We start from the raw sequence: 72089 nt of genomic DNA on the forward strand, positions 1-72089 counted from the left end.
TTTGTGCATTACATTGTTTCATTCGCGCTATTTTGTGCATCGCACTATTTTGTGCAATTTACACTCGCGCTCTCTTGCGCATCGCACTATCTTGTGCATTTCATTACATGCTATCTCTCATCTTGCATAGAAAATGCTTGTAGCATTTGTCAGTGCACTGCGTCGCACTGTTTTGCGCACCTCACTTGTATTTTGCATGCATTCTATCGCGCTATCTTGCGCACCTCACCTGTACTTGTTAGTACATTGCATTGTTTTGAATACAAACCGGCTTCACGTAGCGTATAAGTCCAATTATCAAAGTCTTCTTTCATATCATTTGCATCCTGCCCCTGAACTACGCTGGTTTGATTCCTTGAAAAGGGATACGTAGGCAGCCTGCGGGCACAACCATTTATTTATCGATATTTTGTTTGTTTGTCCAAGTCTTCGGCCTTGTCAAAAATCGGTCGTCTCTAGGCTTTGACATTCACTCACGTCACTTCTTGACTTCAGAGTTCTGTCAAAGAGGGGCAACTGTAGACACCCCATTTTTTGACCGTCCTCAAGACTTGGACGTCACCGTTTGAACACTCGGTGATCATCCTTGTTTGTGTTCGTCTTGAGTTCTCGGAGGCCTCGGCTACGCGCCTTGCCTCAGAATCTCTCGGCTCGACTGCTTTGTGTCTGGTTGTGCACCAAGAGCTTGTGGATGTGTTCCTGAGGAAAGGGGGGAGCCTATCGACCAAGTCTCCTGCCCACCAGCCACCTTGATTTTCAATCGGCCAAATGTAATGGCCGGCCGGCCAATTTGACTACCGGTCGACCACTTTGATGGCCGGCTAGCCAAATGTGGTTTTCAACAGATATTTCTATAGACAGCTGGCAGCTGTCATTCTAGGCCGTACCCCAGCCCATGCCTGGACGTGGGTGTTCTGAAGAGCTGCAGATTGATACATATCTATATCAATCAAGCTCTCTCGCAAAAAAAAAGGTGGAGGAACAAGAAGAAGAAAGAGATATACAACTTTGAGCAAAAAAAAAAAACCACTCTCTCTCTATATTTATGTGTGTTAGAGTGCCCTAAAGGGGGTATTTGTCCACTTTCTCACACTAGAACACCTTGTAGCATACCACCTTTGAGTTGTTGAAGTGTTAGGGAGTTGTTTGAAGAGTCTTGGAGCTGGTTTTAATCCAAAAGGGCTGCTGGCTTGGTGTTTTGAAAGAGGTCTTCAAGGATGAGACACTTACCCTCTTATTCCTTCTTTTTTTGTACAAGCTTTTAGACTATCTTGCATATTGATTCGAGCTTAGCTATAAACTGAAAAACGTTTTGTATTTGCATCCTTAACATGTTTGTTTAAGGTCATTTTGGTGTTGGGGGTCGTCCACCCCCTCTTAGGCCTTGTTTGGCCTCATTTTGAGCCTTATCGGTTGAGCTTTGGAACTTTCATATATTGGCCTTCTCACCACTGAAAATCCTCTGGATTTCAGTGGTGATGAAGTGGTTTTGAGGTCTTGTATAGGGGAGGGACACCCCTCTCCCTTCATTGTCTCGTTTGCTTGTGTTTTGGCTCATAAGGGTAGCATGTATGCCTAGCTTTGTTTGGCTTAATTTCAGAGGTTATTTGGTGTTTATTTAGCATGTTTTACCTCTGTCCCATGTTGGTTTGTTGGCCCCTCTCATGCTTAATACACTTGTTTTGTATTCCCCCATTTTGCCTAGAAATGCATCTAGCCGTTAGACCATCATGCTTGCATATTCTTGCCTAGCTTTGTGAAGCTTTTGGCCATGATTTATCATGATTGAGGTCTGTTGGGTGCTGGTTTGGTCGTATTTGATATGTTTTGTATACCCCCTTTGCATTCTAGCATGTTGGCATCGAGTGTGTGAGCCACGAGCATGCTTGAGTTGGGTTGTTTCAATTGATTTGGAGTCATTTCACATGCCATTTCAGCCCCTAATCCATGCTTGTATGCTTGCATTCATCATCTCTTTCATGCTTTGAAGGGTTGTTCTTTTGTGCCTTGGAAATGGTCATTGTGCATGCCTATGTGTTTAGACATTAGGCTGCCATATCAGTGGGTTTTGAGGGCCCTTTTTGCATGCTAAAACTTTATTTTGTATTGAAAAATTCATGCCATGTTTTCTTGGGGGAGGTGTTGAGTAATGCTCCCTTTTGTGGCCTTAAATGCCCTTGTTTTGGACTCATTCCTTGGCGTGTTTTGACCATGACCTATGTATGCTTTAGTCTTGTTTTGGAGTCCTTGGGACTGTTTTAGGTCATTTTGGTCCTTTAAGGTTTGGTTGACATAGCTTTGGTTTGACCCCCTTTATTGGCTTCAACTGTTGGTCATTGTTGCATGCCTTGCTTGCATGTTTTGTTTGATTTGGCATCATTCTCTATTCATTTTCAGAGCTTAGCATGTTGGTTTAATGCCCATATATATTGCCTTTAAGTATGCTTAGAGTTGTCCCTTTTATGCTTAGGTGATGGACCTTGATGTGTGCATGCTTGCATGCATCATTTGTGCTCTTGTGCATCCTCTTAGGCTAAGGTCCTCTCGTTTCAGTATAAGTCCATCTTTGCATATTTTGCATGCTTGCATGTTGCATTGCATTGGTTACATGCTTACATTGTATGATTTTCACATGTTTGCATGTTGTTTAGTTAATGGCATTACATAGTCTTGTTGTATGCTTGATATGTCCATATTGCATTAGTCTAGCATGCAGGATTAGATATTGTCATGTTGCATTAGCTTAGCATGTTCATGTTACCTTGCATGAGTTGCATCACTTTGCATTGTATATTGCATTCATGCATTACATTTTGCTTGGTTTGGGGTGTCAAACCAAGTATGAGGATTGAGAAGTGTTCATACTCCAGGTGATGTAACACGTCTCAACCCTCGGTCATCAATCCCCTTGACCTCAACATGATAGGGTGTTGGCATTCATCTCTTTTGGTTGCATGCATTTACATCAAGTTGCAAACTTGGCCTCTTAGGCCATCATGCATCAAAATGCACAATTGATGGCCTAAGGGTCGAGGGTCATGCTCCCTTGAGCCCGTTGCATCATAGGGAGTGTGGCCATGCTTACATTTGCTTAAAAATTTCATGCCATACACTGCATGCCCTCTGTTGCTGTCAAAACCAGTTTCTGCAGGAAGCTTTGGCCGGCCGGCCATCTCTAGTGCCGACTGGCCATCCATAAATGGCCGATAACTTCACCAGCGGCCGGTGACCATTTCCCATAGCCGGTAGTCATTACTCCTAGCCGGTGGTGCTCCACAGCGTGCAGAGAACCTAACCCAAGACTTGTGCAGTCTTCAGAGGAGCTAAGTAGTGTAAACAGAGGCAGCAATGCTATGGCAGCGAGTTTCCGGGCAGTACGAGTCAAGCATGCATCATCCAAACATTTCGAGGTGGAGGCTGTGGCCACTTTAATTCTGCATTTAATTTGTTAATTAATTAGAAGTCCGTAATAATTAATTTAGCAGTATTAATTTGTTTTGTAATATTTATTCGGACCCTCCGAGCGAGGGCAATTGTGTAATAAGTGTGTGTGAGTGTGTGTATGTCTCCCAACCCCACGTCTTTCTTCCCTTTTATTTACTAGCTTTCGACGTTTAGCCTAGGGCATGTTTCAATTAGCATACAGTATGATGGCATGCGTGCATCATTCATTAGTCTTGCATGCACGAGGCTCGATACATCATACTAACTGCATAAGTATTTCAAATCTAACTTGAATACATGCTACTTGTGCATTTTCACATATCATTTATAGACTAGCCGAGCCTACTCTAGTGACATTCTGTATGCGTTGCATTAGCCACTTAACATGGACTTGGATCATGCATTGATTGCTAACATGTTTTTTGTTTTGGCTCGGAGTACTAGGTAAGCATTTGTGCTTTAGCATACCGCATGCGTGTGAGTGTTGCCATAATAGCATGATTACCATGAGGCTAGATGCTTACGTGATATAAACTGTTTGAATGACTGTGGGTGAAGGTTGGATTGTTTGAGTTGGAATAACTCGTTGAAATCTGCATTTTAGCCTACTTGCGAGTAGCAAACCGTTTTCAAAACAAACATGCAATGTTTTGTTCCAATTTAGGCGATTTGGCCTATACTTGTTTGTTGTGTGCATAACATAGTAATTCTAGGCTAAAAACCGGAATAAGAACACATAATGCTTTCAAAACAAGATATCACGGTTAGTAGAGGCCGATCTTTGATCGGGCGAGAGGCGGTGCTCATAGCTGACCTTTCCCAATCATACCCAAGTTCCCGAACCGAGGCAACTTTGGTGATGACGGACACGTGGCCTTTGGCACCGAGTCAGGGTTTCCTAAATTCCCCCATAAATAAAATATTTAGGTGGCGACTCTGTATCTGGCAAAGCAGTCCATGTTTGGCACTTCTTTCAAAAATCTGTTTTTCTCAAAACGATTTGCCAGATTTGGACTCTTTGGTTCAGATTAAGAATCGTGACAATCTGAGAGTCCTGAACTGTAGTAGACCCACAAAATGAACAGAACGGGGGGACTCGTCCTCCCGGGGCGTTCGGGGACGTCTACATGGGGGAATGTTAGGGAATTTTCAAAATGAGTTTTCAAAAATTATTGTTTAGTTTTTGGGTGTTTTCAAAACGTTCATTATTTTTCTTTGGAAAACTTGAAATAAGCTTGGAGACTTTGTCTCACACCGGAAAGAGAGGAAAACGTGGAGCACTTAATAAAGTGCTACATAAAATATTCCTTTGAATATGCAATTGTGGGATGGATGCTAGTGCACATGCACTCACATTTCAAGGATAGTGTTTCGCACCATCCACACACGCACACGAACACACATACATGCGCGCGTGGTGTGGACAGTAGGCTATGTGGCATTTGATGGTGCACTTTGCACTTAGAACGAAGTCACGGCGCCATAAGGGTACTTTCCTATTTGCATCGGATAGGTTGGAGCGATGACGTGGATCCAACGTGGCATGGGTGACGTGGAATACAATCAACTCCATATGGCAGTGATATGGCGTCTGTTGGCGATGAGTCAACCAACCGATCGAACAGTTACATGTCCGATCTGGAGCGGTTTGATCATAGCCGTTGATTGGAGATGCGCGCGATCTCACGGATGAAATGGCACCCGATCATGATCAGGTATGATCAGTTAAGGCGTCTATTCGGTGTGAGAATGATCTGCACCGTAGATCATCGATCTAATAGTCAGATCTGATCGGATGCAATCAAGGGACATGACCATTCGATTAGATGCATCAAGGCCTATAAATAGGCTGTGAAATCAGCCATTTCAATCCATCCAAAATTCAGAAAGCATCCATGCAATTCTCTCTCTCTCTCTCCCTCTCTTTCTCTCTCTCTCCCTCTTGATTTAGTGTTTTTGATCAGGAGTTTCTTAAGCAAGTTTCTACTTTTCTTACTGGTAATCAAATTCTGCAGACTTAATTATTAGTGTCTTGGTTTTTTTGATTATATCAAGAGGGTTCGAATCTACTGTCTTCAGTTCAGACGCCGATAGACTTGATCTTTAGATCAGGCTTCATTGTATCCTGGAGGCGAATTTGCTGTAACCCCTTGCACACCTTTTGATGGGTGCAAATATTATCTTTTGGAAAGCGAACGTAACACGACTTGAAGCACCAAATTTCTATTCTACATAGACAAGATCTTCGCCAGGTTTTAAAGACCTAAAGATCACCAACCGAAAAATTCAAGACGAATTGTTCTAACAAAAGCTAGTTCAGATGGTCATGTATCTCACATGAGATAGCTCAACATTCCAATTTATTTGAATTACAAAGAAGCATCCCTTCATAAAGTATGAAAACAAACCAAACATGCAATCCATTTATTCAAATTCACGGTCTTAATTATAAATGCTAAATGAAAAAGGCTTAACGACGAGGTTGTTGAGCATTATTTTTCTCTAGCAAAGCACATAAAAGTAGAATACGATACAAACCCGCATCACGAGATTCTGCTCTTGGCACTAGGAATTTTGGCACAGCAAAGAGAGATGAGTCCATAGAGCTAGTTCCCCCGAAAGCAACACCATAGCTGTTATCCTACAGCATTGGCAAAACCATTAATCTTTGAATTTTAAGTTAATATTGAATTTGACTTAGCACTAGAGTTTCTACATATATGTGTATATATATATATCCATACTCTTGTAGTCTGCTGTGGAGCCACCCTCTCTGGAATTTGAAGTTGCGAGTTGCTGCAATGCATTAATACAAGTTTAGAGAAGGAATTGATATCCGTTTACAACAAAAGTAACAAATGTTAAAAATAACAACAATCATAGATGCATTATTCATATTTCTCAATCAATTCTATTATATAAAACCCACGACTCAGATTGTCTTTGAAGATTTCTCACACTGTTGTTTTCTTCCAAGAATGTCCATTTGTGAACTAGTAATCCATTTGTGAACTAGTAAACGGTTTTTAAATTTAAGCCATCTTCCTCGTTCATCAAACCCACCAAATATTTAGATGCAATACTCTCATTTTTAAATTTTTTTTTTAATAGTTTGTTCAGTTGAATCGAATTATAGTGCACCATAGAAAAGGTTCTAAGATATTGAAAGCAAAGCAAGTTGGTCCATTTTCATTTCTACACTAGCCTTAACAAGACCATTATTCAGAGTCTTCAATCTATTTTATTATATTATATAAAACTCATGACTTAGATTATTTTTTGAAGGTTTCTCACACTGTTGTTTTCTTCCAAGAATGCTTGTTTTGTTGACTGGTAAACAGTTTTTTAATTTAATCCATCTTTCTCATTCATAAATTCAACTAAAAATCTAGATGTGAAATTTCAAAGCTGCAGCTTTGGACTCCCAAAAAATGAATAAGAAAAAGGATTTCAAATTTTTAAGTTATTATATTAGTCCCAAAAAAAAAAATGTGAATTTCAAAGGCCTTGAAAAAGTTTGGTAAACATTTAAAACTAATTGACCGTTGATATGGTGAATTATTTAAAATTAATCAAAAGTTATTTCTTAAATAAATGGATTGAATAAAGAATACAATTAGTTATACTAATTACAATTGTTCACACGGAAAAAAACTTTTCAAATTTAAAATTAATCAAATATTATATTTGGTCAACTATGTTACAAGAAAGATTGAATGAATTAATAATTTTATTTATTGGAAAGGATAAATTTGATAAGTTGAATATGAAAGCTTAATTAGCAATTTTGCAATTAAAAATCCAAGAATGATTATATTTAAGTAACATTTTATTATAATTTGTTCACCCTTTATTTAATATTTGATCTTGGATTATATTATGATCATTTTATTATTGTAAAATTTGTTATATATTTAAATAAAAATTATTAATTTTATATGAAAGTAACATTTTCGTAAGCATTGTAAAAAATAAAAAATAAAAAGAAATAAAAAAAATTGATACATAATCTTTTTTATTATAATTTTTTTTTTTTTAAATAAGAAATGTCCCATATCGAGAGTTTGCTTTGAGTGCCGAAAATGTCAGAACCGGCCTTGAAGCTAATTCTAATGAAAGAAAGGGCCAACAAAATTGAACCAAATGAACATTCTATAGATGATCACACAAGCAAATATGTAGGCTCATTTGGTTTTGATTTCAGAATTACTTTTCTGAAATTTTCTAAAAGAATAAAAATTAGTTTGAAAAAATTAAATTTAAAAAAAATAATTTTTAATTTTTAATAATTATTTTTTCCTTCAAAAAATATAAAATCATATAAAAATGATTAGTATTTTTTAATTTTTTTTACACTTATTAAGTTCTTAGTTTTTTTTTTTTTTTTTTCCTTTTAACACAGGAAATAATTTCTATGATAAATTACAAAATAAGCCTCAAAGTTTAAATCTTGTAACAAAACAAATATGAATTTTTAATTTTGTCAATTTAAACCTTAATTTTTTGAGTTGTTTCCAATTTAAAAAATTAATCTATTTTTAAGTAAAATTGATTAGAGAAAAATATTTTGATCGTTAAACTCAATAAACATGATGTTTTAAGCATCTTGCATATACCTACATTAATTTTAATGGCTAAAATATCATTTTTTTTTTTTTGGTCATTTTTACTACATAGAACCAAACAAAGCTGTAGTGTAAAGATTTGTTATGGAAGTACCTAGCACAGCTTAAAGATGCCTTTGAGAGAATGAAGTTATCAACGTCAAGAAGTCTCATATTGGAGTTCAAGTCTTTAGTAGGAATCTTTGAATGCTCTTCCGCAAAAAAATTTGAAGCTAACACACTTGCTGTAGAAGATTGTCCTATCAAATTGTTGTTGAAACCGAGAGTCATAAGGAGTTTTGTAGAATTCTGGTAAATCACACTTGTTGCAGATTGCTCCATCATGTTGTCAAAACCAGAACTCATAGGGAGTTTCTTGAAATTCTGGTAATTCACACTTGCTGCAAATTGTTCCATCAGGCTGCTGTCGAAATCAGGACTCATAGGGAGTTTTCCAGAATTCCGGTCATTTACATTTGTTGCATATTGCCTCATCATGTTGTAATCGAAATCGGAACTCATATGGAGTGTCCCAAAATTCTGGTGATCTACACTTGCTGCAAATTGCCCCATCATGTTGTCAAAATCGGGACTCATAGGGAGTTTTCCAAAATTCTGGTAAGTCACACTCGCGGCAGATTGCCCCATCATGTTGTTGTTGAAATCGGGACTCATAGGGAGTTTTCCAGAATTTTGATGATTCACATTTGCTGCAAAAGATTGTCTCATCATATTGTTGTCGAAACTAGGACTCATAAGGAGTTTTCCATGATTCGGGTGATTCACACTTGCTACAGATTGCCCCATCATGTTGTTGTCGAAATCGGGACTCATAGGGAGTTTTCTAGAATTATGGTGATTCACACTTGTTGCAGAAAATTGTCCCATCCTATTGTTGTCGAAATCGGGACTCATAGGGAGTTTTCCAAAATTCTGGTGATTCACAGTTGCTGCAGATTGTCCCACGGTATTGTTGTCGAAATCGGGACTAAGGAATTTCCTAGAATTCTGATGATTCACATTTGGTTTTGGCACATTAGGGCTCTTATTCAGTTGCTCATTCACCACTCTTCGAGCTGCCTGAGAATTAAAACAAGGAATATTCAAATGCACTGCCTAAAAACCAGAAATATTAGGTACACATTAATTCTTCGTAGTTCATAGCTTAAGAAGTTTACTGTAATTTATTCTAAAAAATAAAAAATAAATAAATAATTCAAAGTTGATAGAAATAACACCTGAACAGAAGGTCCACCAAGCATGGCCACTGATTCATATATAGTATATACGGTAAAATTTAAAATAAAACATAAAAGATAAAGTGGAATATAACTGTGTACGTTCGTAAATATATATATATATATATTAATTTGGAGTAATGTAAAAACTAGTTAAATGATTTATAAATTAAAATTAAATATTATTACAATAAAAAATTTGTAAGGAACCAAAGCTAAATTTTAAAAGAGGAAATTACTGCTTTGTGGATTTTTTAACAATTAATTACTGATTAATGAAAAATTTTATGACTTTATACTTCATTACGTGCAAAGTTTATCATTAATCTGTAAATATTTTTCTAAAATATACACTGACATATGATTTTTCTATTTTAAAATCTTGTTAAGCATAGAAAAAAGTTTAATGAAACTAACTTCACTTCACCTTTATATTAAAAAAGATTATTCTAAATTAGGTACGACATGATTATATGCTAGATATTTTTGGGATATATATATATATATATATATTTTTTTTATAAAAAAAATAGATACTTATTTCACGTACCTAGTGCGCATATAAAAAGTCATGTAAACACTACAACAAAACTAATTATTTACGGCTTCAACTTTACGACATACATTAAATACATGTCATAATTAGTACATTCTACAATATATTTTTTTTTTTTTTGACAAGCCGTTAATGGTTTTTCAATAACAACATACTTACCATGTAAGTCGTTAATTCATATATTTATGACATATAAAAGTATGTCGTAAAAAATGTATATTTTCACGACTTAAAAAATATGTCGTAAAATATTTGCACTTAAAACGACATACATTTAATGTTATAAAATATTATAACTTTACACGGCATGCATTAACATGTCATGAAAACTTTTGCAAAAAAAAAAAAATCAATCCGAATTTTTTTTATGGCATGCAAAAGCATGCTGTAAAAAATGTATATTTTCACGACATACAAAAATATGTCATAAAATATTTGTACTTAAGGCGACATACATTTTATGTTGTAAAATATTATAACTTTACACTGCATACATTAGCATGTCGTGAAAACTTTTATTAAAAAAAAATTCAATTCAATTTTTTTTTTTATTTATCAAAAAAGCTAATAATTTCCAACCAAGCTTCTCAACTTAAATTTTCCTAATTGAGGACAACGTAAAAAATAATTTATAGATTATTTTATAATCCAGTGTCGCTTTTAAGGAATAATTGCACCCAGTGAGATTTTGAAAAAAAAAATTACAAATTCATGAAAAAGTAAATAATTTTAATGATTAATATTTATATGGCTTCTCACTAATTTGTAATTATTTTTTTTTTAAATTACCTTGATTTGATATTTTTCCTTCTTTAATGATTTATTTATTTTTTACTTTGTAGATGTGCCTAATCTGAATACAACTAAAAAATAAAATATTTGTAAAAAAAATATAATAAAATATAATATATATGAAATGTATTAAATTTTATATTTTTTTTGAATTTAGTGATTTTAAAAAAATTAAAAAATATATATTTTAAAATATATGTAAATTATTTGAATTTAAAAAGTTTAAAAAAATTATTTAAAATATTTAAAAACTAACAATAACTAAAACAAAAAAAAAAATAAAAAATACTGAAAAACATTATTTTAGGCCCGTTACTCTCTCACTCACTCTCTCTAAGCCCTAATCTCTCTCAACCGATCGAATCAACCTTCTTCAGCCCCGTTTGATCTAATCTTAGAGCAATTAGTGATTCATCTCAGATCCAATCTTAGAGCGATTGGCAATTTCGACTTTGAGATTTCCAAGCTCCACCGCCTCCACCATCTACACCGGCGAGGAGAGCGAGCACCATCATCTACTAAGGTGAGCACCACCGTCTCTCTCTCTCTCTCTCTCTCTCTCTCTCTCTCTCTCTCTCTCTCTCTCTCTCTCTCAGTTTCGTATTCTCTTTCTCTTTCTCTTTCTCTTTCTCTCAAGCTTTTCCTTCCCCGTCAAGTTTGGCCAAATAATGAAACCAGTGCATTTTATTTTAGAATTTCGTTGTTTGAGCAATTTGCTGTATAATAATTTGTTGATGGAATCTCAATTAAATTCCACTCCAGTTTTCCTGTTTCATGTTCATGCTTCTTGGTGCACACTGTACATGCCTTTTCCTTAACAAAATTTCTTCTAGTTGTAGTGATAGACAAATTCTCTATTTCTCTGAAAAACTTTATGGACCTTTGTTTCCTTTGCTTGTTTTATGAATGGATTTGAAGACTTAAAGTTTTATTTCCTTTGCTTTTTTTATACTGTATACTAGTTTATAATGTATACTAGTCATGTTCTTGTTTTAAAATTTGGTCATATGGCTTTCCCTAGAACACATTACTGTATATTGGGTGACCTATATCATTTTGCAACCTGTTGAATTCTAGTTCGTAATTTCTCACTTCTAGGACATTCTTTGTTTACTGCCAAAATATTCTTTAGTGGTTCTAGGGCTTCTCCTGTGCATTTCTAGGTGTTTGGCTTATGACCAAGGGTTGCAGGTATTTCGATTATAAATTTTATTCATGAAAGATGCAACAATTTATAGTGATGTTTTTAGGAAGCAATGAACTCCTACATGTTGGGTTTGTAGCGTTCTGCTTGTTTTAGTAATAGTATTGAGTAAAGATTCAGGGGATCTCTAAAACCAATTTGACATTTTGTGTGATATGGGAGGGCCCTATGTACACAGGCAGCAGGTGGCCACACTATGACCTCCATTTTGATTATCAATAACAAATGATGAAATTTTAATGTCAAGTGTCAGCAATAAATAGGAACAACGATCATTTAAACTATATTATTCTTGTGAAGGGAAGTTGAGACAAATGGCTTTGTAAATGCACTTTTCGATGACAGCCCTTACATTGATGGACCATGCTAATGAGACTTGGAGTATTCCTGCAATCTGTATCATCAAAGAGAAAGAATGGAATAGCAAGAGGTGAGTATCCATGCTTCAGTTGTGCGTTCATGAAATGGAGAGAGATGGGATAGTTTTTACTAGAGAGTAGAGCACAAAATCAAACTCCTTGTTACTTGTATTGCTTGACCGAGTATTAATCATTCTTGATTGTGAACAATAGGCTATTCATTTTATCACTAACAGGTTGGGATGATCAACAGTACTATAGGACAGTAATGTTTCTGAATTTCATGTTTGTAGGAAATAATAGATATGAAGGCGTAGTTTTGTGCTTTTTTATGAGAATCTTTCTTAAAAACAGGAAACATTTTTAATGTATACTATCAGTACTAAGTACCTTAATTAATTACAAAACTTATATTATTGTCTTTCCCATTTTTTAGTTGCAAAACATATGTTTTATGTGAGATGATTTGATTTGCCTCTCTACTTAACAATCATAGATTCATGAAGTTCATATAGTGAGGTGGAAACTAATCCAATTCTATTTTACCTGTAAGAAGGGGAAGTTAAATTTTTTGTGATTATTTTATGTTGAATATTAAGGTTTCTATTTTTCCCCATTTTGATTTTATGAAGAATTGAATTTTTCAGAAAGATTATCAGGCCATTGATATCCTTCTAGCAGAGATTGATATATAAGAGCTTTTTGCTTTCAAACATTGCAAGGGAATAAAGGTTAAGCTTGCTCTTTGTGAAGGTAATTTCTAATCTTTGAATACGCAAGCTTGCATTGTCAGGGAAATTCTACTTTTGTCTCAAATAAATTTCATTCATACGCAAGCTTGAAAGCCCAAACCTGATCTTCTGATTTTGCTTGCTTTTGGTTTCTAGGTTGCTATGTTTGGGATGAAATGTTAACACTTGAAAATTTCTCTTTGTAAATGTTGAATAGCAAATGTATAATAATGCTTGGTTTGTCCAAAAATCTTGTTCATATGCTGAGTTTTATGCTGTTTAAGTATTGTTAGTTATGCATGTCTTATTATGAGATGGCTTTTTAGTTTCTAGTTTTTAAAATAACTTTGGCTTGTGGATTGTGATTCTAGAGCTTGATGAGATAACTTGATGTTGAGGCATCTTTCTGACCAACTGAAATTTCACTCATACTAATGACTCTGGTCTTTGAGTGGGGTTGTTGTTTCTCCAACTCCTCAAGATTAATAAAAACACTTCATTTTGACTTTCAATGAATATATATAATGTGAGACCCCTAACTTTTGTAAACCTTATTAGGTCCCTAAACTTTGAGTTATTATAATAAAGCCCTTAATTCGTTGATTGTTCGCAAATTAAACCCTAGAACCGAAAATGCATCACGGACGAACCCAAATAAACCCTAATCGACCCTAGAAGCTTAGAAATCATTTCTCACACTCTAATATTAATTATTTAACTCTCAAATTTTAGATTAATCGCTCTAAACCTTAACTTCTGATTTTCACAATCTTCGTTCGGTTATTTACCTTTAAATTCAAAGCAAGATAATACAAACCGAAATATTTTTGCTAACACTAATTTATTAACTCAACACTTAAAATAGATACTTTAATTGAGCCCAAGCCCTCACATTTTTATTAAATCACAAATTGACCCCAAACAAGTACCATTATATATTTATATATACACTTGTACCCTAAAATCTTTTTTTAACATTATATTTTACGATTTCCAAGATTTGTACACAAAAAATATATATATATATATAACAAGTCCATCAATTCACCATCACATGGCTAGCCATCATACCTCCTAGGCTATAATCATTGTACTTTAGTACAAACAAATCCCTTGAAATCTTGGAGCAATAATGACCTTGGTACCTATAAAGATTTGCTATATATATGAGTGTACTTCTAACTAGAAGGTATTTAAATTAGCCCTAAACCTAACTAGATCATAATTAAATACATAATTAAGGTTCTAATCCTCCCTCATTCCATTACATTTAAACTAAATCAAGGCACTAGTCAATTGAATTGGAACCAATGCGCATTTGGGACTTTTCACACCAAATTCTCTATAAATACCACTCATCCCCATTTGTTGAGGGCATATACACACCCACACACACACCCACACTATATTCAAGTGAGAGAAGAGAGGGAGGGGGGTGAGCTTGGTGGAAGATAAGAGAAAAAGTTTGCTAGGAATTCCAACAACCCTCAAGTAAGCCACAACACAACTCTCTCTTTTATTTTCCTTTTTCAAATACATGCTCTTAGAAGTTTTAAACACTCATTTCAAATGTGTTTTGATAGTATTCTCGTGTTAAAAATGAAAGGAGTTGAGCCTTGATTCTACCCTTCTTGTATTTCTCTTAATCGGTATAAGACTACCTTTTTCCATATCAAACTCTCAAAATTTCCAAAGGCACACCTTCACCTTAAATTTCTAAGTTTAATACATATTATTTAGAAAGTTTTCATCACAATACAAGTGGGAAATTTCCCCTAGTTGATCTCTTTTCTCACCAAATTTCAATTTTCAAGAACCGTGCCAGAAAAATCTATTTTTCATCCAACTTTCGAAATTTCTAGAAAAATGTAGAAAATTCTTATGGACCTCAATTTTATGTAAAAATCTTCCTTAAGGAGTTATCTTTCAACTAAAATTGGTTTCATTGAAAATAAGTGAACCATTTGTGAGAAACTCCAATTTTCGTAATGGTCAACGAATCTAGACAGCGCTGAAACATTTCTTAAATAACTAAAAATCTGGAAAAGCTATCACATCTCCGAAACACGTTCTGAAAACTAGATTAAATTCTCTACGAACCATAGGAAGGCCGAGTTCGGTAAAAATCTAAAATAGCCCTTTTGACTTTAATCTTTAAATGGTATTGAATCTGAAAATTTAGTTTTACATGGGTGTTTTATGCTCTTGTGTACATGAATATGCTTATTAGTTTATGATCATGCCTTGGTATGATGTTTCATGTGTTATGGTTATGTTCCTTATCTTCTTCATTTTAATGATGCTCATGCTTATGTGGATATTACTATCTTGTTGAGTTTGTTCTAACTTGACTTAAAACATTGATCCAAACGGAAAACTTAATTGGGATGGTATTGGGTTTTCGATCACTTGAATAATTAAGAGATGATAATGTGTTATGTATGGATTGATAGGATGTGCTCCCTAATTGAAGGTTAAGTCTTGTGCAAGCGGTTGTTGTGTAAACCCTAGAATGGAATGGACGTATTCGGACTCTTTGCGATGGTTTGATTGGTGAGATAAGGTTGGGTCCGGATGGGACATTCTGGAGGATAAAACTTTTTGGAAGGATAAGGTTAGATTCAGGAGATAAAACCTTTTTCTTTCGCTGTCCCTTTTGAGGCCCTGCGGTTGGCGCTACGTGGTATATAACCATTGGTAGGCATCTGAGGTTAGTTCTGCAACAAAGCAGCAATAGAGGGAGTTCTGAATAGTCCGGTGTCCAATTCTTGTGGTTGGGAGGATGAAATTTCTTTGGGGGATTTCTAGAATACTAACCACTAACATTATAACATTTGTTATCTATTTGAATAACATGTTCCTTTCCTCAGTTATTGAAATTGCTATTATTGACTTGAACATCATGCTTCATTACTTGCTCACTACAAAAATGATGGTGCATTGGAATGGGAAAAATGGACGGGGTGTGTGTGCGTTTACTGGGCATTCAAAGATCATGGCATTTCATGCCAGATATTGAAGACTATTAGACCGGTTAAAGGCAAAGCTGAAGCATTTGAGGACGTACGACTACCCTAGGAGAATTAGAAACTAGTTTGTAAACGTGTTTTGAGATTGTAAATGATAGATCCTATGTTGTATTTAAGACATGATTTTGAAATTTGTATATATATAACATGTCACGACCCAAACCCACCCTTAAAAGTTTGGTCCATGACCGGCCTGTACATAGGCCTTAAAACAGAATTTAGAATAATATATAATTACATACGGGGCCTTAAGTGGAAGCAATATCAATAAAAGACAACATCCATTGAGCTTGTGCATACATGATGGTTTAATTAGATTTAAGCGTTAAAATACATTTCCAAATATACATATACAGTCATAGAATTTATATAGATCTCACACACACTTACAGAAGATTTAATAGTTTATAAGACTCCCAACACAAATTAAGGCCTCATCACAGAGGCGTACTCCAGGCGGCTCGACAGACAGGTAGACCTTAATGCCACTCTAGTGTTAATCTCCAATGGCTCACCTACATAAATATACACAAAAACGGAGTGAGCAAGGCTCAGTGAATAATAGTACGTAAACAATTTAATGATTAACTTGCATTACAGTGTACATATATAAGTACAGAGAACATATAGTTAACTTTATCTTGTAATTATTTCTAGAATGGCCTTAGGCCTAAACTTTAAACAAAGTGGCTTCAAGCCCTTGGACAGAATGGCATTCAACCCTTATCAGAGTGGCATTAAGTCCTTATCAGAACGGCATACAGCCCTTATCAAAACGACATTAAGCCCTTATCAAAATGGCATTAAGCCCTTATCAGAACGGCATATAGCCCTTATCAAAATGGCATTAAGCCCTTATCAGAACGGCATACAGCCCTTATCAAAATGGCATTAAGCCCTTATCAAAATGGCATACAGCCCTTATCAGAATGGCATTAAGCCCTTATCAAAATGGCATTAAGCCCTTATCAGAATGGCATACAGCCCTTATCAAAATGGCATACAGCCCTTATCAGAATGGCATTAAGCCCTTATCAGAACGTATGAACTTAAGAGGTGTCTCGTACGGATTCTAGAGGTGACTCGCACTGCAGCACTTAGTTCTGCACAGCACTTTGTTTCATACTAACAGATCATACAGAATGGCCATAAGCCCAAATGTCACAGATTGGCCATAAGCCTCATAGATATTACAGAACGGCTATAAGCCTCATAACTTTCACAGAACGGCCATAGGCCTTATAATTTTCACATATGTATGGACTCAAGAGGTGGCTCGTACGGATTTTACAGGTGGCTCGCAGTGCAGTACTTTGTTCCATACCCGGAATCAATAGGTCTTAAAGACCGAACAATGCATATCATGTCATAACAAAAATGGAACGATTAAACAGAACAGAATAACTCCATGGGTTATTGCAGGTTGATCTAACTGGCTTACGTATAACAGAACATTAACAATACTTACTGACGGAAAATACATATATCATTAGCCTCAGAGTGATACGAAGGCATACAGATTCCTTTAATCATTCACGTGAGTTGAGTTGACATAGCTAGTTTGCATTTAACAGAGTGTTGATGATGACCATTAACAAATAGATACCGTAGTTTCATAATGTACACACATTCCATTATTCGCTATGAATCTGCCGGTGCAGAGTATCAATAATACTTATTAACAGGAGACGCATGTATCATTACAATAGGGTCAATAGAGTCAAAATAGTTCATATCATAACGTGGGTCATATAACGATGGCAGAATTTTGTGTTCATATCATAGATTCTGAACGATCTCAGGTTCATGTATAACACAACCGAATAATCTTAGATTCGCACAGACACCATCATTTTCGGATGAACATAAGCTCTATTTATTTATTAAGAAACGACGTAGTTTGCTTATAGATAACAAAAAGTTAATATTCACTATTGACAAAACAAAATGGTTCCAAAGTCATACCCATGTTTGCAAATCTTTCCACATTTACATAAGTTCATCCTCTTTCCCAATCGACATAATGTTAGTGTAGTCACTTATAAGGAACAGAGCATTGGTATCCATAGTCATTAACGATAAGTAAAATGTACATTTACCATACTAATACTCACAGTGGTAGGTCTTTGATAGCGGTGGAACGATGTCCTCGTCTTGACCTACAAACACAATGCACATAGCAGATTATGAGGATAAAACCAATCTCTTTCTTATTCCTTAATCAATAACCATGGTGGTTCTAAACTCATTAGTCCTCCATAGGTTATAATCCATGCCCCAGAAAATAGGAGGAATCGATAGGGAAATGGTTCAGACGAAGAAATGGTACAAAACTGGTTGACAGAAAGTGAACAATCGTCACTAATTTGGGCATAACTATTTCTGTATTCAAAATTTGGAAGTGAGACCACCACCAATGGAAACTAGACTTCCGGAGCTTGATTTTAGGCTCAAGAATCACTCAAAACGGAGTCCGGATGCAAAAGTTATGCTTATTCAAAGTTACCCAGTACATGCTGAAACAGGGGTGGCCGCTCGTGCGCCCACTTTGGCCGCTCGTGCGGTGGCTGGGCCGCTCGAGCGGTGGGTTAAGCAGAATGCAATGCTCTGTTTTTCTCATGTGCCGCTTATGCGGTGCCCATGGCCGCTCGTGCGGTCTGGGCAAAATTAGACAGTCCAAAAATGGCTTTTGATTTGGAACTTCTCATTTTCAAAACCTAACTTCAATTTTAAGTAAATCAAAGCCTAAAACTCTTTAATACAAGATAAATTTCACATTCTTAGCTTCCATTCCAATTCATAACTCCAAAATACAACTTAATTTCTCAATCACAAGAATAAGATTACAAATTAGAATACAAAAGCATAAGGTAACCATGATTTGGGGTTTAAACTCATTCACTTGGTAGAATCCTCTCTAGCCTCTTTAAGAGCCATAAAATCCTTACAAGAAGTTAAGTTGTAACATAAATTCATGTTATGTATAAAGATTCATCATCTTCTTGCTTGAATGAACCAAACCCATACATACAATTATAGATAACCCAAGAACTCATTCTTTAGCTTGTGATCTTCAAGTGTTGAGAGGGAGAGTCTTACCTTAGGCCCTTATCATCACTTGTTCTTGCATAATCATGATGAATTCAAGCCAATTCTTTGATGTCTTCTTTTTCTTTCATCTTTACTCTTTCTTCCTTCTTCTCTTTGAGTTCTCTCCAGAACCCTCTTCCCTCTCTGTCTCACGTGTCTCTTCCTTTTTCTCTAGATATTTTTTGGGCTCAAAATGTTGAGTTCCTCATCATATATATCCATATATATATATATATATATATAAATACTTATGACAATTAGGAGTAGCCAAACACATCCTTACGAATCGTACAAAATCAAATTCTAATTAAACTTCCCAGATGACTCTAAAAATTGTGCTGATCATAAATATGTCCTCTGTTTCAGTTTCTGAAGCCTCTAAGGCCTTCGATTTACAATACCAAGTTAACTACCCAAATGTGCATTAACAAATAAGACAAATTAGATTTCCAATTAATTTTCCCAAGTAGTTCCAAAAATTCCCGTTAACATATCCAAGTACTCAATTTTGATTTCTGAACCCATATAGGACAATAATTTCAATTTTAAATCTATAACTCAACAGATAATGCTTCAATTCCGAAAGATATAATTAAATTAAAACACCTCATCCCATAGTTAAATATAGATGATTTCTTATACGCATTTTGGGGTCATTACATAACATTTGTAACCTATCCTTATACCCCGTCAACTCATGTAGGCCTTGTGTTACTACCTTGTCAAGATCTGTCAAAAAAGTAGTTTTGCTATCTAAGGTGGTTGGACTTTGAAGGGAGGCTATTTTGACTCTTCAGACCTTCCTGGGATCTTGCTTGGTTATTAGCCAAAGGACTCATTAGTGACATTTCCTACACTTGTAACCTTAGGTAAACCCTGTATTTAATGGTTAATATATTATCTGATGTTCCCGATTTTTGGGGCGTCACATAAAATGAGACATATGTATGATTTTTTTTTTGTATATAAAGGCTACTACATAGGTTATTATTTTTTGAAAAATGAGTATTGGCAGCATCATAACTCCAACGAAACGAACCTTTACATTACATATTGAACATATAATTCTATTACAGAATGCAAGCTTCAAAGATAAAAGGCAGTAATAATCGTTTTACATCTGGAAAACTATAGTAGAGATTTTTTTTTTTTTGTCTCTCATTAAATTGCTTTAAAAATGACCCCAAATATATCTAATACTTAAAGGCAACAAACAAACTAATCCTATTAAACGAAAAAATTATAAGTTTAACACCATACTAGGTTCTAAATGTCCGAATTCCCTTTATCCATCACCATCATTTTACAATTATGAAGAACATTGAAAAGTCATTTCAAGATTAAATACATAGTATGGTATAAAAGTATCAACTTATTAACATCAATTCCTAGTAGACATATGCATAGTTTATATAATTTAATTTATTTGATTGGTTGACAAGAAATAGAATTGTAGTACCCTTATTTTAAATTTTTGCTTCCCTCTTCTTTCGTTGGAAGTGGACTCATTTACTTGGGTTTGGATCCAGAGATTACATGTAGCTCTGAGCACAATCGTATCCAGAGATTACTTGGGTTTAGATGGATAAATCCTAGGTGCATCTTTCAAGGTTTTTTTCCTCAAACACAATAACTTTTAAGCTTTTATATGGTCATTTTATTGGAATAATAAATTTTGATGTAAAATTATCAGAGTGTAGAAAGATTATCTAGATGGATTACACAAATTCGTAGATATAGCTAAGGCGAATGTAGGGAATCCCGAAATGATCATTTGTCCTTGTAGAAATTGTTGAAATCTGTCTCACCAATTTTGTGAGTGTACGAGCACTTGGTCATGGAAGGGATGGATCCTAAATATACTTCTTAGTTCCTTCACGGGGAACAACTAAGTGCATCATCATATTAGGAAGATGTTGAAATTTTAGATACATATAAGATATTCAGAGACGTGCATTTTAAAGATGATGATTTTACAGAGTCTACAAGTAAAACCAGAGAGAGAGAGAGAGAGGGAGAGAGAGAGAATTAACACAATCATTAGAAGATGTTGAAACTCCTTTATATCCAAGGTGTACAAAGTACACTAAATTCTCAGCAATTGTTTCTTTATACAGGCATAAAGTTGCACATGATCATTCTAATGAAAGCTTTGATGAACTTCTTCGAATAGTGTATGATATGCTACCAGAAGATAACGCACTTGTCAAATCTGTATATTTAGCAAAAAGATGCTCAAAGTCTTTGATCTAGGATATGAGAAAATCCATGATTGTGTGAATGATTGCTGTTTGTTCAGAAAAGATTTAGAGCTTAAGGAGACATGTCCAAAATGCAATTGTTCACATTGGAAAATAGATAAACGCACTAAGAAGATTAAAAAGGGGGGTCCTGCGAAGGTGTTGCGATATTTTCCAATAATACCAAGATTTAAAAGGATGTTCAAGTCACAAGAGAGGGAAAAACAGTTAACGTGGCATTCCTCTCACAAAAGCCAAGATGATAAATATATCATATAAACACTTAATTAGTAATAGATATTTATGTTATCATACTTACTCTAAATATGGTTGGACTTCAGAACTGTTTATCAACACACAACAATGAGCAATTTGTAATATATCATCAGGTATCATGATTGAATTCCCCAACGTAATCGAGCGTCTTAGTATTGTTTCATTTCATTGTGGTTATGTCGAGCACCTATTTTAGCTACTTGCTTCATGTGCCCACCACAAAACTGCATGCACTCTTCAGCTATATAGCATTCCGCTATGCATTCCTCAAGTCTTGCACGATTCCTAACATATCCCTTAAGTATGTTCATATATCTAGACCATAATATAATTAATATTGAAGTTCATAGATTTTTCGACAAATACATCACTAGATATACATAATAAAAAGTGATATAAACCTCACCTTTCAAATGCGTACATCCAACGAAATTGCACTGGTCCACATATGCGAGCGTCTTGTCCCAGACAGATTGTCAAGTGAACCATAATGTCAAAAAATAATGGAGGGAAGAACCTTTCCAACATACATAAAGTCTCAGCAACATCTTCTTCGAGTAGTTCTAATTTATTACTATCAATCACTCTTTGACATATTTGATTGAAAAAAGTGCACAATCGGAATATTACATTCCTTGGTCCGTCTGGTAAAAGTCCTCTCAACGCTACAGACAACAACTCCTGCATCAGGACGTGACAATCATATGACTTGAGGCCTATCAGCTTGCACTCTTCTAATGAAACACAATTAGCAATATTGGAGCTATAACCATCAGGCAACTTTAAATCATGTAACCTAGAACAAAAGATCTGCTTCTCGACTTTTGAAAGCAATTAACGTGGCATTCCTCCAAGCTAATTGGAATTCCAGCTTTTCTTTGTAGCCTCTGGGATTAGTTAGTTATGCAATTTTGCTGTACAGAAGTAACAACAATGTTGTTTTCTTCTATGCTACTAACAGCATTGTTTCCTGTGTCTGCATCATCCACTTCTAGTAATTGTTGATTGGATAAATCTAGAAACATAATCTCTTCTCCATTCTCCATCCTATTTGCAGATCTTGCAGTTTGGGGTATTTAATAAGAATAAAGTTCACCATCCCCAGAAAAATCAAGAACTTCAATAGATAACTCTTCTCTTAATTTTTCTTCAGAAGCGACCTTAAAACTTTTACAATGCTACTTCATTGTTGTCAATAATAGAACCAAACCAGCCTTCGGATTCCTACCTTCAGTGTAATTTGGGGGCAAAAACAATTCTAGCACGTAAACATTGTCTTCAATATAACTACTCCGCAACCAAATTGCATAAGAACCTGTAAGTCCAAATTTGCATGTGTAGTGTGCAAAAGCTTACTCCAAATTTAGCATAACTGAAAACCCTTCCACACACTACACACGCGAATTTGGACTTACAGGTTCTTTTGTAATTTGCTTGCGGAGTAAATATATTGAAGACAATGTTTACGTGCTAGAATTCTTTTTGCCCCCAAACTACACTGAAAGTAGGGATTCGAGGACTGCTTTGGTTCCGTTATTGACAACAATGAAGCAGAATTGTAAAAGCTTTAAGGTCGCTTCTTGAGAAAAACTAGGAGAAGAGTAACCTATTGAAGTTCTTGATTTTTTAGAGGATAGTGAATTTTATTCTTATCAATTACCCCAAACTGCAAGATCTCTACATAGGATAGAGAATGGAGAAAAGATAATGTTTCTAGTTTTATCCAATCAACAATTACCACAAGTGGATGCTTTAGACACTGAAAACAATGTTGTTAGTAGCACAGAAGAAACCAACATTGTTGTTACTTCTTTACAGCAAAATTTCATAAATAACTTGTCCCAGAGGTAAAATTCCTCTCAACGCTAGTGACAACAACACTTACATTAGGATGTGACAATCATATGACTTGAGGCCTATCAGCTTGCAATCTTCTAATGAAACACAATTAGCAATATTGGAGATATAACCATCAGGCAACTTTAAATCATGTAACCTAGAACAAAAGATCTGCTTCTCGACTTTTGAAAGCAATTAACGTTGCATTCCTCCAAGCTAATTGGAATTCCATCTTTTCTTTGTAGCCTCTGGGATTAGTTAGTTATGCAATTTTGCTGTATAGAAGTAACAACAATGTTGTTTTCTTCTGTGCTACTAATAACATTGTTTTCGGTGTCTACAACATCCACTTCTAGTAATTGTTGATTGGATAAATCTAGAAACACCATCTCTTCTCCATTCTCTGTCCTATTTGGATATCTTGTAGTTTGGGGTATTTGATTAGAATAAAGTTCACCATCCTCTGAAAAATCAAGAACTTCAATGGATAACTCTTCTCCTAGTTTTTCTTCAGAAGCGACCTTAAAACTTTTACAATGCTGCTTCATTGTTGTCAATAACAGAACCAAGCCAGTCTTCGGATCCCTACCTTCAGTGTAATTTGAGGGAAAAAACAATTCTAGCACGTAAACATTGTCTTCAATATAACTACTCCGCAACCAAATTGCAAAAGAACCTGTAAGTCCAAATTTGCATGTGCAGTGTGCGAAAGGGTACTCCAAATTTAGCATAACTGAATACCCTTTCACACACTACATACGCGAATTTGGACTTACAGGTTCTTTTGTAATTTGCTTGCGGAGTAGTTATATTGAAGACAATGTTTACGTGCTAGAATTCTTTTTGCCCCCAAACTACACTGAAGGTAGGGATTCGAGGACTGCTTTGGTTCCGTTATTGACAACAATGAAGCAGCATTGTAAAACTTTTAAGGTCACTTCTGGAGAAATACTAGGAGAAGAGTAATCTATTGAAGTTCTTGATTTTTTAGAGGATGGTGAACTTTATTCTTATCAAATACCCCAAACTGCAAGATCTCTACATAGGATAGAGAATGGAGAAAAGATGGTGTTTCTAGATTTATCCAATCAACAATTACCATAAGTGGATGCTGTAGACACCGGAAACAATGTTGTTAGTAGCACAGAAGAAAACAACATTGTTGTTACGTCTTTACAGCAAAATTTCATAATTAACTTGTCCCAGAGGTGAAAGTCCTCTCAACGCTACTGACAACAACTCTTGCATCTGGACGTGACAATCATATGACTTGAGGCATATCAGCTTGCACTCTTCTAATGAAACACAATTAGCAATATTGGAGCTATAACCATCGGGCAACTTTAAATCATGTAACCTAGAACAAAAGTTCTGCTTCTCGACTTTTGAAAGCAATTAACGTGGCATTCCTCCAAGCTAATTGGAATTCCAGCATTTCTTTGTAGCCTCTGAGATTAGTTAGTTATGCAATTTTGCTTTACCAAAGTAACAACAATGTTGTTTTCTTCTGTGATACTAACAACATTGTTTCCGGTGTCTACAGCATCCACTTCTAGTAATTGTTGATTGGATAAATCTAGAAACACCATCTCTTCTCCATTCTGCATCCTATTTGGAGATCTTGCAGTTTGGGGTATTTGATAAGAATAAAGTTCACCATCCTCTGAAAAATCAAGAACTTCAATTGATAACTCTTCTCCTAGTTTTTCTTCAGAAGCGACCTTAAAACTTTTACAATGTTGCTTCATTGTTGTCAATAACAGAACCAAACCAGTCTTCGAATCCCTACATTCAGTGTAATTTGGGGGCAAAAACAATTCTAGCACGTAAACATTGTCTTCTACATAACTACCCCACAACCAAATTGCAAAAGAACCGGTAAGTCCAAATTTGCATGTGTAGTGTGCAAAAAGGTACACCAAATTTAGCATAACTGTGTACCCTTCCACGCACTACACACGCGAATTTGGACTTACAGGTTCTTTTGCAATTTGCTTGTGGAGTAGTTATATTGAAGACAATGTTTACGTGCTAGAATTCTTTTTGCCCCCAAACTACACTGAAGGTAGGGATTCGAGGACTGCTTTGGTTCCGTTATTGACGTCAACGAAGCAGCATTGTAAAAGTTTTAAGGTCGCTTATGGAGAAAAACTAGGATAAGAGTAATCTATTGAAGTTCTTGATTTTTTAGAGGATGGTGAACTTTATTCTTATCAAATACCCCAAACTTCAAGATCTCTAAATAGGATAGAGAATGGAGAAGAGATCGTGTTTCTAGATTTATCCAATCAACAATTACCATAAGTGGATGTTGTAGACACCAAAAATAATGTTGTTAGTCGCACAGAAGAAAACAACATTGTTGTTACTTCTTTATAGAAAAATTTCATAATCAACTTGTCCCAGAGGTAAAAGTCCTCTCAACGCTACTGACAACAACTCTTGCATCAGGGCGTGACAATCATATGACTTGAGGCCTATCAGCTTGCACTCTTCTAATGAAACACAATTAGCAATATTGGAGCTATAACCATCAGGAAACTTTAAATCATGTAACCTAGAACAAAAGATCTGCTTCTCAACTTTTGAAAGCAATTAACATGGCATTCTTACAAGCTAATTGGAATTCCATCTTTTCTTTGTAGCCTCTGGGATTAGTTAGTTATGCAATTTTTCTGTACAGAAGTAACAACAATGTTGTTTTCTTCTGTGCTACTAACAATATTGTTTCCGGTGTCTACGACATCCACTTTTAGTAATTGTTGATTGGATAAATCTAAAAACATCATCTCTTCTCCATTCTCCATCCTATTTAGAGATCTTGCAGTTTGGGGTATTTGATAAACATAAAGTTCACCATCTTCTGAAAAATCAAGAATTTCAATAGATAACTCTTCTCCTAGTTTTTCTTCAGAAGCGACCTTAAAACATTTACAATGCTGCTTCATTATTGTCAATAACAGAACCAAACCAGTCTTCGAATCCCTACCTTCACTGTAATTTAGGGGCAAATACAATTCTAGCACGTAAACATTGTCTTCAATATAACTACTCTGCAACCAAATTGCAAAAGAACTGGTAAGTCCAAATTTGCATGTGTAGTGTGCGAAAGGGTACTCCAAATTAAGCATAACTGAGTACCCTTCCACACACTACACACGCGAATTTGGTCTTACAGGTTCTTTTACAATTTGCTTGTGGAGTAGTTATATTGAAGACAATGTTTACGTGCTAGAATTCTTTTTGCCCCCAAACTACACTGAAGGTAGGGATTCGAGGACTGCTTTGGTTCCGTTATTGACAACAATGAAGCAGCATTGTAAAACTTTTAAGGTCACTTCTGGAGAAATACTAGGAGAAGAGTAATCTATTGAAGTTCTTGATTTTTTAGAGGATGGTGAACTTTATTCTTATCAAATACCCCAAACTGCAAGATCTCTACATAGGATAGAGAATGGAGAAAAGATGGTGTTTCTAGATTTATCCAATCAACAATTACCATAAGTGGATGCTGTAGACACCGGAAACAATGTTGTTAGTAGCACAGAAGAAAACAACATTGTTGTTACGTCTTTACAGCAAAATTTCATAATTAACTTGTCCCAGAGGTGAAAGTCCTCTCAACGCTACTGACAACAACTCTTGCACTAGGACATGACAATCATATGACTTGAGGCCTATCAGCTTGCACTCTTCTAATGAAACACAATTAGGAATATTGGAGCTATAACCATCAGGCAACTTTAAATCATGTAACCTAGAACAAAAGATCTGCTTCTCGACTTTTGAAAGCAATTAACGTGGCATTCCTCCAAGCTAATTGAAATTCCAGCTTTTCTTTGTAGCCTCTGGGATTAGTTAATTATGCAATTTCGCTGTACAGAGGTAACAACAATGTTGTTTTCTTCTGTGCTACTAACAACCTTGTTTCCGGTGTCTACAACATCCACTTCTAGTAATTGTTGATTGGATAAATCTAGAAACACCATCTCTTCTCCATTCTCCATCCTGTTTGGAGATCTTGCAGTTTGGGGTATTTGATAAGAATAAAGTTCACCATCCTCTAAAAAATCAAGAACTTCAATAGATAACAATAGATAACAATGAAAGGGTACTCCAAATTTAGCAAAATCAATTCAGTGTAATTTGGGGGCAAAATCAATTCTAGCAATGTTACGTGCTAGAATACTTTTTGCCCCCAAACTACACAGAAGGTAGGGATTCCAAGACTGTTTTGGTTCCGTTATTGATAACAATGAAGCAACATTGTAAAAGTTTTAAGGTCGCTTCTGAAGAAAAACTAGGAGAAGAGTAATCTATTGAAGTTCTTGATTTTTTAGAGGATGGTGAACTTTATTCTTATCAAATACCCCAAACTGCAAGATCTCTAAGTAGGATAGAGAATGGAGAAGAGATGGTGTTTCTAGATTTATCCAATCAACAAATACCATAAGTGGATGTTGTAGACACCGGAAACAACGTTGTTAGTAGCACAGAAGAAAACAACATTATTATTACTTCTTTATAGCAAAATTTCAAAATTAACTTGTCCCAGAGGTAAAAGTCCTCTCAATGCTACTGAAAACAACTTTTGCATCAAGACGTGACAATCATATGACTTGAGGCCTATCAGCTTGCACTCTTCAAATGTAACACAATTACCAATATTGGAGCTATAACCATCAGGAAAGTTTAAACCATGTAACCTAGAACAAAAGATCTGCTTCTCGACTTTTGAAAGAAATTAACATGGCATTCCTCCAAGCTAATTGGAATTCCATCTTTTCTTTGTAGCCTCTGGGATGAGTTAGTAATGCAATTTTGCTGTATAGAAGTAACAACAATGTTGTTTTCTTCTGTGCTACTAACAACATTGTTTCTGGTGTCTACGTTATCCACTTCTAGTAATTGTTGATTGGATAAATCTAGAAACGCCATCTCTTCTCCATTCTGCATCCTATTTGGAGATCTTGCAGTTTGGGATATTTGATAAGAATAAAGTTCACCATCCTCTGAAAAATAAAGAACTTCAATAGATAACTCTTCTCCTAGTTTTTCTTCAGAAGCGACCTTAAAACTTTTACAATGCTGCTTCATTGTTGTCAATAACAGAACCAAACCAGTCTTCGGATCCCTACCTATAGTGTAATTTAGGGGCAAATACAATTCTAGCACGTAAACATTGTCTTCAATATAACTACTCCGCAACCAAATTGCAAAAGAACCGGTAAGTCCAAATTTGCATGTGTAGTGTGCGAAAGGGTACTCCAAATTTAGCATAACTGAGTACCCTTCCACACACTTCACACGTGAATTTGGAATTATAGGTTCTTTTGCAATTTTCTTGTGGAGTAGTTATATTGAAGACAATGTTTACGTGCCAGAATTCTTTTTGCCCCCAAACTACACTGATGGCAGGGATTGGAGGACTACTTTCATTCCGTTATTGACAATAATGAAGCAGCGTTGTAAAAGTTTTGAGGTCGCTTCTAGAGAAAAACTAGGAGAAGAGTAATCTATTGAAGTTCTTGACTTTTTGGATGATGGTGAACATTATTCTTATCAAATACCCCAAACTGCAGGATCTCTAAATAGAATAGAGAATGGAGAAAAGATGATGTTTCTAGATTTATCCAATCAACAATTACCATAAGTGGATGCTGTAGACACCGGAAACAATGTTGTTAGTAGCACAGAAGAAAACAACATTGTTGTTACTCCTTTACAGTAAAATTTCATAATTAACTTGTCCCAGAGGTAAAAGTCCTCTCAACGCTACTAACAACAACTCTTGCATCAGGACGTGACAATCATACGACATGAGGCCTATCAACTTGCACTCTTCTAATGAAACACAATTAGAAATATTGGAGCTATAACCATCAGGCAAATTTAAATCATGTAACCTAGAACAAAAGATCTGCTTCTCGACTTTTAAAAGCAATTAACGTGGCATTCCTCCATGCTAATTGGAATTCCCGATTTTCTTTGTAGCCTCTGGGATGAGTTAGTAATGCAATTTTGCTGTACAGAAGTAACAACAATGTTGTTTTCTTCTGTGCTACTAACAACGTTGTTTCTGATGTCTACGGCATCCACATCTAGTAATTGTTGATTGGATAAATCTAGAAACACCATCTCTTCTCCATTCTGCATCCTATTTGGGGATATTGCAATTTGTGGCATTTGATAAGAATAAAGTTCACCATCCTTTGAAAAATCAAGAACTTCAATAGATAACTCTTCTCCTAGTTTTTCTTAAAAAGCGACCTTAAAACTTTTACAATGCTGCTTCATTGATGTCAATAACAGAACCAAACCAGTCTTCGGATCCCTACCTTCACTGTAATTTAGGGGCAAAAACAATTCTAGCACGTAAACATTGTCTTCAATATAACTACTCCGCAACCAAATTGCAAAAGAACCGATAAGTCCAAATTTGCATGTGTAGTGTGCGAAAGGGTACTCCAAATTTAGCATAACTGAGTACCCTTCCACACACTTCACACGCGAAATTGGAATTATAGGTTCTTTTGCAATTTGCTTGTGGGGTAGTTATATTGAAGACAATGTTTACGTGCTAGAATGCTTTTTGCCCACAAACTACACTGAAGGCAGGGATTCGGGGACTGCTTTCGTTCCGTTATTGACAACAATGAAGCAGCATTGTCAAAGTTTTAAGGTCGCTTCTGGAAAAAAACTAGGAGAAGAGTAATCTATTGAAGTTCTTGATTTTTTGGATGATGGTGAACATTATTCTTATCAAATACCCCAAACTGTAAGATCTCTAAATAGGATAGAGAATGGAGAAGAGATGGTGTTTCTAGATTTATCCAATCAACAATTACCATAAGTGGATGCTGTAAACACCGAAAACAATGTTGTTAGTAGCACAGAAGAAAACAACATTGTTGTTACTCCTTTACAGCAAAATTTCATAATTAGCTTGTCCTAGAGGTAAAAGTCCTCTCAACGCTACTAACAACAACTCTTGCATCAGGACGTGACAATCATACGACATGAGGCCTATCAACTTGCACTCTTCTAATGAAACACAATTAGCAATATTGGAGCTATAACCATCAGGCAAATTTAAATCATGTAACCTAGAACAAAAGATCTGCTTCTCGACTTTTGAAAGCAATTAACGTTGCATTCCTCCAAGCTAATTGGAATTCCCGCTTTTCTTTGTAGCCTCTGGGATGAGTTAGTAATGCAATTTTGCTGTACAGAAGTAACAACAATGTTGTTTTCCTCTGTGCTACTAACAACATTGTTTCCGGTGTCTACGGTATCCACTTCTAGTAATTGTTGATTGGATAAATCTAGAAACATCATCTCTTCTCCATTCTGCATCCTATTTAGAGATATTGCAATTTGGGGTATTGACAAGAATAAAGTTCACCATCCTCTGAAAAATCAAGAACTTCGATAGATAACTCTTCTCCTAGTTTTTCTTCAGAAGCGACCTTAAAACTTTTACAATGCTGCTTCATTGTTGTCAATAACAGAACCAAACCAGTCTTTGGATCCCTACCTTCAGTGTAATTTAGGGGCAAAAACAATTCTAGCACGTAAACATTATCTTCAATATAACTACACCGAAACCAAATTGCAAAAAAATCAGTAAGTCCAAATTTGCATGTATAGTGTGTGAATGGGTACTCCAAATTTAGCATAACTGAGTACCCTTCCACACACTACACACACGAATTTGGAATTATAGGTTCTTTTGCAATTTGCTTGTGGAGTAGTTATATTGAAGACAATGTTTACGTGCTAGAATTCTTTTTGCCACAAGCTACACTGAAGGTAGGGATTCGAGGACTGCTTTGGTTCCATTATTGACAACAATGAAGCAGCATTGTAAAAGTTTTAAGGTCATTTATGGAGAAAAACTAGGATAAGAGTAATCTATTGAAGTTCTTGATTTTTTAGAAGATGGTGAACTTTATTCATATCAAATACCCCAAACTGCAAGCTCTCTGAACAGGATAGAGAATGGAGAAGAGATGGTGTTTCTAGATTTATCCAATCAACAATTACCATAAGAGGATGTTGTAGACGTCGGAAACAATGTTGTTAGTAGCACAGAAGAAAACAACATTGTTGTTACTTCTTTATAGCAAAATTTCATAATTAACTTGTCCCGGAGTTAATAGTCCTCTCAACGCTACTGACAACAACTCTTGCATCAGGACGTGACAAACATATGACTTGAGGTCTATCAGCTTGCACTCTTCTGATGAAACTTAATTAGCAATATTGGAGATATAACCATCAGGAAACTTTAAATCATGTGACCGAGAACACAAGATCTGTTTCTCGACTTTTGAAAGCAATTAATGTGGCATTCCTCCAAGCTAATTGGAATTCCAGCTTTTCTTTGTAGCCTCTGGGATGAGTTAGTTTTGCAATTTTGCTGTACAGAAGTAACAACAATGTTGTTTTCTTCTGTGCTACTAACAACCTTATTTCCGGTGTCTACAACATCCACTTCTAGTAATTGTTGATTGAATAAATCTAGAAACACCACCTCTTCTCCATTCTCCATCCTATTTGGAGATCTTGCAGTTTGGGGTATTTGATAAGAATAACGTTCACCATCCTCTGAAAAATCAAGAACTTCAATAAATAACTCTTCTCCTGGTTTTTTTTCTGAAGCGACCTTAAAACTTTTACAATGTTGCTTCATCGTTGTCAATAACAGAACCAAACCAGTCTTCGGATCCCTACCTTCAGTGTAATTTGGGGCAAAAACAATTCTAGCACGTAAACATTGTCTTCAATATAACTACTCCGCAACCAAATTGCAAAAGAACTTGTAAGTCCAACTTTGCATATGTAGTGTGCGAAAGGGTACTCCAAATTTAGCATAACTGAGTACCCTTCCACATACTACACACGCGAATTTGGACTTACAGGTTCTTTTGCAATTTGTTTGCGGAGTAGTTATATTGAAGATAATGTTTACGTGCTAGAATTCTTTTTGCCCTCAAACTACACTGAAGGTAGGGATTCGAGGACTGCTTTGGTTCCTTTATTGACAACAATGAAGCAGTATTGTAAAAGTTTTAAGGTCGTTTATGGGGAAAAACTAGGATAAGAGTAATCTATTGAAGTTCTTGATTTTTTAGAAGATGGTGAACTTTATTCATATCAAATACCCCAAACTGCAATATCTCTGAACAGGATAGAGAATGGAGAAGAGATGGTGTTTCTAGAATTATCCAATCAACAATTACCATAAGTGGATGTTGGAGACACCGGAAACAATGCTGTTAGTAGCACAGAAGAAAACGACATTGTTGGTACCTCTTTACAGCAAAATTTCAAAATTAACTTGTCCCAGATGTAAAAGTCCTCTCAATGCTACTGACAACAACTTTTGCATCAAGACGTGACAATCATATGACTTGAGGCCTATCAGCTTGCACTCTTCTAATGAAACACAATTAGCAATATTGGAGCTATAACTATCAGGAAACTTTAAATCATGTAACCTAGAACAAAAGATCTGCTTCTTGACTTTTGAAAGCAACTAACATGGCATTCCTCCAAGCTAATTGGAATTCCATCATTTCTATGTAGCCTCTGGGATGAGTTAGTAATGCAATTTTGTTGTGCAGAAGTAACAACAATGTTGTTTTCTTCTGTGCTACTAACAACATTGTTTCCGGTGTCTACGGCATCGACTTCTAGTAATTGTTGATTGGATAAATCTAGAAACACCATCTCTTCTCCATTCTGCATCCTATTTGGAGATCTTACAATTTGGGGTATTTGATAAGCATAAAGTTCACTATCCTCTGAAAAATCTAGAACTTTAATAGATAACTCTTCTCCTAGTTTTTCTTCAGAAGCGGCCTTAAAACTTTTACAATGCTGCTTCATTGTTGTCAATAATAGAACCAAACCAGTCTTCAGATCCCTACCTTCAGTGTAATTTAGGGGCAAAAACAATTGTAGCACGTAAACATTGTCTTCAATATAACTACTCCGCAACCAAATTGCAAAAGAACCGGTAAGTCCAAATTTGCATGTGTAGTGTGCGAAAGGGTACTCCAAATTTAGCATAACTGAGTACCCTTCCACACACTTTACACGCGAATTTGGAATTACAGGTTTTTTTGCAATTTGCTTACGAAGTACTTATATTGAAGACAATGTTTACGTGCTAGAATTCTTTTTGCCCCCAAACTACACTGAAGGTAGGGATTCGAGGACTGCTTTGGTTCCGTTATTGAAAACAATGAAGCAACATTGTAAAAGTTTTAAGGTCGGTTCTAGAGAAAAACTAGGGGAAGAGTAATCTATTGAAGTTCTTGATTTTTTAGAGGATGGTGAACTTTGTTCTTATCAAATACCCCAAACTGCAAGATCTCTGAACAGGATAGAGAATGGGAAAGAGATGGTGTTTCTAGATTTATCCAATCAACAAGTACCATAAGTGGATGTTGTAGACGCCGGAAACAATGTTGTTAGTAGCACAGAAGAAAACAACATTGTTGTTACTTCTTTACTGCAAAATTTCATAATTAACTTGTCCCAGAGGTAAAAGTCCTCTCAATGCTACTGACAATAACTTTTGCATCAAGACGTGACAATCATATGACTTGAGGCCTATCAGCTTGCACTCTTCTAATGAAACACAATTAGCAATATTGGAGCTATAACCATCAGGAAACTTTAAATCATGTAACCTAGAACAAAAGACCTGCTTCTCGACTTTTGAAAGCAATTAACGTGGCATTCCTCCAAGCTAATTGGAATTCCAGCTTTTCTTTGTAGCCTCTAGGATGAGTTAGTTATGCAATTTTGTTGTACAGAAGTAACAACAATGTTGTTTTCTTCTGTGCTACTAACAACATTGTTTCCGGTGTCTACAACATCCACTTTTAGTAATTGTTGATTGGATAAATCTAGAAACAACATCTCTTCTCCATTCTCCATCCTATTTGGAGATCTTGCAGTTTGGGGTATTTGATAAGAATAAAGTTCCCCATCCTCTGAAAAATCAAGAACTTCAATAGATAACTCTTCTCCTAGTTTTTCTTCAGGAACGACCTTAAAACGTTTACAATGCTGCTTCATTGTTGTCAATAACAGCACCAAACCAGTCTTCGGATCCCTACCTTCAGTGTAATTTGGGGGCAAAAACAATTGTAGCACGTAAACATTGTCTTCAATATAACTACTCCGAGAGCAAATTGCAAAAGAACCTATAAGTCCAAATTTGCATGTGTAGTGTGCAAAAGGGTACTCCAAATTTAGCATAACTGAGTACCCTTCGACACACTACACACGCCAATTTGGACTTACAGGTTCTTTTGCAATTTGCTTGCGGAGTAGTTCTATTGAAGACAATGTTTACGTGCTAGAATTCTTTTTTCCCCCAAACTACACTAAAGGTAGCGATTCGAGGACTGTTTTGGTTTCGTTATTGACAACAATGAAGCAGCATTGTAAAAGTTTTAAGGTCGCTTCTGGAGAAAAATTAGGAGAGGAGTTATCTATTGAAGTTCTTGATTTTTTAGAGGATGGTGAACTTTATTCTTATCAAATATCCCAAACTGCAATATCTCTAAATAGGATAGAGAATGGAGAAGAGATGGTGTTTCTAGATTTATCCAATCAACAATTACCATAAGTGGATGCTATAGACACTGGAAACAATGTTGTTAGTAGCACGGAAGAAAACAGCATTGTTGTTACTTCTTTACAGCAAAATTTCATAATTAACTTGTCCCAGAGGTAAAAGTCCTCTCAACGCTACTGACAACAACACTTACATTTGGACGTGACAATCATATGACTTGAGGCCTATCAGCTTGCACTCTTCTAATGAAACACAATTAGCAATATTGGAGCTATAACCATCAGGCAACTTTAAATCATGTAACCTAGAACAAAAGATCTGCTTCTCGACTTTTGAAAGCAATCATGATATATGAACATACTTAAGGGATATGTTAGGAATCGTGCAAGACCTGAGGAATGTATAGCGGAATGCTATATAGCTGAAGTGTGCATGCAATTTTGTAGTGGGTACATAAAGCAAGCAGCTAAAATAGGTGCTCGACATAACCGCAATGAAATGAAACAACACTAAGGCAGCCAATTACGTTGGGGAATTCAATCATGATACCTGATGATATGTTACAAATTGCTCATTGTTGTGTGTTGGTAAACAGTTCTAAAGTCTAACCATATTCAGAGTAAGTATGATAATAGAAATATCTATTACTAATTGAGTGTTTATATGATATATTTATCTCACAATTCGCCTTCCGTATTAGAATGCATGCAGAGGAGCTTAAGCTTTTGGACAGTGGTTTCTTTAGGGATGCCGCTTTACTTCATTCCAGACAAATGGACATTTTTTGTCAGTGGTTGAAAGCAAAGATTGAATCATGTGGTAATAAGGTTTCAGATACATTGAAATGGCTTGCAGCTGGCCCGAGAAAGCATGCAACATCTTATTTGGGCTATGTCATTAATGGGCATCGCTTTCATACAAGTGATGTCCAAAGGTCCACACAAAATAGCGGTGTTTCCATTGAATGCTTATTGAGAAGTACATTTGATTTTCATATAACCGAATACTTATTGGGCTTGACTAGTTCTCCTTTACTTGTCATGCTTTTTATTTTTTTATTTCTATATAATTTCACTAGCTATTTTCTTTGAAGTTAATATGAGGAATATACTTGTAAGGTGAATATTGTGTTGTCTTTGAAATCAATATTATCAAGAATTTATTGTTTGGCTTATAAAGATTTATTCTTTGGCTTGTAAAGTTGTATGTATTGATGTTTGATTTGAAATTTGTGGTTTTTTAAATTCTTCTCAAATTATATTGACGCTAAATCATGTATTTGGTGTCTTAGGTTGAACCATTTGCCTAAGGGAAAAAATTCCCATTTTTAGTACACAAACATTGTGTTTAGATCGTGCGTTTAGAATTAAAGTTTTGTTCACAAACATTGTGTTTAGATCGTGTGTTTAGAATTAAAGTTCTGTTCACAAACATTGTGTTTAGATTTTGTTCACAAACAAAAATCAAAGTTCAGAGGTGGCTGATATTGGTATTTGTTTTTTTCTACAGTGACTCAGGTTTATTGTTGTTGATCTGATTGTTATTGTAAATGCCCATTTTCTTATTAATAGTTGAATCTTGAAATTATCAACTAACAAGATGAGTGGAGAGGTACTTTATTTCTCATTTAACATAAAATTGAATTTATAACCAATTGTTGTCCCCATTATTTCTTATTTTTCCTTATGTATTGCACAGAGTTCAACAAAAGCTGAGAAAAGAATTAGAAAGGAGCGTGAAGCTATAATTGTTGCGACAATGGATGAAAGAAGAAATGCATCATTTAGAATTTCAGATGAGTGTTCTACTTCTCCACATGTTGAATCACATGATATGGAAGGAGTTGTAGACTCCACTCAAGTACCAAAGAAGAAAACTAGGGGGGCATCAAAATTAAAGATGCATGACAAAGGAAAACAAAAGTGTAATGAAATTGACTTCAATGAAAGGAATCAGCCTGTGGGATCTAAATCAGTTAAATTATCGACTTAAGAAGGGATCTAGGCACGAGAGATGGTGCCAATAACCACAGAGAGATGGCCTAATATTATAGTATCAACTCAAGTTTTTTTCCTAATCACTAAATTTTTGTTTAAATGCAAATGCAGCTTAGATTCAAAATACTTGATTGCCATCGGAAATACATCATGCAAAAGTTTGGCAGATTATGGCGCTCACACAAATCTGAACTATCACGAAAAATAAGACCTCATAGTAAAAGTGCTAAGCTAGCACACAATATTGTCCTCACCAAACCTGATAATGTAGAATGGTTGAATGGAAAGGTAAGTTTCCTCATAGAAACTCTCTAGTTTTTATGAACTAATTAGACCAACAAATTTTCTCATAGTGATTCAATTATGAATTATTAATCATATAGATTATGACATTCTTCTTTTGTATATGTAGGCAAAGAGTAAAAGATTTAGGGCAAAAGCAAACCCTCTTTCTCACCATGAGTCGTAAAGGTTATGCACGATTAGAAGATGAAATGGTAAATTTAAGAGTAATTCAAGTAGTTTTGTAAATTGGGTATGAAATATGGCTACTATGAGATTGTTTTTAATCATGTTGATTTTCATTTTCTATTTTATTTTCTAGAGAAGAGAAAGTCGAGCACCATCATCCATATCAAGAGTTGATGTTTAGATTAAAGGGCATATGAGGAAGGAAGGAAAATCCATGAATGAAGTGCTTGATGCAACTGTGGTACCAATATTACTTCATTTTTTTTATTTATTATAATTTGCATTCACATCAATTTATTAAGACATGCTTTATATTTTTAGAAAAAGGTTCAAGAACTTCATAAGGCTTCTACTGATGAGTGTCCAAAATCTATAAAAGATGATGTGATTTTTCATACTTTTGGTCCTGAGCATCGTGGGAGTGTACGAGAGCTGGGATTTGGGCATTACCATCTAAGGTTGATGCACAAGTACACCAAAATGAGCACATGAGAAAATTTGAAGGCAAGGTGCTGGACTTAGAACAACAACTCAATGAGATAAGAGCCATGCTTATCAAAGAAACAAGGCAAAATGATGTAAGAGGAAAAACTAAACATGATAATATAATGTTTGATGATTTAATTCAAGTAAATTTTGATAAAAATCATTTGTTGTTTTATATTTAAATCACTTGCATGTTTATCTTTGATTGTAGGGTACCAATCCCTCCTAAAGAAGCTCTGATCTACTCCAATCTACTCCTCATGACAACCTTCCAACTTCAGCGAGTGAAAATAGTATTTTCAGAACATTTTTATCTACTCTTCATGTCTTTAATTGTTGGAATTATGTGGTAACTATATGCTTAATGAAGTTTTTTATGGTTTTTTAGGTGAATGAAGTTGGTTCTGTTACTGAAAGCATTGAAGCTATGAAATTATCTAAACGTGCTGGTTCTTCAATTACAAACCTTCTAACTGTTTTAGATACGGTAAGTTATGCTCTTTTTAGAAGTCTCAATTAGTATGATTGAAGTCATAGTTTGAGAACAAAACTTTAGTGAAATCATATTTTCAAAACATGGGTTTGAAAAACAAATTCCAAATTGCTTTAGTTTGAGTTTGAAAGATCTGTTATTAAAATAGCATGGTTTGGTAGAACAATCCTTTAACCAATTTTTGTACTCTATTCATTGAAAATTAAACAAATATAACTGGTAGTAGTAATAGTAAATGACAATAAATATGAGGAAAAGAATCACAAATCTTCTAAATGTAGAGCTATATACAATTTCAACCCCTATCTAGAGCCAAACGTAGTTTCAACTGTACTGCTGATCTTATTATTGTTATTACTTTTTGAGCATTGAGAACTATGCTATAGCTAGGAGGAAGAAATTTTTAGACAAAGCAATAGAAGGCAAAAGCTGAAATAAATAGTAAGATTGCTTTGTCTTGAGTTTGGATTATGAGTTTTAGCTGTTACTTTCAAGAGAGTCTGTAAATTGGGTAAGGAAATCAAGGGAAAATTGTGATGCTCTTTGGATAATAGCTCATTGGTCTCAGAAAGAACACGATTGTGTTTTTTGCATTTAGGGTTGTATTCTCTAATTCAATGCATTCTTCACTGTAAGAAATGATGACTATTTTGAAATACGTTAATTTTGATGCATAATCTTATGTATCGAGAAAGAAGACATAGAATTATGTGCGACATACGATAGTCTTGGTAGGTAGTAATATATTTCTTCTCCTGCACCGGCATACATAGCTTTCTAGCACGGTTTTCATCCAACTGAAACGTGAATGGCATTTTTCTTTGAGAAAGAAAGAGAGAGTAGAGGAGAGTGGGCTACCTGTTTCATCTGCTTGGGTAGAACCTGTTTTCTCTAGTTTTTTAATTATAGTTTTTTTACACTTCCAGATCTGTGTTTTTTTATTATTTATTTATTTATTTCAATATAGCTCTCATAATGAGGACTCCAAAACCATCTCCTTGTGTTCTTTAGTGAAGAACTGAGGGACTTATTAGAGATCCACTTGAATTAGAATGTCCATTTAGTTTTTATAAATTCATCAGGTTGAGTAGACTCATAAGTGTGACCACCTCAAAATATGTATTCATCAGGTTGAAATTTTCTTTTCTGACATCAATGACATATATAAGTGAGTTCTCCTTAAAGCTTTTTGACAATTTCATTTCCTTTGTTGAACTAATACTTGGTAAATGGGATTAATGTTATGCAGTATGCTTATATACTCTTAATTTTTGTAAGATCAAAGTAATGGTGTGTCGAGCTTAAAGAATGTCAAATTCAAGTTGTTGCATTGTTAGGGGACAAACTTGGTGGTTGCAGAAGGCCAAATTGCATCAAGGGATCCCAAGTCAAAGGTGCATTATGTGACTCTTAGACCTTTGTGTTGGAAAGTATGGGTGAACCACGTAACAGTCAACATGTTGTTGTTTCGTTCTACTCATGAGATGTATGATCTTCAAGATGCAATAGGAAGTACAGTTGCATGGCCTAGTCAATTCATTCTTTTTGACTAAATATTACACTAATTGATTTACGATTTATAGTTATACTTTTTGGATGTTTAAAGTTGTATTTTAGAGATTAGTGAATCTTATGATTTGGAAACTTTTTTTGATTTGTATGTTTGAGGTTGTTATCAGCTTGATATGATAGAAGTTAAGTATGAAAGTTAGTATGCAGGTTATTTGGTGTATGGATATTAGATCTTTTTTGCTTACTTCATAGTTGTTGCTTCTGCTTGGCTTGTTAGCAGGTTGCATTTTATAAGCTACTATCTACATACTGTTAGGCAATGTTATATTCCTGTATACATATTATATATTAAAAATAACCTTCTAGGGCATATAAAATTATGTCATGAAAAGTGTAATGATTTATGACATGCAAGAGAATGCTATAAAATATTATATACAGCATAAAAAGTATGTCATCATAAATATATTAAAAATAACATTCTACGTCATACAAAATTATGTCGTGAAAAGTGTGATGATTTATGACATGCAAGAAAATGTCGTAAAATATTATATATGGCATACAAAATATGCCATAAATATATTAAAAATAAACCTTCTACGGCATGAAAAATTATGCTACGGAAAGTATGATGATTTATGACATGACAAAAATGTCATAAAAAGTTATATACAGTATACAAAGTATGTAATTAATGTTTAATTTATTATTTTTTACAACTTTACCTGCATGCCGTAAATGATACTCACCTTTTCACGGCATGTCATATAACGGCATTTGTGTGCATGTCGTCAAAGAGTTTTTACGGCATGCATTGCAAGCCATAAAAATTTAATTTTGTTGTAGTGAAATGTGTACGTGGTACTAATAGGACTTATTTTTTGAAGCAACTAGGCTTCTCTCCAGTCCAAACCAGTCCAAAATTAGGATGGGAAAGTGTTTGGTTGAGTCTGTGGGACCCATTACGTGTCTTGTTTCAAAAATTTAAACTGTTCAGTTTATAAAACCATTTGTGTATATCATCTATAAAAAAAATTAAAAAATTAAAAAATAGATCAATCTTATAATAAATTATATTTTTATTTTATCGCATTTGTCTCCAATTCGTGGTGGACTCCACCAGCCCGAACAAAAGATATATTTTTAAGAGAGAAGCTCGATAAAATGAAAAAGGCTATTATTATTAGATCAACTAACTTTGTACATGGATGATATACATGCAAAGATGTACAAAATGAGCAACTTTTATTATCGAAATGATACCTATGAATTCAGATAACACCTTTCAATCTAGATGTGGATTGAATACAAGATCAACCATTTTCATAGTAATCATGTTTCATATAACACAACCCACATATATCATAAAATTCATCATGCAGCACAAAAATGAAACCAAAAAATCTCAATTTTTTTTTTTTTTTTCAAAAATAATTAGAGCCATACATGTCCTAATTACATACCATCCAAGCAGGACTCAATCATTGATTTAATTTATTGCCTCTTAGCAAATAAAGCAAATGTGTATCTAATCAAAGAACACCACCATCAAAATTAAGGAAAAAAACCTGGGGATAATTAAAACACATTTATTAGCCAAAACACGTGCGCGCGCGCACACACGCACAAAAAAAAAAAAAAAAAAAAAAAAAAACTCAAAAATGTCAAATTAATATAAAATAAAATTAAACAAATAAAAAAATAAAAAAAGGTAGGTGAGAACACATACCAAGAGGACTGACAGTAATATTAACCTCCCGGGCGAAAATCGCAGCAACCTCATGCATGTTCTTTTTCATATAATCATATATGTAGACGTCAAGCCTATATATCAAGCCCGAAAATCAAAATAAACTTTCAAAATTATCAGAGAAAAAAAAAGATTGAATAAAAAACAAAGAAAATGAACTTTTTTTTCTCCAAAAAAAAAAAAAAAAAAAAAAAACATTGAAGCATATCATAAACTCACATCTTCTGAGATTCATAGTCACCACTATTACCAAACGTCATGATCGCAATCCAAGACAAGGACACCTGTACTTCACCAAAAACAGACAAAATGGGTTTTCAACATTGATTTTTAGATCACCAAAATAAAAACAGAAAACAAACCAGATGAGAATTAATCAGTAGAACTGATCAAAACTCAAAACCCATTTCACAACAGAGATTTGAAGAGAGAGAGAGAGAGAGAGAGAGAGAGATGTCTTAGTTGCTAAGAAGGAAGAAGTACAGTGCCATGCAAAAAGAGAAGAGAAGAAAAGAGAGAAAATGAACCTAAGCCTTTTTTATGAGCAAATGTAGAGAGAGAGAGAGAGAGAGTTGGGTTTGGGTTTATATATTCTGAAGAGTGGACCCATAGACATGGCTCCTCTAGATGAAGCCAACTAAGCATGTTACGTTTCTGTCCTGTAGAACTATCCTATCATTTTATGCCACGTCAAAGCCAAAAGGGTGTTTCTGACTTCTCAATGAAATCTCAGTTTTGGCTGTGTGGTTGGTGAGCCCTACTGTTCCTGTTTAATTTGAATTTTTCCTTGAAAAAAAAAAATTTCTTTTGCCCCGATTGATTTGTTAAATAAAATTTGTTTCGTAGTTGGACAGATTTACATATTTAATTAATGAAATTTATTAATAATAAGAGTGTTACTTTTTATTTTATTTTTTTTTATATTTTCTCTTAATATGCATATTAATATATATATATACATATATTTTTAACTTGAGCTGCACTTGTTTATAGAATTTTATTATTTTATTCAATCATAACCATTGATTAAATTAACATTGAAAAGTTGAATTCCATTATTTTAAACATATATATATATATATATATATATTTGGTAATGGAAGTATCCCCACTAATCTCGGGTACAAGTGTTTTTTGTTTCATACATATTGGTTAATTATGTAACACATCACATACTTTAGAAGCAACTTCGATACTATTGACCACTTTATAAATTCAAACTCTACGTTTTATGAGACGCTTACTAAGATTTCACTGGACACTCGACTTAATCTCCACCATATTTTAAATGAAAAATGAGTGAAAGTACTAATTAGTACCACCACTAATGATGTGGCAGTACCCACTGTCACAGTGCTGTTGTGTCTTCTTTTTTTTTTAAAAAAAAAAAAATGAATGCCACATCATTAAGTTGTTTTAGAGCACTACTTTTAGTGGTCTCTATCATTGCCCATTTTAGAAGTGAAACCTTTTGAAAATACAAAAATTAAGATAAGTTTGAAAGATAAGAAGAGGGATTATTCAAAAAAAAAGTTTTAATTTCGTCAATCTTTTTTTATACATTTTTTTTAAGGAGAATTAATAATAAAATTTATACTTTTTAAAATTAATCATTAATGGAAAATTTCATGTTTACTTCCATTTCTAACAATTTTATATTTTCAAATGAAAATTACAAAAAAAAAAAAATGAAATTCGCAATAGAAGAGAGATGAGAGTACAAAATTTTTTGATTTTTGCACAGAGATAATTTAGTGGTATAAAACAAATAATAATAATAATTACTCCAACTGATAACAATTAAGTAGTGCGTTGGATTGATTATGGGATAAGTGAGAGAATTTCCAACTCATGAACTCATTAAATGACTTGAGGATTTACAAAATCTCCTCTATGGTAATCGTGGACCTAAATTTTGAAAATCTTATTTATTGATTTTAATTTTCTGTTGGGAAATATAAATGAGAGTCTGTAATCTAATGTCTTATCTACATAATTTGCGGTCAGACTATGGGTCAGTAACATCATTACACTATGCTATACAAAAAGAATTTAAAAAATTCAATAATTGTTCAAAAAATTTATACAAAATAAGGTGATAGATGTGTGTATCCATTAAACTGATGATACAAAAATAAATAAATAAATAAATAAATAATTTTATAGAAAATTTATATAAAATGAGATGACAAATGTGCATTCATTTGTTTCAAACCAAAACATTTTGGGGTTGTTTGGAGTGTCCTAAACAAATGTATTTTTTGTCTTTTTAGGAGTTGTTTGGGATGTTCTAAATAAGTGCACTTTTTAACTTTTAATGAAATATGAGTTGGGTTTGAAGTGATGTGCAGAGAGGTGATGTGATTTAAATAAGATGATATGACTTAAATAGGATAGTGACTTTTTGACTTTTTGGCTTTTATTAAAGATGCTAAACTTGGCCTAAAATGTTGAGGAAAAAAAATAAATGTTTGGGTTAATTTTTTAACTTTTTATGAAAAAATGTGTATTAAAAAATTATATAAATAAGTGTGTAGGAGAAGTGATTGAGTAGCCCGTACAGTACCTAGGCAGTGTAGTCGGTTGTTAGGAGATGGAAAATGGTTGCCTTCTTTTCGGGCTTGAATGGGACGGTATTGTTTGGCCCGTGTGGGCCCACCACAGGTTCCGTTTTACTAATCGGAACCGTCAATATGTAGAATTCGTCGAGTACTATATGCTTGTAAAAAATCACGTTGATCGGATATCGATAGCTATCTGATCGTCTTAGTTTTTTGTCAACCGTTAACTATAACACCATCTATTGTTTATACAAAACTGATTTAATCATATAGTTATCAATATCCAATTAAAGTGATTTTTTACAAGCATATAGTACTCAACGAGTTCTACACATTGAACGGTTCAGATTATCAAAAAGAGACCCATGGTGGGCCCTTACTGGTCCAACATTACCCTCCAATTTAATAAATATATATACCTAATTCCCAACCCCCCAGCCTTTCCATCAATTCTCCATACCAATCACGTCTTTGTATTAAAATATGTAATAAATTAATTTTTTTATATTTTTAATTTGTGAATAGTGATAACTTTTTGACTTTTTAATTTTTTTTAGAGATGTCAAACTAGATCTTATTAAAGTGATATACAATTTCAAAAATGCCAGTGTCATATTTTTCTTGTAACACCTTCTATATGTGTTTTTTTTAGCAATCCAAAAGGAGATAATATCATTAATTAAAGGTAATTTTTCACATCATTAAGTGACCGTGCATGAAGTTTTTTTTTTTTTTTTTTTTTTCTTTAGAAGAGAGCGGTTAATATGTTAGTAGTTAGATTACAACACAGGATACGCTATAGACTCAAACCTAAAATCTTATTCACCTTAACACTTAAGTGTCCTCTCGACGACAACTTAGACCACTGCCCAGGGTCAACTATGCATAAACTTAGTGACCCAACAATTAGATAGAATTAAACACAAGCAGGAGTAAATGACTTGCCATAATTAATGAATATATATATATATATATATATATATATTTATTTATAGCCTCATACTACAATAATTTAAAATTTTAGAGATAAAGATTTAAGATAAAATTATTTTTATGGATGAAATTTGGCATTTGACAATGAATTACTATCATTTTGGGATCAAAATTTCCGTTTAAAAAAGGCACACTTTTTTGCATATAGTTGTTTTCTCTCTAAAAGTACAATTACTAGCGACATTTTAAAAGTTTTGTTATTATTATTATTATTATTATTATTATTATTAAATGTAATACCCCAAAATAATAACAATAGATACACTCATAACTCTCAACAAGTGCCTTTGTTATACTTAACAGTTATATAGAAGCTAATAGGATTCAATCATTCAATAGAAGATTCATTATCTGAATTGCAATGCATTCATTAATTACTTTAATGTGTTACAAAAGATGGTGTCACATGCAGTAATACATTCATTGACCCTAAGATATGAATTTATAGCATGTGACATATGTACATAAAAACAAAAAGAAATGAAGACAAGTTTATGCCCTAGTGGTTACATATTTCCAAGACGATACTTAGTTACAACAAAAATGAGTCAAACCCAATACAAATAAAAAACCCTAAGCTTGTTCAACAGACATTAACAAAATACAAATAAAAAGTCCTAGGCTTGTTCAACAAACATTAACAAAACAAAAATAAATGAGTCTTCATGTCATGACCCCGAACCCGCCCCTATGGATTAGGATCATAACTGGTCAATAATCATAAGATTACCTACAGCCTCAGACAGAAATTAAGTCATAGTTAATAATAGGGGGCCAAAATGCAGAAGCAAAACTTGCAAAAATTGTCCTATGAGCTATGCATACATGGCTTAACAAAAACTTTTCTTATATATGTAATAACTCACACCATAAAAACATCCAGAGTATATACATATATAAGCCCAGGATCATTCCAAAGTCAGTCTTAACAAAAACCAAGGTAATATACAAACTTGGTCATATGTGACTACAAAAGAAAACAAAAGGAAAACAAATCAAAAGTAAAGCCTCTTACGTGAGACAACCTTGGTTGACTTCTCAAAACTTGATTTTCTCACACATCACTGGGGCTGGGGTTGGGGTTGGGGCTGGACATCTCGTTGCTTACCTAGATACATATAAATAAAGAGTGAGCCAATACCTAGTGAACAACATCAGAGTAAAGGAGTTCATGAATGAGATTCACTAAATCAAAATCCATAAACTATACTTATTGATCAATTATCAAAGCAAAACGACCTCAAGTCCAATATATCATAGCTACATACAAAACGACCTCGAGTCCAATTAATATACAAAACGACCTCGGGTTCATTATGTGCAAAACGACCTTTGGTCCAATTCATATACAAAACGACCTTTGGTCCATTATGTGCAAAATGACCTTGGGTCCAACGTTTCATATTCACATTCGTGCGCAATTCAGATCCATGATCATGTTCACATTCGCCTTCGTATTTAAAACGACCTTTGGTCCATTTAGCATTCACACAAAACACCCTTAGGACCAATTCGTATCCTTGTCAAATATACCGAACGACCTTATGCCTTCATATTCATACATCAATCACTTCACATATTACATTTCTAATCATACGGATAGAATACTCATTCGTAGTACCATTTCAAAGGTTTAGAAAATAATATATATATACAAAAATATCTTTACTAAGATATTACTCACAGTGTTCAGTTGCTTGATTCGTCCTTGCAATTGACCCTACATAATTCACAACACATCGGGTCATAATACAATTCAATCTGTCCTTTAGTTTGCTTAATTTTCTTAGGCTTCTTTCGTGTTCTTTAATTCATTTAGGATGCTCATTGTGTGCCTAAGAATGCTCAGGAATGAAAGAGAATGGAAATTGAAGCACAAAACAAATTTTCAAAATTTCCTGAAATAGGGCCCTTCGCTGGAGCGCAATTTTGGTCACTCAAGTGGTTTGCAAAAGTACTGGTTGCTTGATTTTTAGGCTCAAGCGCAAGACCTAGTCGCTTGAGCCAAGAGTAGTTCAAAATAGGGTTCGCTCGAAACACCGTGCACTTGTCTATAAAAGTTCTGGGAGCTAAATTTTTACACTCGAGCACCACTTACTGCGCTCGAGCGAACTAGTCGAACTTTGGAATTTCCAGAATGGTGTTTGAAGTTCAAAACATGTTTCCAAAAGCTCAAAGCTTGCAAGTTGATACCAAAAACATGGGGAAAACATTATACAACATGAAAACATAGGCAATTTGAAACCAATTGTCTAAAATCATGGTCTATTTCCCAAATCATTTCAAATTCTTCTTGTCAATTTCAAAACTCACACAATCAATTCCCATAACTTTATGGATTATGCATGCATGTCAAATGTAGTCTCTAATTCCAGTTCAAATGGTACAAATGATGTTCAAAATCATGAAGCTCAACAAAATTATGGATGCATGTGTGATTTGGCACCCAATTATTCATGTTAAGTTTGTAGCCTACATTAATTTACCAATTCTTCTTGAATACACAAAATTATGAACTTAAGCTCATGAATTAGAGTTCAAATACTCACATGGAGCCTTCAATCCTTCCAACTCTAGCAAATTCTTGAGCCTAGCTTCCTGAATCTTCAATCTCTAAGTCAATTCGTCAAGAATTTGGTCTCTCTCTCCCTCTCTCTCTCTCTAAGTCAATTCTGAAATTTTTTAAAAGAATAAAAATTAGTTTGAAAAAATTAAATTTAAAAAAAATAATTTTGAATTTTTAATAATTATTTTTGCCTTCAAAAAATATAAAATCATATAAAAATGATTAGTATTTTTTTAATTTTTTTTGCACTTATTTAGTTCTTAATTTTTTTTTTTTTTTCCTTTTAACGCAGGAAATAATTTCTACGATAAATTACAAAATAAGCCTCAAAGTTAAATCTTGTAACAAAACAAATATGAATTTTTAATTTTGCCAATTTAAAACTTAATTTTTTGAGTTGATTGGAGATGTGCTCGATCATACGGATGAGATGGCACCCGATCGTGATCAGGTATGATCAGTTAAGGCGTTTATTCGGTGTGAGAATGATTTGCACCATACATCGTCGATCCAACAGTCAGTTCTGATCAGATGCGATCAAGGGGTATGACCATTCGATCAAATGCATCAAGGCCTATAAATAGACTGTAAAATCAGCCATTTTAATCCATCCAAAATTCAAAAAGCATCCCTGCAATTCTGTCTCTCTTCCCTCTTGATTTAGAGTTTTCGATCAAGAGTTTCTTAAGTAAGTTTCTGCTTTTCTTACTAGTAATCAAATTCTGCAGACTTAATTATCAGTGTCTTGGTTTTCTTGATTATATTAAGAGTATTCTGATCTACTGTCTTCAGTGCAAATGTCGATAGACTTGATCTTTAGATCAGGCTTCATTGTATCTTGGAGTCGAATTTGCTATAACCCCCTGCACACCTTTTGGTGGGTGCAAATATTGTCTTTAAGAAAGCAACTAAGTAACGCTATTTGAAGCACCAAATTTCTATTCTACATAGACAAGATCTTCACCAAGTTTTGAAGACCCGAAGACCACCAACTGAAGAATTAAAGACGAATTGTTCCAACAATCTAAAGACAATATTTGGATATGGCGATGTTTATTCAGAAAATGACTCAAGATTTTATGAAGCTTGACCGATTTGATGGAGGAAATTTTCGACGTTGACAAAAGAAGATGCACTTTTTGCTCACCACTCTCAAAGTGGTCTATGTACTGACTACTGCCTATCCAGCGGAACAAGAAGACAAAACTATGGAGCAAACCTATACCAGAACCAAATGGGAGAATGACGACTACATTTGCTAGGGACACATTTTGAATGCGTTGTTAGACTCTTTTTTCAATGTGTATCAACATCTGGAAACGAAAAAACAACTCTGGGACATATTACAATCAAAGTACCTCACCTAGGATGCCACCAGTAAGAAATTTCTTGTTAGTAATTTTATGCGTTTTACTATGATTGATACAAAGCCCATTATAGAACAATTCCATGAGATCCAACATATTCTAAGTCAGTTTCAACAAAAGAATATGAACATGGATGAATCTATTATAGTTTCATCTATAATAAAGAAACTGCCATTTTCTTGGAAGGATTTTAAGAAAACTCTGAAACACAAAAAAGGAAGATCTAACTTTAGAGGAATTGACACAACACCTCCAACTTGAAGAAGAGTCAAAACTTCTTGAACACAAACATATAACCAATTGGCTTAGACTTCCAACATTCACATGGTGGATGATGGCAAGAGGTTTAACAAAATGAAGCATAAGCGCGACCCCCAACCTAAGAAAGATGCTAAGAAGCCAAAAGGCACTTGCTGGTACTGTGGCAAGCCAGGGCACTTCAGAAATGAATGCCAGTCATACAAGAAGAAGCCAGAAGCATCAAATGCCAAGAACAAGTTCGTGGCTATTATATCTGAGGTGAACATGCTCGAAGATACTGGTGACTAGTGGATTGAATCAAGAGCAACAAGGCACATCTGCAATGACAAGACTCGTTTCACTACTTATGAACAAGTGAGCGATAGAACAGTTCTCTTCATGGGCAACTCTTCAACTACTGCTATTAAAGGCAAAAGGACGGTGGATCTATAGTTCACATCTGGAAAAGTCTTAAGTCTTAATGATGTTTATCATATACCTGATGTTAGGAAAACCTAGAAGCCTGCTTAATAAGCATGGTTTCAAGTTAGTATTTGAGTCGGACAAAATTTTTCCTGTCTAAGGGTGTGATTTTTGTTGAGAAGGGCTATATGCATTAGGGAATTTTCAAACTTAATGTTATCAATAATACATCTATTTCTGTTTATATTGTTGATTCTCTTTCTTTATGGCATGCTCGTTTAGGTCATGTTAATACTAGGAAAATGCATGATATGGTTAATTTAGATTTAATTCCTATGTATGACATTGATATGTTTAAAAAATGCAAATTTTGTGTGAAATCTAAAATTACTCGCATTCCATTTTTCAGAATATTGTGAAAATGTTGGTATTATTCATGAGAAGTCTGCACCCTACACACCACAACAAAATGGAGTAGCTGAAAGAAAGAATAAGACATTAACAAAAATGATTGATGCTATGCTTTCTTACTCTAATTTAAGTTCTGGTTTTTGAGGTGAAGCCTTGCTCATTGCCTGTCATATACTCAATAGAATTCCTCTCAAATGAAGAAATGTTACTCTTTATGAACTTTGGGAAAACAAGAAACCTAATCTAGGTTACTTGAAAACATGGGGCTGTAGAGCAATAGTTAGATTGCCTGAACCTAAAAGAAAGAAATTAGGTGAAAAAGGAATTGAATGCATATTCATTGGTATGCTACACATAGCAAAGCATATAGGTTTGTGGTAGTAGAGCCCAATGGTTCAGTGGAAACAAATACCATCATTGAATCACGTGATAAGGTATTTTATGAGAATCGTTTCACAACCATTCCATGGTTGAATTCTAATCAAGGAAATGAATCAACTCCTTTGATGTCTACAGAGAAAAGTGAACGACATGAACCCATTACGCCTAATGAACCTAATGAGCCTGTTGAGTTAAGAAGGAGTAAGAGGGCTAGGACTGAGAAGTCATTTGGCCCTGATTTCATTATTTACCTTGTAGAAGGAACTAGGAAAGCTTATTGTAAGCAAACAATGATTTCATTGAATATGGATTCAAATCCATCAACCTTTGAGAAGGCTATGAAGTCTTAAGATGTTGCTTTCTGGAAAGAAGTAATAAACTATGAGATGGATTCTATCATGGGTAACAATACTTGGATACTTACTGATTTACCACCTGGATCCAAACCAATTTGTTGTAAATGGATTTTCAAAACAAAAATTAAAGTTGATGGCACAATTGACAGGTTCAAAGCAAGATTAGTTGCTAAAGGTTTTACTCAAAAGAAGGGTATCAACTATTTTGATGCATATGCTCCGGTGGCCAGAATTGCCACCATTCGAGTGTTCACTTTAGCCTCAATCTACAAGCTTGAAATCCATCAAATAAATGTTAAGGCCGCTTTCCTAAATGGAGAGTTAGATGAGGAAATTTACATGCAACAACCGGAAGGATTTGTTGTACAGGGTCAAGAACACAAAGTGTGTAAACTGGTGAAGTCACTATATGGACTGAAACAAGCTCCAAAACAGTGGCATGAGAAATTTGACAAAGTAATAGTGGCAAATGGTTTTAGAATACATGAATCTGATAAGCGTGTGTACAGTAAGTTTACTGGCAATAGAGGTGTAATCATATGCCTAAATGTAGATGACATGCTTATTTTTGATACTGACAATGATGTCATTGAAAGTACTAAAAGTTTCTTGTCGTCTAGCTTTAGTATGAAAGACATGGGCTTGGCTGATATAATTCTGGGTATTATGATCAAACGAGAGGACAATAATTTGATTCTTACCCAGTCGCACTATATTGAGAAAATTCTTAAGAAATTTAATCAATATAATTGTACACCCATGTCTACACCTTTTGATTCAAATTTGAAATTGTATCCTAATACTGGAAGAGCTGTTGATCAGCTAAAATACTCAAGAGTGATAGGTACCCTAATGTATGCCATGACTTATACTGGACCTGATGTTATATTTGTAGTGGGAAAACTTAGTAGATACACTAGTAATCCCAATAGTGTGTATTGGCATGTTGTTAACCGAATAGTTAGGTACTTGAGGAAAATGATAGACTATGGAATAGTCTATAATGGCTATCCAGCAGTGCTGGAAGGATTCACGGATGCTAGTTGGATAATTGACTGTGAAGATCACTTGTCCACGAGTGGTTGGATTTTTATTCTTGGAGGAGGAGCTATCTCTTAGGGTTCTAAGAAGCAAACATGCATAACAGACTCAACCATGGCATCAGAGTTTGTAGCATTGGCTTCTTGTAGTAAAGAGGCAGAATGGTTAAGGAATCTCTTGTTTAGAGATTAAGATATGGCCAAAACCTATGCAACCAATATCTTTGCATTGTGATAGTGAAGCAACTTTATCGCAGGCCTATAACCATGTCTATAATGGAAAGTCCAGGCATATAGGACTAAGACATAGCTGTGTCAGGCAGTTAATCACATTAGGTGTGATTACCATTAGTTATATAAAGTAAAGTGAAAACTTGGCTGACTCTTTAACAAAGGGACTTGCAAGGGATTTGGTGTGGAAAACATCAAAGGGGATGGGTCTTAAGCCCAGTTAACATAATCACTCCTGGTAGAAACTCGACTCAACGCTTGAAGAAACATCAAGTCTTGAGTTCAATGAGCCCAAGTACACCATATGTCGTGATTGCAAGCACTTAGTTTTATTTCATTTTTTCATCCCAAGGTTGAAGTGCTTGGTACCTGTAATGTGAAAAGAAGAGGATGAGTTAGCAAACTCTTAACAAGCTTACAACTGGGTTGTTAGGGTACTGTAAATTATAGGAGTACTCTCAGTAAGCTTACCTATATAAGTGTAGGAGGTGGTGCCGCTTCCTATGAATCCAAAGGCTTGACTCTAGAGCGCTTAGGAAATTGGATATAGACACAAGGCCAATCCACGTGTCGGTTTGTATAAATACTTGAGGTAACCTGTACTGTGCATGAGACATGTCTGGTTAGTCGTATAAGATCGCTAGTTCAAAAACAAGTCTACTATGCCATCTTGACTAACTTTGAGGTGTCTTCACTAAGTGAATGATTCAAATCGTAAGATATCTTCACCTATGCGTAAGGCTCCCAAGTGAACCAAGAATCATCATCTGGTATTTTGAAAATGGTGGGGGAATGTTAGGGAGTTTTCAAAATTTATTGTTTAGTTTTTGGGTGTTTTCAAAACATTCATTATTTTTCTTTGGAAAGTTTGAAATAAGCTTGGAGACTTTGTCTCACACCGGAAAGAGAGGAAAATGTGGAGCACTTAATAAAGTGCTACATGAAATATTCCTTTGAATATAGAATTGTGGGATGAATGCTAGTGTACATGTACTCACATTTCAAGGATAGTGCTTCGCACCATCCACACACGCACACGAACACGCATATATGCGCGCGTGGTGTGGACAGTAGGCTATGTGGCATTTGATGGTGCACTTTGCACTTAGAACGGAGTCATGGCGCCATGAGGGTACTTTCCTATTTGCATCGGATAGGTTGGAGCGATGACGTGGATCCAACGTGGCATGGGTGACGTGGAATACAATCAACTCCATATGGCAGTGATATGGCGATGAGTCAACCAACCGATCGAACAGTTGCGTGTCCGATCTGGAGCGATTTGATCATAGCCGTTGATTGGAGATGCACGCGATCTCACGGATGAAATGGCACCCGATCATGATCAGGTATGATCAGTTAAGGCGTCTATTCAGTGTGAGAATGATCTGCACCGTAGATCGTCGATCTAATAGTCAGATCTGATCGGATGCAATTAAGGGACATGACCATTCGATTAGATGCATCAAGGCCTATAAATAGGCTGTGAAATCAGCCATTTCAATCCATCCAAAATTCAGAAAGCATCCATGCAATTCTCTCTCTCTCTCTCTCCCTCTCTTTCTCTCTCTCTCCCTCTTGATTTAGTGTTTTCGATCAGGAGTTTCTTAAGCAAGTTTCTGCTTTTCTTACTGGTAATGAAATTCTGCAGACTTGATTATCAGTGTCTTGGTTTTTTTGGTTATATCAAGAGGATTCGAATCTACTTCTTCAGTGCAGACGCCGATAGACTTGATCTTTAGATCAGGCTTCATTGTATCCTGGAAGCGAATTTACTGTAACCCCTTGCACACCTTTTGGTGGGTACAAATATTGTCTTTTTGAAAGCGAAAGTAACACGACTTGAAGCACCAAATTTCTATTCTACATAGACAAGATCTTCGCCAGGTTTTAAAGACCTGAAGACCACCAACTGAAAAATTCAAGACGAATTGTTCCAACAAAAGCTAGTTCAGATGGTCATGTATCTCACATGAGATAGCTCAACATTCCAATTTATTTGAATTACAAAGAAGCATCCCTTAATAAAGTATGAAAACAAACCAAACATGCAATCCATTTATTCAAATTCACGGTCTTAATTATAAATGCTAAATGAAAAAGGCTTAACGACAAGGTTGTTGAGCATTATTTTTCTCTAGCAAAGCACATAAAAGTAGAATACAATACAAACCCGCATCACGAGATTCTGCTCTTGGCACTAGGAATTTTGGCACAGCAAAGAGAGATGAGTCCATATAGCTAGTTCCCCCCAAAGCAACACCATAGCTGTTATCCTACAGCATTGGCAAAACCATTAATCTTTGAATTTTAAGTTAATATTGAATTTGACTTAGCACTAGAGTTTCTACATATATGTGTATATATATATCCATACTCTTGTAGTCTGCTGTGGTGCCACCCCCTCTGGAATTTGAAGTTGCGAGTTGCTGCAATGCATTAATACAAGTTTAGAGAAGGAATTAATATCCGTTTACAACAAAAGTAACAAATGTTAAAAATAACAACAATCATAGATGCATTATTCATATTTCTCAATCAATTCTATTATATAAAACCCACGACTCAGATTGCCTTTGAAGCTTTCTCACACTGTTGTTTTCTTCCAAGAATGTCCATTTGTGAACTAGTAAACGGTTTTTAAATTTAAGCCATCTTCCTCGTTCATCAAACCCACCAAATATTTAGATGCAATACCCTCATTTTTAAATTTTTTTTTTTAATAGTTTGTTCAGTTGAATCGAATTATAGTGCACCATAGAAAAGGTTCTAAGATATTGAAAGCAAAGCAAGTTGGTCCATTTTCATTTCTACACTAGCCTTAACAAGACCATTATTCAGAGTCTTCAATCTATTTTATTATATTATATAAAACTCATGACTTAGATTATTTTTTGAAGGTTTCTCACACTGTTGTCTTCTTCCAAGAATGCTTGTTTTGTTGACTGGTAAACAGTTTTTTAATTTAATCCATCTTTCTCATTCATAAATTCAACCAAAAATCTAGATGTGAAATTTCAAAGCTGCAGCTTTGGACTCCCAAAAAATGAATAAGAAAAAGGATTTCAAATTTTTAAGTTATTACATTAGTCCCCAAAAAAAAAATGTGAATTTCAAAGGCCTTGAAAAAGTTTGGTAAACATTTAAAACTAATTGACTGTTGATATGGTGAATTATTTAAAATTAATCAAAAGTTGTTTCTTAAATAAATGGATTGAATAAAGAATACAATTAGTTATGCTAGTTACAATTGTTCACACGGAAAAAAGCTTTCAAATTTAAAATTAATCAAATATTATATTTGGTCAACTATGTTACAAGAAAGATTGAATGAATTAATAATTTTATTTATTGGAAAGGATAAATTTGATAAGTTGAATATGAAAGCTTAATTAGCAATTTTGCAATTAAAAATCCAAGAATGATTATATTTAAGTAACATTTTATTATAATTTGTTCACCCTTTATTTAATATTTGATCTTGGATTATTATGATCATTTTATTATTGTAAAATTTGTTATATATTTAAATAAAAATTATTAATTTTATATGAAAGTAACATTTTCGTAAGCATTGTAAAAAATAAAAAATAAAAAAAAATTTGATACATAATCTTTTTTATTACGATTTTTTTTTTTTTTAATATAAGAAATGTCCCATATCGAGAGTTTGCTATGAGTGCCGAAAATGTCAGAACCGGCCTTGAAGCTAATTCTAATGAAAGAAAGGGCCAACAAAAGGGAACCAAATGAACATTCTGTAGATGATCACACAGGCAAATATGTAGGCTCATTTGGTTTTGATTTCAGAATTACTTTTCTGTAATTTTCTAAAAGAATAAAAATTAGTTTCAAAAAATTAAATTTAAAAAAAAAATAATTTTGAATTTTTAATAATTATTTTTGCCTTCAAAAATATAAAATCATATAAAAATGATTTTTTAATTTTTTTACACTTATTTAGTTCTTAGTTTTTTTTTGTTTTTTTTTTCCTTTTAACGCAGGAAATAATTTCTACGATAAATTATAAAATAAGCCTCAAAGTTTAAATCTTGTAACAAAACAAATATGAATTTTTAATTTTGTCAATTTAAACCTTAATTTTTTGAGTTGTTTCCAATTTAAAAAATTAATCTATTTTTAAGTAAAATTGATTAGAGAAAAATATTTTGATCGTTAAACTCAATAAACATGATGTTTTAAGCATCTTGATATACCTACATTAATTTTAATGGCTAAAATATCATTTTTTTTTTTTGTCATTTTTACTACATAGAACCTGTAGGAGAGGGTTCAAGAAAGGAGTTGGAAAATTCGAAGATCTTCGAAGATCCTTGAAGAACAATTTCGAATTCTCTAGAATATGATGAGAGGCTTAGATTCTTCAATAATCTCAACTTAGGAACACGACAACAAAGGAGATGATGGAGATAAGAGATTGGGTGAAGAAGAAGGCAAAATGGCTAGAGAATAGAATAATGGCAAGACTCTCCCATGGATCTCCCACTTTCACTCTCAAGGTTGATAATGGAGAAGGGAAATTAGTTCTTTCCCAAGAGTTAAAAATCTCCAAAATCCATCCCCTGTAAAGCTATGGGTGGGTGCTATTTATAGGCACCTCATGATGTAGGATGGAGCCCATGTGCAAGGCACATGGGGGATATTCTCTCTAACCACCTTGTCCGAGGGGGTGACCTCTCCGAGGAGGTGACTTCTCCGAGGAGGTGACCTCTCCGAGGAGGTGACTTCTCCGAGGATGAGAAAACCCCGAAGAGGAGATCAATCCCTCGGCGAACCCTTCTTCTTAGCCACACCTAACCAATGATCCCCAATCATCCCAAAGGGTCAGGGGTAGTCCCAGAGGACGTCCTGCCGCAAAATATTGCCGAGTCTCATGGACCCCCCGTGGTCGTGCCACCTCGACCCGGGTATAGGCTAGTTTAATCGAAGAGTGAATTTATCTCCACTCACCGTCCTCGGGATCGGGTCCTTTGTTCGAACTCCATTACGCCCATGGTTCTGGTGCGTAGATCCCGAAAAGCTCCGAGCCCACAAGTGTTCTGGGACTCATTAACGGAGCGACTTCTAGATTGCGTCTGAATCCGTTCGAAGCCAAGTGTTTAGGACCTCTAGGTTCGTGGATCCGAACCCTTTCGAGTCCGAGTGCCTCGGATCTCTAGGCTTGCTTAATACCCTTTCGAGTCTGGGCCCGAGTAAGTCTCTAGGTTCGTGGATCCGAACCCTTTCGAGGCTTAGAGCCATTCAGCCCGTTTGACGGCGATAAATCCAAGCCTACCAATCTTGGACTTGTGATAAATTCGGGCCCACTAATCTTGGGCTATTGGGCCTAAATAATTTAGTGGGCTTAAATTGGCTCCTCTTACATTTGCCCCTTGCGTGTGTGAGAAATTGTAATTTTCTCGGACATGCATACTGTCATTTCTTCGACCCTGCTTCGCGTCACGTTTTCCAAAAAAAAAAAAAAAACATGTTGTCACGACAGAGCCTATGGATAAAGTTGATGACGCACTTCAATTTACAAAAAAAAATTGACAAGCAAAAAATTTATTTTTTTGTACTTTTTTTTTTATTTTAATCTGAAAAAAGTATATATATAAATTTTTATTCTAACCAAAGGATTATAAAACATTTTTTGTACAAGATTCATGGACATTTTTTTTCGGTTGTTTGGCAAACATGGCATACACATATTTAGAATATTCAAGAATAATGCTCCCCTTTTTTTCTATTTAAAGAAAGGCCCGGAAACCCTATTCTATACACCTTCTTTTTGTTGCACAGCCGCCACAGGCACAGACCCAACTCATCTTCTTCAACAGGCACAGACCCAGCTCCTTTCCTTCTCTCCAAGAAGGCTTCATTCTGGACTGCTAGAGGCCTCCGACGTGCTCATCTTCTTCAACAAACTACACTGCTGCCATTCACACAGACCTCCATCACAGCTTCCATCAACGCCGTAGAAGACCCAGCCACTGTCACGGCAGGCCAGCACCAGCACCAGCTTCCAGCAACGCCAAGAAGGCTTCATTCCAGCACAGACCCAGCTATGGCGGACAATGGTAAGATAAACAAGTTCTGTTTATATAAATCTGTGGATAGTGTATAAAATGGAGAAGAAGAAAAATTTTAAACCGCCATTGATTGATTCACCTTGGGGCGAGTCCAGTTCTCTGTAGAAAACGCGAACACAGTGAGAACTTTCACTCCCTATTTACGACAGAGCGTAGCGATCTCTGCCAGTTTCTTTCCACCGGCTCTGTGAATTTCGTCCACCAACAAACCTCTCTCCCGCCCGCATCTCCGGTTACCGTCCAAAATCACCGCCACGTGTTTCGACATCAGGTCTCGTCGGAGACCCTTTGGCAGCTCCTCCTCATCGTCTTCATTTGATAAATGTCCGTTGGAAACCACGGTTTCGGCATTTGATGAATTAGAAGCGACACTCCTCGCAACTACCACTTGCTTGCGAAATTTGGGAAGACAACTGGAAATGAAGAAGTTTTTTTTTTTTTGTGTTTGTTTGAATGGTTTTGGATGAAGCGTGAAGGTGTAGAATTGGAGTAATGGGTTTGTGTTTGTGTTGTGAAGGAGGTGAAACTGGGAATCTCAGTGACAGCATTTTTGCAACGTTTTCTGTGCTACCAATCACCCCCACAGCCTTGTTTAAGTCTCGTATTCACTTTATATGGAACTGAGTGCTGGCCTTTGAAGAACACTGCTGTAACTTCGTCTTCCTCTCCTCACTATTGAATTTTTTTTTTTTTAGGTTGCAGGTTGTTCATCGCCGTTGCTGTTAGATTTGTAAATACAAGCTTAAAACCCTTTTTGTCAAACCCATTCTCAGCCCACTCTCTCTAACAGAGACAGATTCGGAGTTCGTCTTCTTCAAGGGGCTCTGCTTCGCGGTTTGCTTACTACCGACTGCTGCAATTCTGGGCACCGACTGCTGCAACTCTGAGTGCATCACCAACCTGTCACGGCCCCGACTACTGCAGATGTCGTGACCTAAGCTGCTACTGACCTCTCTTTACTGCAACTCCGACCACTGTTGACTGCGACGGTTCCAACGCACACCACACACGTTCGCCCTCTCAACGCAACGTGTGCGGTTGCTGACTCTTCTGTGGTACCAGCGTTGCTTCCGGCTTCAACTTGTCCAACGCCGACCACGCACGTTCGCCCACTCAACGCAATGTGTGTGGTCCTGTCCACTGCCGGTGCTATTATTGATTTACTCCGGCTATCTTCGGTACTGGTTCCATCCATTCGTGGCCTATTTTCTGCTTCCCACATTGACTCTAACACAGCCGTGCACTTCCTCCGTTGGCCCAAACCTGTGAGTAAGCTCTTTAAGTGTTTTGTTTATTTATTTATTTTATTCTTATATATGTATATTCTTTGTGTGGTGGCAGCACTACTTATATATATATATATATACATATTTATATATATATATAAATAAAATAAACAAATAAATGAATGAATCCATGCAAGAACTTCCATGTGGGATTTATTTAACTGGATTTTCTGACTTGAAATTTGCCAAAGAAATTATGGGCTATTGTATAACTTGAACTATTGTTGCTGAATTTTTTTTTTTTTTTTTTTTGCCGTCGTAATAGAATATTTGCCACTTGAATTGAGCAAAAAATAATATTGACTTGGGAGGAATATTCTTGTAGCTTGCACGTCAATCCATCAAATCTTGCTACTGATAAGCAATGTAATATAATTCGGATCTCGGACCTGAAATTTGCTATTGAACTTCACTCTGTCCAAATTTTGAGCCCCGTATAAATTGAACCTTTAATATGGAACATAGTGACTTTAAGAAATTGACCCGATTGAACTTTATCATGAAGCGACCTATGACATTGCACCTCTTATTGATGATAGAAGACGAAAATCTATATGTTGATGATGCACCCATTGGTATTAAAATTTGTTGAGCTTGAAGAATATCCGAGAAAATGAATTGTTGATGACGTCCGAAGTTGAATTTGTTGATAAACCCATCATGTTGCATGTAACAATATTCTGAATTTTAATACGGTCAACTCTTTAATATTTATACCGGTTATTTCAGCCATATGTCTTCTCAAAAGAAACCCGTAGCTCTGGGGTCATCAGAACCGGCTCTCATGAAAGAGAGGGATGTACCTCTGGCATCTGAGTGGAGGAAATCTCCTTATTTTGGTCGGAAGGACCCCTTCTGGCGGGCGGCTACCTCCACCATTTCTCTTCTATCTCCGAAGGGGGCTCCATTATGTCTCACTGAGGACACTGACTCTGGACACGAGGCCCTCATTTCTCCTTCCTCGGTGCTACGCTTTCGGATTGAGCGAGGGGACTTTCCATACTGTTATCCTCAGTTCAAGGCCTTCTCAAACCCTCCTTTTGGTTGGCAGGAGTGGGTCGATGATGTTCTCTCGGACAAGAGCTTCTGTCAGCGGCATCAAGAGGCCCGCCTATTGATCCCAGTGAAAATATCTCGATCCCTATCCATCCGTCGCAACAATGCTAGCCTGGAAGCCATGGCTCTTCGGTGGAGCACCGAGACACACACCTTTATACTTGGCCAGCACGAGATGGGACCCACCCTTGAGGATGTGTTCATGTTGCTGCGTCTGGAAGTGACCGGCCCTGATGCCTTCGACCCTGAGCAGACACCCCCCGAAGATGATTCTTTGATCCAATCTCTGAAGCTAAATCTTCAAACTTGTGGTCGGTGGAGTTCTGTTTTTGATGGTTCAGCGAGGAGGACTAGTCGAGTAAGGACGAACCGTGCCTCCTATACTGCATGGATCCTTCACTTCTTCAAGGATCTTCAGCCCTTGGCCAGAGATGCTGACCCTGACTCTCGGGAGTATGAAGCCGGTCCGATGTATGGCTCCAGGCTCTATTTCTTGGGATTTCTGGCTTGCTTCCTTTCATTCTTCATTCTTCCGAGCACACCTCCGGATTCCCTCAATCCTTTCGTCTTCCCCTTGGCAGTCAGGCTCTTTAGAGGAGATCGGATCCCTTTGGCTCCCCTATTTCTTGGGAATCTCTATTATCGGCTGGATCTACTACATCGAGATATGGTTCGCTCCGTTGGTTGATATGAGCCTGTCTCCTTCATTCACAGCCAGTTCCTACTTTGTTTCTTCTTTGAGAGGTTCCCAAAATTTGCCCCTGCTCCGACTGTATTCAAGGCGGAGGTTTTTCGGGAGATAGTGGATAAAGATGGCATCCCCGTGCTCGATACTGATGGGTCTCGGACATTTGAGAAAGCGAAGTCTTGCCAGCCGTTGATTACACGTTGGTCACGTACCATTTCCACCTTATCCTTGAATACTCTGGTGGATGATCCCCGACGCTTTGTGGCACGGCCGTATGTATGCCCACCTGTAGGTGTGGCCACACCGCTTATCTATCATGGTTCCTCCCGCTCGGTGTCCTTTCCTTTGCCGAAGAACATCCCTGCACCCTTTGTTGATATGCTGATTATGATCCGTCCGAGTTCATTACCGGTGTGGCATGAGGAAGGCGTTGATAGTGCCGTTTATAGGCCTGACCGTGTAGCATGTCAATTCGGGTTTGATCAATGTGCCCCGGGGCCAGCACCTCATTTATTATCATTTTCAGAGAGCTACGGGCGCTTCAGTCGCCGGCTTGTACACACCGTGCTTCCCATATCCGGCTCTTTGACGATGCCAGGCTTGAGCCGAGTAGGGGGTTTCACCCCCTCTTTCAGGCGGTATTGGCAGAAGAATATCGATGCGTTTATTGCATTTGTCCAGAGCAGACCGACCGTATGTTTGCCTCCGCCGATTTATAAGAAGGATTCTTCTCTTCGGCTACCCGAGAGCCGAAAATCTGACCACATGTACGAGGGTTTCTTCACTTCATCTGCTCCAACTGACCCTTCTGCTCGGGCATCTGCTTCTAGCTTGGCAATTACTTCTCCAGAGCCAGTCCCTTTGAATAAGGCCTCTGGTCCTCGGACAACCCGCCTTAAGAAGATGGCTCACAAGAGGACTTCTGATGCCAGTCCTTCCGCTCCTCGCCTTTCCAAAAGGCTTCATGTGGTACCCGAAATTCTTGATTTGAAGCTACTTTCCTTCTTGCGACTATACCTTCTAAAATGAAAACTTTTATTTGCCCATGTTGTGTAGGATCCTGCGGTTGTTGACGTTCTCGGTACCGTGGCTCCTGGCCATGCTGCCTCCCCCAGGCCGGACTCAGACTTGGACGACACCCTCCATTTGTCTGCAAGACTTGTGAAGATGTGCACCCCTCGTATAGCAGTTATAGATGACGATGATGATGAGGCTGAGTCCTCCGATCATTTTTGTGACCTTATTCCATACACGCGTCGTCATCGCCCTACCGTAGCTGAGGAGGAGCACTACCTTGGTGACGAGTTTATTGGGGCTCACCGTTCTGATGTTGAGATTACTGGAGGGACTGATGCCACAGAAATTGATGTCGCGGGCCATGCTTCTAGAAGCGATGTAGAGATGAAGTGCGCCTCTGGGAATGGTGTGGAGGTGGATGTGCTAGAGATCTCTAAGACTCGCTCTGGCACTTATGGTGATTCTCATCCTCCGGCCCTCCTTCCTTCTTCAGGGATGACTACTACTATTCAGGCTTCATCAGACATTGAGATCGATCAGGTGGTCTCTACACGACCAAGTGACTTTGTTGATGCTAGGAGTCCTTCAATTGCCCCTGCTTTGCATATTGATTCTCCCTCTGGTAATCTTTCTTTCTGAAGTTTGTCATTTACTTATATCTGTGAGAAATCTTTACTTAAATGACTTTCCTGTTCCCTGCCTCTAATAAGGCCTTCTTATCTTTTCTTCAGTGTTAGCTGCTACCGGGGTCCTGCCTTCACCTGCCTCGGACTCTGCTCCAGTGTTAGCTGCTACCGGGGTCCTGCCTTCACCTGCCTCGGACTCTGCTCCAGTGTTAGCTGCTACCGGGGTCCTGCCTTCACCTGCCACGGGCTCTACTCCGACTCTCTTTGTAACTCCTCACGGTTCTCCTTCTCAAGGGGGGACACCTGCCTTTGAGACGACTGCCAGAGGTTCTTCATCGCCAGTGCCTTCGAATATTTTGGATCTGAATCTTAGTGATTTCCACATTGATAGTGATGCTTTTGGTCTTTCTCCTTATCGTTCGGCATTCTCAGGCTCGGGACCTCTGCCGGGAGTTACCCCTCCGGGTGGTTCATCTAACCCGATAGACATTGGGGAGATTCCTGAGACTAGCAGCTTTCCGGCCCCAATTCCTCCTTCAGCTTCTGGCAAAGTATCATTTCTCCATTATTGGGTAGCTCCTGAGTTTGCTTCAGTTCTACAGCTTGTGCATTCAAGTTACCCGGAGACCTTTGCTTCATTTGCTTGCCAGTGTCCACTCATTCAGACTGCTCTTCTCGAGTCTTTTGCCACTATCTTATATAGCTTGGACAGGCAACGGTTGTGTGACCTTAATGGGAAAGTAGTCGAGACGGCGTATCAGGGGATCTCTGACATGGAGCGTCACCAAGTGGACTTATCATAGCTTCGGAAGCGCCTGGATATAGCTTCGAACGCCAGTCATCAGCTGGAACTTATGTCTGTGCTTGCCTCTTATCGCACCTCTATAGATGAGATAAAGGCAACTCTTCGTGAACTTGAGTCGGGTTATGCTCGGGCCTTGGAGACTTTAGAGGCACACTCTACTGTTTGTCCTCCAGATGTAGATATGACGGGCAGCTTCTTCGAGGATGTCTTTAGGAAAGATTGAGTTTTTTTTTTTTTATCATTACTTTCTTGCCCCTTTCGATAAAAATGTTTTATCTAGGACAATGCAATGAAATGACAAAATTTTTGTTGTTTGGATATTTTCGCATTGTTTTCTCATTCTACTTGATAAAATATTTATTTCGAATGATACAATGGAAAGAACAATCATATGCACATATAAAAGCTGGAATATTCTCATTAGTTCTTCAACTTTCTTGACGAAAGTATAATAGATTCACTGTAAGTGATGGGATAAAACATGCACCATAGAGAAAACCAGCTTCTTCATAACGTAAGGGAAATACAACTTTTAGACAAAGTAAGAAAGTGAAAATGAATTTCAACATAGATGAGTCCAACTATGGGTAGTAATGCTTGATAAACTTTGCATTGAGCGGGCCAGTTCGGAAGCCGTCTTCAACCCTTACAAGTTTGTAGTACCCGCTTGAGCTCGCCCGAACCACCTTGTAGGGCCCTTCCCATTTTGGAGAAAACTTGGTCAAAGGCTGTCCTCGCATGATTGGGTCTACAATCTTCCATACTAGATCACCTTCTTCAAACTTCCTTGGTATCACAGTCTGGTTATAGGCTCGGGCGATGGACTCATGATACCTTTCCATGACTTTTGCAGCTCTGTCATGCTTTTCCTCTAATGCTTCCAATCTGGTGGTTCGAGGCTCCAATACCATCCCTGAGGCGAGAGCCATTCGAGCAGATGGCGTTTCCAACTCTATAGGTAACACTGCCTCGGACCCATACACAAGGGAGTAAGGAGCTGCTTGAGTTGGCTTTCTCTTCGAAGTGCGATACGCCCACAGGGCTACTATCAACTGTTCGGACCAATTCCCCCCAAACTCATCCATCATCTTGCTTAGAATCCTTATCAGTGTCTTGTTTGTGGCTTCCGCTTGCCCGTTCCCTTTTGGATAGTAGGGTGTGGATTTGTGATGCTTCACTTGGTAAGTCTCTAGGAGGCTCTTCACATATTTGTTTATGAAGGGAGTGCCGTTATCCGAGAGGATGGTGTTTGGTACTCCAAATCGGCAAATGATATTCTCCTTGATGAAGTTCGCAACTGCAGGCCCCGTAGCGTTCTTCAGAGGAATTGCTTTAACCCACTTTGTACTCAATTCTGTGGTTGCGAGAATCCACTTGTACCCCTTAGAAGATGTGGAGATGGGCCCTATCAGATCAAAAGCCCAGGTATGGAACGGCCATGGCGTTCGGATACTATGCAGGTCTACAGCTGGAGCATGGATCAAATTTCTGTGTTTCTGACAAGTCTGGCACCTCTTCACATGATGGGATGCATCTGACTCCATGGTTGGCCAGTAATACCCAAGGTGTATAAGTTGCTCGAACAGCCGAGCCCCTCCTTGATGTTCAATCTCGTGGGCTCTTCCGAGGACTAGATCTGACTCCTCCTTGGAGAGACATCTCAGGGGAGTGCCCTCAATACTTCTTCTATACAGCTTGTCCTGATCAAGAAAGTACCGCCTCGCTCTCCTCTTGAGGTGTGCAATGTCCCTCGGGCTCTCAAGTAGTGTTCCCTCTTTGAGATAGTCAATGTAGACTTGCCTCCAGTCAGGGGTATCAATTTCAAAGCAACTCTCATCCTCCCGGATGTATGACTGACACTTGGGGCATTCCCTCTGTAATTGATTTGAGTCCTTCTCCATCTCGGGCCAATAATAACCTTGTCTTTGGATTCTTCTATACAGACTGATATCCCCATCCCCGCAAGACTTTTTATGGATCTGTTGTAGTCGGAAGCTTGCTTCTTGTTGGCCAATTCACCGGGCTAGGAATCCGGTACCTCCTCGGAAGTAAAGTTCACCTTGAATAATTGTGAATTGGGCAAGCTTGGCCATAGTCAGTTTTCCAACTTTGCTTCTGAGTTGCTCGAGGACTTCTCCTCTCCAGTCCTCCGGAAGGCCTTTTTCTTCGGGTATTATTGAAGGTTCTGTTCTCTTCTTGATAACAATTGTTGCCTCTTCCTCTGGAATGTCAACTCTTGCCCCTAATGTTGCGAGGGCATCTGAAAACTTGTTGTCGGAGCGAGGCACATGCTCTATTTCGACCTTCTGAAATTTGTCAAGAAGCCTTTGGACTGTTGTTCGATATGTGGCCAAGGCAGGCTCCTTTAAGACGAACTGTCCTGAAACTTGCTTCACTATCAGCTTTGAGTCCCCCCGGATCCGAATCTTCTTGATACTGTGCTTCTCAGCTGCTGTCAAGCCTAAAATAAGAGCCTCATACTCGGCTTCATTATTCGAACAATGGAAATCCAGTTTATAAGACAAATATAACTTTTCCCCACTTTTGCTTGTAAGGACTATCCCGGTTCCTCCCTTCCCTCCGGCTGCTGCTCCGTCAAAGCTCAATGTCCAGAAGCTTTCCTCGGAAGCCATAGCTGCGTGCACCTCTCCTCTTAATTCTTCATTCACTGGTTCATAGTCACCACTTGGAAATTGGGCAAGGAGATCAGCTAAGGCTTGGCTTTTGATCGCCTTGGGGGCTACACATGTGATCTCGAATTCACCCAATGCTAACAACCATCTTGCCACCTTCCCGGTTAGAGCAGGCTTGCTGAGGAGGTATCCGATTGGATCACTTCTAGTAACAATCTGAATCTGATGTGCTAGGAAGTAATGTCTGAGCTTTTGGGCAGTGAATACCAAAGCTAAACAATGTCTCTCTACTGGAGTATATCGGACTTCTGCTCCTCGAATCTTCCGACTGATGTAATACACCGGGCGTTCTACTCCATCTACATCTTGGACCAATAATGCCCCTATGGACTTGGGGGTTGAAGTTAGGTACAACATTAGAGGCACCCCGGGCTGCGGGGCTATCATGGTCTGAGGCGAGGTCAAGGCCGCCTTGATTCTCTCAAAGGCCTTTTGGTGCTCTTGGTTCCACTCGAACTTGGCATCTCCTTTTAACAAAGAGCCGAAAGGCGCAGAGATCTCTGCCAGTGCTGGGATAAACCTCCGAATATAAGACACCTTCCCGAGGAACTTCTTTAACTCCTTCTGAGAATGCGGGGGAGGCATTGCTCTGATAGATTTGACCTTGTCTTCATCTGCCTCGATACCATGCCTATGTACAAGAAACCCGAGGAACTTCCCGGCCGTCACCCCGAAAGCACATTTGAGAGGATTCATCCTCATTTTGAATTTCTGGCACCTCTTGAATACCTTCTCAAGGTCTCGGAGATGGTCTTCTTCTTTCTTGGATTTCACCACTAGATCATCAACATAATCTTCCATCTCATGATGGATCATGTCATGAAAGATTGCAGTCATAGCCCTTTGGTAAGTTGCACCGGCATTCTTGAGTCCGAAAGGCATGACTGTATAGAAGAAGTTTCCGAGAGGTGTTCTAAAAGCAGTCTTTTCTGCGTCCTCTTCAGCCATCTTAATCTGATTGTATCCACTTGAATCCATCCATGAATGAGAACATCTGGTGTCCCGAGGTAGTATCCACGAGGGTGTCGATGTGAGGAAGAGGGAATTCATCCTTCGGGCAAGATTTGTTCAAATCTCGAAAGTCTACACATACTCTGATTTGGCCATTCTTCTTCTTTACTGGCACGATGTTTGCTAACCACGTGGGGTACTGTATTGGCCGGATGAAACCAGCCTGTTGAAGTTTTTCAATCTCCTCCTTAATCTTCTCTTCGAGATCTGGATGATATTTTCGAGCAGCTTGCTTAATTGGCTTGGAGTTTGGGAACACATCAAGATAGTGGGAGACTAGGTCAGGATCTAGTCCGGGCATTTCCTTATATGACCAAGCAAACACATCTGAGTATCGGCTTATCAACTTTAACAATTGTTCCCGCTTTTCTGGGCTAAGGCTCGAACTTACGAATACCGGCCTCGGTGCATCTTGTCCATCACTCAGATCTATTTCGATAAGTTGTTCAGGCTGAGGCTTCGGCCCATCTTGCATACATTCTGGAGCCACTTCAGGCTTTATTACTATATCATTGTCAGGAGACTCTTCTTTTGACTCGGAGTCGGTGACTGAAGAAACCGACTCCCCGCACCTTCATAAATAATACACCATCTTGCCTCCTTCTCGAACTTTCATCACCTTCCGAGGAATAGGCGGACTTTCTGGTCTAGACATCGCCCGCTTACTTGATTCTGTCATCGGCTCCTTGTCATCTTTGATATCCTCCCAACGAGGAATTTTGACCCCTCGAGGCTTAGAGGTGGTGGGAACTTCTTCGACAACCAGTTCGGTGAAGTAGATGGCATCAGAATAATGAGCTTCATGGATCTCGAACGGCCTTTCTGTAGCCTGAATTGTCACCGTCTTCTTTCCCCATTTAGCCTTAACACACTGATGATAACTTGATGGTACAACCCCATATCTATGCATCCAGGTCCTCCCTAGAATGATGTGATAATTTGCCTCAGAATCGATAATATGGAACTTGGTGGCCGAGCGAATCTCTCCAACGGCTAAATCAACTGTTACGCATCCGATAGTAACTCTCCTTTCTCCACCGAAGCCAGTGATGACTATCGGCTGCTTCACAATGCGTTCTTCAGAGATTCCGGCTTTTTCTAGAGTAGCGCGAGTCATAATGTTGATAGAGGCTCCACTATCTAGAAAGGCCCTTTTGAACTCAACCCCGTTAATAAAAACAGTCACATAAAGCGGGCGATTGTGAGAAAAAGGATACTTTCGATCAGCCTCGGAGAAAGTAATGGCACTAGATTGCTCTTTTGCCTTCCTCGGGATAGACCCCTCAGTCGACATGCATTCCTCATGGTGTGCCTCGGCTATATTAATGATAGACTTGGTGATTTCCGTTCTTGCCTCCCTGGAAAGTCCAAGCTGGTCAAAGAACTGCTTGAACTTTACACAGTCTTGCAGGGTTTTGGCATAGTGATCCGGATCTTTTTCCACTCTTGGAAGCTCGTAGTTAACCATCTCCTCGGTCTCCTCAAAATAAGATGCCACATAAACATGGTGTCCTCCTCTTCCATAGTATTCTTCTCCTCCTTCTGGATCAAAGGGATCTTCGCCATGAGTCATAAATGTTCTGCCCTCTGGATCGAGAGCACTTCCATAGTAAACTTGCTCACCCTCTAGCTCGAGGATGTCGTCCAGATAACAGTCATCGTCATCGAGATTAGCGATAGCCTCGATCATTGGGCCTTCATAAGCTATCATAGCAACATTCTTGCCCTTGTCTCGGTGTTGAGGATACGGTTGTTCTCGGATGTCTTGAGTCCCTCGCTTTTTGAACCTCAATTCGTCTGCCTCGACTTTATCTCTGAAGATTTTCCTGAGAGTCCAACACTTCTCTGTCGGATGTTTCAATGTACGATGGTAGACACAAAATTCAGGGCTCTCACGGTCCTTTTTTGATGGCATTTCTTCAACATAAGGCAATTTTAGCTCTCCGTCAGCCACCCATTCCTTAACTAGAGCTTTCACTTCCTCGATTCCACATGGATAAGAAACATTCCCCTTTTCACCATTATATTGCTTTCTTTTCTGGCCTCTATGACCTCCTCCTTGTGAATTTCGGGTATTCGGGGCAGAGGCAGCAGCAACGATAGGTCCACGAGATGACTTGAAACTAGTCTTGTAACTGGCTTTAAATCCGGACTCCTGAGCCTGAGGAATGCTAATGTTCCGAGCTGCTTCTATTAATGCCGAGAAGGTGGGTAGCTTGTGGTTAACTAGAAACATTTTGTACCTGCTCAATGCCCCTTCTAGACAAATTTGAACCAGATAACTCTCCTCAACTGCTTCATGACAATCCACGGCCTTGTCCTGAAACCTTTTGACGTAGTCAAGGATGTCTTCACTTTCTTGTTGCTTCTCTTTACACAATGTAAGTGTGGTCACCTTCTCCGCCACTTGAAAGAACTTGGAGTGGAATTTGTTAACCATTTCCTCCCAACTTCGGACAGAGTTTGGGGACAAATTAACATACCAACTATATGCTCGGTCGGTGAGGGACTTAGAGAATTCTCTCAGTCGGAGGACGTGGATTGAACCATGAATACCTAGAGTCTCGATGAATCGCACAACATGTTCTCGGGCATTTCCTTGTTTGCCGTCGAACTTGATGAACTTCGGCACTGTATACCCCTCAGGGTATGGATAGCTCAGCATCTCAATGGGGTAAGGCGGCTTGACGTCTGGATCAGGCAAAGAGGGTAAGGTCCTCTTGCCCCGTTCGAGATCGAACATGGCCTGCACATCGGCGAGAGTGAGAAACTGTTGAGGGAGAGAGTTTGATGGTGGTATTCCCGGGACTTGGCTTATGTACCCGAAGACTGAGCTAGGGGCGTCTTGGCCATTCTGGTGCTGCGAATTCATCATTGGTGAGGACATTTGACGATACTGGCCATCAGCGCCTATAGACAAGCCAGTCGGTGATGGGATATTGAATTGAGGCCCATAGAGTCCACCGCACGGCGCCGCTATACCGGGTTGTGCTTGCAGATTTGTTGTTGGCACCAAAGGAGGCCCGCTTGGTGCTTGGGTAACATTCACTGGTGGCGTAACAAGATTAGGTACGGGCATAGCTCCCTTTTGCACCATCATGCTCCTTATGTTTTCCTGGACACCAGCAGTCGTTGGAGTGCCGTTCATTACACCAGAAACTCCCCTAGTCACCATTGGATCTTGGCTTGGCACGCCATGGAGACCGAGTATGGGCAAACTGCTGCCGCCTACTGTGGTTTGAGCATGTGTTACTGTGGCTGTGTTGCCATGAGCCATAGGCTGATTGGGGCCTACTTCTCCTTGGATTTGATTTTGCGCTCCGGCGGGAATAACTCCACCACCAGTTTGATTTCCGTTTGGCGCCGGTGCAAAGTTAGAACTCATCACCAACATGGTGTGAGTGAGATTCTGAAGAGTGGTAAGAATCTCTTGCTAAGTATTTTGAAGTCCTTGAATGGCTTCAAGTAAAAGTGGTTGATCTGGAGCCATGGTTCTGTCATCACCACCATTAGAGGATCCTTGTTGGTGAACTTCATCTTCTCCCGCCATCCTTGTTGGAGTCGTGTGGATTCCAGATCTCGTTGAGACCATTAACCAATCCGCCTCCCCAGCAGAGTCGCCAAAATGTAGGAGAGGGTTCAAGAAAGGAGTTGGGAAATTCGAAGATCTTCGAAGATCCTTGAAGAACAATTTCGAATTCTCTAGAATATGATGAGAGGCTTAGATTCTTCAATAATCTCAACTTAGGAACAGGACAACAAAGGAGATGATGGAGATAAGAGATTGGGTGAAGAAGAAGGCAAAATGGCTAGAGAATAGAATAATGGCAAGGCTCTCCCATGGATCTCCCACTTTCACTCTCAAGGTTGATAATGGAGAAGGGAAATTAGTTCTTTCCCAAGAGTTAAAAATCTCCAAAATCCATCCCCTGTAAAGCTATGGGTGGGTGCTATTTATAGGCACCTCATGATGTAGGATGGAGCCCATGTGCAAGGCACATGGGGGATATTCTCTCTAACCACCTTGTCCGAGGGGGTGACCTCTCCGAGGAGGTGACTTCTCCGAGGAGGTGACCTCTCCGAGGAGGTGACTTCTCCGAGGATGAGAAAATCCCGAAGAGGAGATCAATCCCTCGGCGAACCCTTCTTCTTAGCCACACCTAACCAATGATCCCCAATCATCCCAAAGGGTCAGGGGTAGTCCCAGAGGACGTCCTGCCGCAAAATATTACCGAGTCTCATGGACCCCCCGTGGTCGTGCCACCTCGACCCGGGTATAGGCTAGTTTAACCGAAGAGTGAATTTATCTCCACTCACCGTCCTCGGGATCGGGTCCTTTGTTCGAACTCCATTACGCCCATGGTTCTGGTGCGTAGATCCCGAAAAGCTCCGAGCCCACAAGTGTTCTGGGACTCATTAACGGAGCGACTTCTAGATTGCGTCTGAATCCGTTCGAAGCCAAGTGTTTAGGACCTCTAGGTTCGTGGATCCGAACCCTTTTGAGTCCGAGTGCCTCGGATCTCTAGGCTTGCT

The 72089-nt window shown here is 37.1% G+C and overlaps 1 long non-coding RNA gene across 1 annotated transcript; it reads left to right on the plus strand.

Moving 5' to 3' along the window:
• Positions 1 to 12532: 12532 nt before the first annotated feature.
• On the plus strand, positions 12533 to 40159 carry LOC145801273 (uncharacterized). Its single transcript, XR_014342489.1, has 3 exons — positions 12533 to 12950; positions 37791 to 38047; positions 38167 to 40159. It is a non-coding gene; the product is annotated as an uncharacterized LOC145801273 (long non-coding RNA).
• Positions 40160 to 72089: the final 31930 nt, after the last annotated feature.

Source organism: Camellia sinensis, chromosome 10 (assembly GCF_055761805.1).
Source record: "Camellia sinensis isolate YWXY chromosome 10, ASM5576180v1, whole genome shotgun sequence".
NCBI lineage: Eukaryota > Viridiplantae > Streptophyta > Magnoliopsida > Ericales > Theaceae > Camellia > Camellia sinensis.